Source organism: Rutidosis leptorrhynchoides, chromosome 4 (genome assembly GCF_046630445.1).
Source record: "Rutidosis leptorrhynchoides isolate AG116_Rl617_1_P2 chromosome 4, CSIRO_AGI_Rlap_v1, whole genome shotgun sequence".
Taxonomy (NCBI): domain Eukaryota; kingdom Viridiplantae; phylum Streptophyta; class Magnoliopsida; order Asterales; family Asteraceae; genus Rutidosis; species Rutidosis leptorrhynchoides.
In genome coordinates this window covers 336,609,527-336,681,615 of record NC_092336.1, presented here as the reverse complement: position 1 = coordinate 336,681,615, position 72,089 = coordinate 336,609,527, and the positions used below count along the sequence as shown (strand labels likewise).

The 72,089-nt window shown below is 32.8% G+C and overlaps 1 protein-coding gene across 1 annotated transcript; it reads right to left on the bottom strand.

Annotated features, from left to right (window-relative positions):
- Positions 1 to 46,312: 46,312 nt before the first annotated feature.
- LOC139841729 (brefeldin A-inhibited guanine nucleotide-exchange protein 5-like) lies at positions 46,313 to 58,774 on the bottom strand. Its single transcript, XM_071831933.1, has 32 exons — positions 58,568 to 58,774; positions 58,324 to 58,445; positions 58,186 to 58,244; positions 57,368 to 57,425; positions 57,190 to 57,274; positions 56,937 to 57,104; positions 56,800 to 56,855; positions 56,617 to 56,686; positions 56,466 to 56,534; positions 56,254 to 56,376; positions 56,105 to 56,158; positions 55,923 to 56,011; positions 55,718 to 55,814; positions 55,527 to 55,625; positions 55,225 to 55,419; positions 54,376 to 54,486; positions 53,750 to 53,934; positions 53,057 to 53,677; positions 51,826 to 52,243; positions 51,005 to 51,244; positions 50,730 to 50,853; positions 50,301 to 50,449; positions 49,580 to 49,933; positions 49,090 to 49,256; positions 48,859 to 48,992; positions 48,530 to 48,601; positions 48,181 to 48,389; positions 47,968 to 48,081; positions 47,744 to 47,880; positions 47,132 to 47,420; positions 46,742 to 46,837; positions 46,313 to 46,604 (listed from the first exon to the last, which is right to left on the bottom strand). The coding sequence occupies exons 1-32, from the start codon at positions 58,772 to 58,774 to the stop codon at positions 46,542 to 46,544; spliced, it is 5,034 nt and encodes a 1,677-aa protein (XP_071688034.1). The 3' UTR covers positions 46,313 to 46,541.
- Between the last annotated feature and the right edge of the window lie 13,315 nt (positions 58,775 to 72,089).

Below are 72,089 nucleotides of genomic sequence, written 5' to 3'. Positions count from 1 at the left end.
ATATTAAATATTAATTTTTATTACAATGTATTTTATTGTACATATTTATTTATAACAATAAATGTATATAATAGTTTGTTAATGTTCATGTCATTATATATTATACGTATATTTTTATATATACATATTTATATATATATCCACACATTTACAAGCAATGGTTCATGAATCATCTGGGACAGTCAAAGGGTAACTGATTATCCAAATAAAGATTTCAGACTTTCTAGACTCAACATTAAGGTTTTTGCTTATCGTGTCGGAAACATATAGAGTTTAAGGTTTAAATTTGGCCGGAAATTTCCGGGTCGTTACAGTACCCGCCCGTTAAAGAAATTTCGTCCTCGAAATTTGGTAGAGGTTGTCATAAATAACAATAGGAATGTTTTCATGACGAATATGAGGTAATAATGAAGTTTTATCATTATTGAGAGATTTAGATAAAACGATTCGATTATGTAAGGCGCACGAGTGAAGCTATCACAAAAGAGTGAAATGAGTAAATAAATATATTCGTTTCAACCAATGACGTAGTTACTATTGACTTCCGGGATTTAAGGGATTTAAAGAAAATCTTACGTAATAAGATTTGGTTCTTCGGCGATCAGGATCTTCTTTGATTTAATGCGGAAATCAGTTTCGATTTCTCTGTCGGATATTTCACTATAAATCCACTCCTTCGTTTCCTTATTTTTCTCAACTCTCATCTTCTACTCTTTCTCCTTAATTCATACTTTATAGTATTTGTTAATATGCTCCATCCCATTCTGGTCCTTGATATACTCCTGATTTTCACATCTGTCATCCTTCTTTTTCATCTACCACCAGAAGAGTCTATTTACTTCTATTATACTCTTGCGTTGATAGTGCTTCTAGTTCTCCCATGTCTCTATATTGCTATCAGCATTGATATACATGGTTTGTAAATCCTGGGTGGTTGTTGAGTTTGTTATCTCCCCTTATACTTTGATGCTCTTGTTTTTGTTTTCTATAATCATTGTCATTCATAGTTAATACTCTCTCCTTTTTGCTGCGATTTATACCCCAATTTCTATTTTGGGGCTTTGTCCCTTCGTTTCTTCTTCCCGTCCTTGAGTCAAGCGAGCAATGGTCCGGAATTCGTGGGTATGAGATTTGGAATGAACATAGCTAATGCTCTAAGAAAGAAAGGGTATTGACACGGTTTTGATTTGTTAAATTACCAGAATACCCTGGAAAAGATAGAACTATCAAGATGATATGTTCCTAATACGTTTGGGAATTGGATAGAATGTATGAGCCGTGTAACATGGCACATGATGACGGTACTGTGAATCATCACATTCCATTAGAAACTTAACATGACTTACTGTAATATAATGAAGTTGATCAAGTTTCATTATATTATACTAATTCATGTATCAGTTCCCAACACTGTTTCAGAACATTCCTATTTTAAACTCGAAGGTTTTAGAATTTAGAAACTAACACAGTTTCTTTTATGTTATAACGCAGATAACGTAGAAAAATAATTAATATCGGACGAGAATACTTTGAAGATATTTTCAGAATTATTGAGGATATTTTCAATGAAAGATACGATAATATCTTGGAATTTTCTAATATCGAAGGATGATGATGAAGTTTTACCCGTAAGGGTTTAGATTTACAAGCAAGGTGTTTGCTACAGAATCATCATGATTCTTTATGTACAAGTTTAGTCCTTGTATTTTGTTCGGAGTCTCCTTCATGGTTTGCTCAATCCGGTTTTCAGTACCAAATTTTCTATCGAGCGTTTCTAGCACTTCCTTCTTTTATCATCAACTTTTGGTCATTATGACCATCTATAACATGCTGCTTCGTCAGCATTTTCAAAGTTAACGAATCTGGGTCATTGGTTTTCAAACCGAGGTGATTTCAAGAGAATTGTGTTTTTAGATGATTAAACGCTGATGGTAGTATGGTGGAATATAAAAGGTTCTCCGGTAACGAGGAGGAAAGCTAATCGTATGTATCAAAGTTATAATAAGGTTGATTCGAACGAAAAGTCGAAGTTGGCTTGCTGGAGCTGTGACAAAATTTGGCTACTTTGAAAATGAATCGTAAGGTTGTTTTTGCTAATAAATGATAAAGGATTCAACACGGTTACGGATTAAACTATGACTTTGGGTTCGAGAGTTTTTCAGGTGCATAAATATTTTCTTCTGTAGATGAAGTGCGGTTGGTTCAGCTTCTCGATCGAGGTGTTTTCAAAAAAACATGAAAGGTTTGAACGCGAATTGTAATTGTCGAGGTACAAATGAGGTTTAGAATGAAATCAAGTGGCAAACTTGAAGAATTGTTTAGTTTCATATGTTATAATCAATATTTTAATTCATTTTAATTGTCCAAAGTTAGCAGTCCAATAGTCCGATAGTTCAATAGTTCAATAGTTCAATAGTTCAATGATTCATATATAATTTATTATATAATATTCGAATTAAATAATACATATCGTGACCCGTGCACCGGTCTCAGTATTGATCACAACTCAAAGTATATATATATTTTGGAATCCACCTCAACCCTGTATAGCCAACTATAGAGTGTCTATGGTCGTTCCGAAATATATATATAGATGGGTCAATATGATAGGTCGAAACCTTGTATACGTGTCCCGTTATTTAAAGTGCGTAAATTAAATAAATATGTATCATGATCCATTGCACAACGTGTTGTCTCAGAATTAATCCGACGTATTGTCGTACATGTGTCCCGACGGTATGTAAAGTGCAGAAATTAAATAACAATAAATAAAATTGCGAGAATATAAATTGCGATAAATTAAATGTTAATCAGTTAGCTGGGAATAGTTAGCTAGGAACAGTTAACGTGGAATCTTAACAATATTTCAATTAGTTAATCCGTTTGTTTCTAATAAATTTTATTATATCCAATGTTTTCTTCATTATGCCACTTGTTGGATTCTGATAGGTCAAAATCCAAATATGAAATTTTGAATGAAAATGGTTATTCTGTGGTGAACGGATACGTATATCGATGGTTGTAAGTAGGATAGTAAATGACCGTTGAATAAGATTCGAAGAATGTACAGTGTAACTTATTAATGTGAAATCCAAATATTCCTCGGGTGTTACCTACCCGTTAAAATATTTTCATCATTAATAGTTTTTACGAAAGAATATTTAATTACAATCTTTATGAAAATATACTTGCATATATATTTTCTCCGAATGTAATTATGGATTTAATGAGTCAATAAAATATTAAACTCATTTGATTTATCATTATAACTAGATTACATGATCTCTAAAACATTAGAGATTACATAATCGTCATGTTGAATGAAGATAAATGAGGTAGAACGATATGTAAAGCGAAAATAATCGATGTAGAACGATATATAAAACGAAGTTCATACTCGGAGTACAGATGGTGATATTGAGGCGTGTGGTGTTGATATCCGAGGTACAGATTTTGATGTTTACGACGCGGTTGTAGTTTGGGGTGATAAGGTACTGTCGGCGTTGATGATGGTGGAACGGATTATGCTGCTGGTGCTGCTGCTGGTGTTTGTAACCTTTGCACCATGTTCTCCAAAGCCGTCACACGAGCGCGTAGTTCGTTAACTTCTTCTATTATGCCAGGATGATTGGCGGTTGGGACGAGCGGATGAATAAGATCCGAAATATGGGATATTATGTAATCGTGACGAGATACTCTAGAGATGAGAGAGAAAATGGTTTCTCGGACAGGTTCGCCGTAAGTGCTTCAGGTTCATCGCCAAAAGGACAATTTGGCGGATGGAAGGGATCTTCGATGTGAAATGATTTTCAGATATCGGATGATATTCTAACTATATAGAATATCTATATATATAATCCTAAAGATTTCGTAGACTACGAAGGAATTTATGACATGTGTCAGGCAATTCTATAGTAACAGATACGCTAAGATATGAATTTTTGTCTATACACTATCAATGCAGTAAATGCAGTAAGACGTGTCTAGACTTATGAATGATAAGCAGACAATTCCCTAAGGATGATAAGCAGATGGTTTCCGACTAGAAATGATAAGCAAAACTTTTTGACATGTAGACACGGTCAAAGTCTAGACTCACTAATGTATCCTAACAACTACTAGTCGGACACACTAATGCAAGGTCTGGTTCGCTAAGACCACCGCTCTGATACCAACTGAAATGACCGGTCCTAATCCTCCCGGACGAAGTCTTCAACAGTTGGTCCCATTGCGATGATCGACTCTAAGTAATATCCTTAATTTGAGCTAATGCACAGCGGAAGACTTAATTAGTACCTGAGAATAACATGCTTTAAAATGTCAACATAAAGTTGGTGAGATATATAGGTTTAATGCCGACAGCGATATGAATATAGACCACAAGATTTCATATGTAAACATTTTAATAAAAATATTCTAAGTTGTTGAGCACTTGGTAACCATACTTAACATTTAATCAACGTCGCATATTCCCTTTATTATGAAATCTCCCTACACTGTACCAAGTGTAGTAACGAAACGAAGTACTGTGCAACCGTTAAATACTGGTCGTCCAGTCCGGTTGGGGTTGTCAGGCCCGATAGATCTATCAACAGGATTCGCGTTTACAATACCGCTGTAAATAGTAGTTACCAAGCTACAGGGAAGTATGCCAGTGGTACAACTCAACGTAGAATATATTTTTCAGTTACTTGTGTCCATATCGTAAAACATAAAATACATGTATTCTCATCCCGAAATATTTAGAGTTTAAAAGTGGGACTATATACTCACCTAATGTATTTTGTAGTAAAAATACATATAACATCATTGAACACGTATAAGATTGGCCTTCGATTCACGAACCTATATCAGGTATATATGTTAACACATATTTGAAGTCAACTAATTTCACCTATTAATTATGTAATACTTATATAATAATTGTTAATGTCTATTTAATATTTCATGTAATATTACGTATCAATATTTTTAGATGTATTTAGAAATATTGTTAATAATAACAATAATAAAAATAATAATGAAAATTTTAATAATAATAATAATTTTTATAGTAATAATAATAATAATTCAAGTTCAAATTCTAATTTTAATTCTAATAATAATAATGATAATAATAATAATAATTAATAATAATAATAACACTTTTAAATTTTAATTTTAAAAAAATAAGTTTAATAATAATGATAATTTTAATATTAGTCTTAATGATAATACAAATAATTATAAAATTTTAATAAAACTACATTTATTGATTTTGATATAGATAACAATAATAAAAATAATACTAATAATATCAATTTATACCTTGTATCATTAAAAAGATTGAAACTGCCCTAGATGGGACTCGAACCCGCAACCACTCGCTCACCCTCAACACCCTTAAACCGTCACTCCATCAGTTTCTATCTGATTGTGTTTGTAATTAAATTTTTTTTTAAACCCTTTTAATCGTCTGTTTTAAAGTCTAATCCAACCTCGGCCCAAATAGTTCATATTTTAAGGGAAGCCCACACCTCAAATCGACCTAAACAAGTCTCTGGCCCAACAGCAATTAAACTATTTCGGCCCAACTTGACTAGTCCAACTTTCAGATTCATTTAAACACCAAATGTTTTACTGGATGTTTAATAAAAAGAAAAGAACTGTTGAAGTCAGGATTCGAACACAGGACCTCCCTTTCCCCACACACGTGCCTAACCACTGATCTGCTCACTAGTTTTCTGAATTAACTCGCGTTTTTAATTACATAAGCTTTATGATCTGTTAATCATAAACACCATCATCTCGTCATCTAGTATCATCACAATATATCACCTTCATGATCAACTCATCTCATCTGTATTTTATCGACACACTTCTGCGTCTTCTTCGTTGGTATAGTAGGAAACACACACAGAATAATAAACGCGACTACTCAATTGGAATCATGATCGTTTTCTTCATCATCATCATATAATTATCATCATCGTTCCATCATCAGTCACGAAGGGATAGAAGGTTTTCATGTGGGTTTCGGTTTGACTCACAACTAAACAGTAACAGAAGTAAGAGCTTAATGATGGTATTGGCGGTTTAAATGAGTTTGTCTATAACAAAGTAAAAACAACAAAACGGGAGATATAGCACTGTAGCGGCAGTGGTCTCGATGGTGGTGTCTATGGGGTGACGAAATAAATAGAGAGATAGATGGTTTTGTGGTGTCCTACGGTAGTGATTGGTGGTGGGTTTAGGTAGCGGGTTAGGGTGATCAAAGGTGGTGTCTATGCTGTAATAAATAAGTGATAGTTAAATGGGTTTAACCGAACCATAACTGAAATGAGTTACGGATAAGATATAACAAAAGAGAGGTTTCAAGATGATGGTTCTTGGTGTCATGGCGGCGGATGGTGGCAGCGGTGAAGGTGGTGTGAGGTGGTGACCGAGGGTCATGAAGGGTGGGTGTCGCCTGTAAGTGATCTAGTTCTTTGGTGTGTGATTTGAAAACATGTAAGACATATATATGCATAACATACATATATCTCCAAACTAATACAGCAAGTATTAATATTATATTAAATATAATATAAAAAAAATTATAAGAAACGTGCATAATAACTTTAATAATAATAAACTCCCTCCTTTTAACTCTTGTGCCGACGATTTATCAATGATGACTATATCGTGTCTATTGCTAAACAGTTACGAAATAAAAAGTGTTCCTAAAAATCCCGAATTTTTAGATTAAATATATTTAATTATTTCACTCATTATGTAATGACCCGCACTTTTTTGATCGTTCTATACTTATAAGAATAATATTTACATAAATTAAACCTTACCAACATGATAAGCAATCCAAATTGATGAGATTTATGCTTTTGAAAAGAGTTTACACAACGTTTGACCGTCTAGTTTGACCGATGATATCACGAACTATACAATATATGATAATTATACGTTTGTGTATATATATGTATACATACATATTTAACATGATCTAAGAATGTTATAATATCTTATTTTGTATTAATAACAATAAGTTATAAGTATATTTTGAAACTACTAACTTAAGTTTTCAAAACGATAACCATACGTAACGTTAATTGACATAAATACTTATGACCTATAATGTTTATACATATATCGTATAAGTAATGTATTTAATCACTTTTTAAGGACTTGAATACATAAAACAATATAAGTGTATTCACAAAAGATAGCTATATTTGAATCCTCATTCCATTTTTCACAAAATTTCTATACGTATATCTAGAGTATATGTACTCGTATCATACCTAGCTCCTATACGTATTTACTATTGGTTTATACGCATCAAATCACCACCAACCAGCCCTTGTTCAATGCCTTATGTATAAGGTAATTACTTTGTATGATTGCTTGACTAAATACATAAGATTACAAGCTTGAAATTTGTCCATGTCCCCCCCCCCCCCTTGATCACGTTTTTAAGGAGTAAGAAGTACTCCATTTTTGATTCACTTTTACTTCAAATCTTTAGCTAAAAACACACACACTCTCAAGAGCCTTAAACTCCATAACCATTCAGCAAGAAACCATGAAGATCTAGCCATAGAAACAAGCCTTAAACACCATAAGAAAACCTTTACAAAAACACTTCAAGAATCCTTTCCAAGAACACAAACTTACTTCCAATCTTTCATCCAATTCCATCACCCTTTTGGTTCTAGGTTCTTACTCCTCTTTTACAGCAATCTTGTCCAAGTAACTGGAGGTAGTAACTTTGTTCATAACCTTATTCGATTCATATATATATAGCTATCTTATTTTGTGGTATAAAATTTTAACAACAAGAACATAGTTTGAATGTTTTCAAACTTGTTTGCAAACTAAATAGATCCTTCTAACTTAACTTTTAAAATACTTCAAGACCTGTAATATAATATAAATATATGCTAATTTAACAAGGTATAACTTGGTTTTTCAAAGAACACCTTAAAAACTGAATTTACGACGTCGGAGTGTAACCGGGGGCTGTTTTGGGTTGGATAATTAAAAACCATCTTGAACTTTGAATTGGAGGTTTATATTCTGGAAAAATGATATTTCTTATGAATATGTTACCACATAAAAATTTCATGATTTAATTCAAAGTATAAGTATTTTTAGAAAAATGGTCATTAAATGATATTTTTGTAACAAAAATGATTAACTTCATAAGTTTCACTAAAGTTTGACCTATGACCTGTGATTTCGAATACAAACTAAGGTATTTACAGTTCATATTCTTAAAGAGGGACTCGATCCAAGGAAGTGGCAAGTTGAACCAACGAAAACGGAGTTGTAACGAAGAAACTATGACCAAAACGAGATCGGATATCTAAGACTAGTTTAGCTACGAAAATAATTGGAGAAAATTAAATAAATCACATATTTTTAAAATAACATGATATTTCATATATATGTACTCATAATTTAATTTTATATGGTTCAGGATCACCCGTAAGCAATACGAGAAGATTAATCATAAGATTCCCATGATTGTACGCAACACGTCATTTGACAACACCGGTACTTTATGTACGCAACAAGTCATTTGACAACACCGGTACCGTGGGTCAAGATTAATCTCGACCAATACATATATGATGGGGGTTTTATTTATTTCATTGGGGGTTTATTAAACACCTAAAAATGAACCATTAAAATTGAATTACTAACATCGGACTGCTAACTACGGACTAAGGAATTATTAAAAGTATTAAAAGTATTATAAGTATATATATGTGACGTTTGTTTAAAATGAAAATATATTGATAAATTATATATGGATAGGTTCGTGATATCAATCGGAGACCAAGTCGAAATTACATATCTTCAAGACAAAAGTGAGTATATAGTCCCACTTTTAAACTCTAAGTATTTCGGGATGAGAATACATGTATTTTATGTTTTACGTTATGGACACAAGTAACTGAAAAATATATTCTACGTTGAGTTGTACCACTGGCATACTTCCCTGTAGCTTGGTAACTATTATTTACAGCGGTATTGTAAACGCGAATCCTGTTGATAGATCTATCGGGCCTGACAACCCCAGCCGGACTGGACGACCAGTATTCAACGGTTGCACAGTACTTCGTTTCGTGACTACACTTGGTACGGTGTAGTAAGATTTCATAATAAAGGGAATATGCGACGTGATTAAATGTTAAGTATGGTTACCAAGTGCTCAACCACTTAGAATATTTTTATTAAAATGTTTACATATGAAATCTTGTGGTCTATATTTATACCGCTGCCGGCATTAAACCTATATCTCACCAACTTTATGTTGACGTTTTAAACATGTCTATTCTCAGGTGATAACTAAAAGCTTCCGCTGCAACATGTTGAATTTAAGCAAGATCTTGAGTATGCATATTTGTGTTAAAAATAAAACTACATATCCGAGGAATTGTAATGTAAAATATGCTAGAAATCGTATTGTTATCATCACATGTAAAGTTTGTAAGTCTAAGATTATCGCTAAACGATAATCATATTTATATTGTCTAAAGCTTGTATTAACATAAGAGTTATGGTTTGTAATGTAAAATAAATGCAGTTGTTCTTTTAAAAATGTCGCATATAGAGGTCAATACCTCGCAATGAAATCATACGTTATCTAACTCGTTCTTATGGTTAAGGACGGGTTATGACATGTGGTATCAGAGCGGTGGTCTTAGCAAACCAGGTTTTCATTAGTGTGTCTAACCGAGAAGTCGTTAGGATACATTAGTAAGTCTGGACTTTGACCGGGTCTGATTTTAAAAACCATTGCTTATCATTGTTGGTTAAAATTTATATGTAAATATTATGTAGTACTAATGGGTTAGTTGTTGTGTGATAGATGTCGGGCTCAAAACTTATTATCACATTCAGCGACTCCGAATCAGAATCTTCAGATGGTGTTTCAGTCATTAACCTATCCGATGACGAAAATAATATCTTTGGGGAAGACTCACAAATTTCGGATGAACCAACTATAAAGAACCCAAAAAGTGAACCCGAGGAGGAAAGTGAACCCGAGGAGGAAAGTGAACCCGAGGAAGAAATACAGGAAATTACGAAAGACAAGTTCGAACTAGGAAAGAAACGAAAGGCTAATGAATTAGAAAATTCAAATCTTGAGTTTAATAAGGATGATGTGGCACCAACTCCACTAGACACTACCACCCCTATTCCCGCTATTCCTATTCGTTCTATCCCGGCATCCAGTTCTTCAGTCCCACAGCCAAAATATAGGCAGACAGCCAGGATAAGCGTTAAGCGATTCTTTGAACCTAAACGTCCTAGAAAATAGACCAAACGATGCGCTGCCGTATTAAACCATGGGATCATATAATGTTTTGTATAATATTATTAGTGTGGTTTGCTTAATGTTCGATGTAAGATAAGCATATGTAAAATAGTGAAGTGTGAAATGCAATAATTTTCCATGGTTAAGTATTATTTAGATGGTAGTAATTGATTCTGTACTAAGCTATTAAGTATGGACATTAACGGGTAGGTACTACCCTAGATATAATTATAAAACGCTAATAAGAAGAAAAGGCTTTTATAATAATACCTGGTTCATATTATTAATAAGCTATAATGTACTGTAAATATACACTACATCTATAATATTCCATGTGAATAATTATTTTCTTTTCATTCTTATAGAAGAATATGGCGCGATTGAACCGAATGACGGAACAAGAAATCCAGGAACTCATCAATCAGCGAGTGAACGACAGAATGTTATGGGTCGAGGCTGCAAGAGGTGCTGCAGTTAACCCAAATCCTCGTGTGGGGTGCACTTACAAAACTTTTCAAGCTTGCAAGCCCTCATCATTTAGTGGAATAGAAGGACCGATCGGTTTAACCCGGTGGATAGAAAAGATGGAGACTGTGTTTAAAATAAGTGGTTGTGTTGAAAAGGACATGACCAAGTATGCATCGTGCACTTTACAAGATAGTGCACTCACGTGGTGGAAAAATTATGTGAAGGCTGTAGGAGGAGATGTAGCTTATGATACTCCTTGGGAAGAATTCAAAACAATGTTAATCAACGAGTATTGTCCAAGGAACGAGGTTAGGAAGTTGGAAGATGAATTACGAAGTCTGAAGGTTATTGGTACTGAAATCACCAACTACAATCAGCGATTCATGGAATTAGTTTTGCTATGTCCTGAATTGGTTCCAACCGAAGAACGGAAAATTGAAATGTACAAAGATGGTTTGCCCAAAAAGGTCAAGGCAAATGTTACAGCATCGAAACCTAAGACAATTCATGAAGCTATAACCATGGCAAACGAGCTAATGGATCAGGTCATCATGGATAAGAAAGTATCCAATACTGATGTGAAGGTATCAGGTAACAAAAGAAAGTGGAATGGAAATTATGATCGAGGTAACCAACAACAATCTTTTAAGAAACAAGAAATCACGCAAGGTGCGGGTAGTGGTTTAAGCTTTGGTTATAAAGGACAAAATCCTTTATGCAACCGATGCCACAAACATCACTCTGGTTACTGTAATGTGGTATGCAACAAATGTAATCGGAAGGGTCATCTTGCTGAAGATTGTAGGGCTCTCGTTACAAATACAAATGGTACCAAGACTCCTGCCACTAATGCAAATAGAACTGCTTTGGCTACTGTTACTTGTTATGGATGTGGGAAACAGGGTCATTATAAGATCCAGTGCCCGAATCCAGAGAAGAATATCGGACCTGCACGAGGGAGAGAATTTGTTATTAATGCTAGAGAGGCGTGTGAAGACCCGGAGCTTGTTACGGGTACGTTTACCATTAATAACTTATCCGCATCTATTATATTTGATACTGGTGCTGATAGAAGTTACGTGTGTAGAGACTTTCACGCTAAATTGAATTGTTCATCATTACCTCTAGATGCTAAGTACATGATTGAGTTAGCTAATGGTAAACTAATTAAAGCCGATAAAATTTGCCGTGATTGTAAAATAAATTTAGCCGGAGAAACATTTAAGATTGATTTGATACCCGTAGAATTAGGAAGTTTTGATGTAATAATCGGCATGGACTGGATGTCCAAAATAGGAGCTGAAGTTGTGTGCGCCAAGAAGGCAATTCGCATTCCTCGTAAGGATAAAACGCCAGTAATGATTTATGGAGAGAAGGGTAACTCAAAGCTAAAACTCATTAGTTATTTGAAAGCTCAAAAGTGCTTGAAGAAAGGGTGCTATGCTATCTTAGCACATGTTAATAAAGTCGAAAAGAAAGAAAAAGAGAAGTGCATCAATGACGTGCCTGTGGCAAGAGATTTTCCTGAAGTATTTCCGGAAGAGTTGCCGGGATTACCTCCATTTAGATCTGTAGAATTTCAAATAGATCTTGTACCAGGAGCTGCACCGGTTGCCCGTGCTCCATATAGACTTGCACCGTCCGAGTTAAAAGAACTTCAGAGTCAGTTAAAAGAATTACTGGATCGTGGATTCATACAACCAAGTACTTCACCGTGGGGAGCTCCAATTTTATTCGTCAAGAAGAAAGATGGATCTTTCCGAATGTGTATAGATTATCGTGAATTAAATAAGTTAACTATCAAGAATCGGTATCTACTACCGAGAATTGACGACTTATTTGATCAACTCCAAGGATCATGTGTGTACTCGAAAATTGACCTAAGATCGGGCTATCATCAATTACGTGTCAAAGAAGAAGATATACCGAAAACTGCTTTTCGGACACGCTACGGTCATTACGAATTTTTGGTCATGCCGTTTGGATTGACGAATGCGCCAGCTGTATTCATGGACCTCATGAATCGAGTTTGTAGTCCATATTTAGATAAGTTTGTTATCGTTTTCATTGATGATATTCTTATCTATTCCAAGAGTGAGCAAGAGCATGAGCAGCATTTAAGGTTGATATTAGAGTTGTTAAGAAAAGAACAACTATATGCTAAATTTTCTAAATGTGCTTTCTGATTGAAAGAAGTGCAATTTCTTGGCCACGTTGTTAGTAGCAAAGGAATTCAGGTTGATCCAGCAAAAATTGAAGCCATTGAAAAATGGGAGACTCCTAAGACACCAATGCAGATACGCCAATTTTTGGGTTTAGCCGGTTATTATAGAAGGTTTATTCAAGATTTTTCCCGAATAGCTAAGCCGTTGACAGCGTTAACGCAAAAAGGGAAGAAATATGAATGGACTTCTGAGCAAGAGAGTGCATTTCAATTACTGAAAAAGAAGTTGACTACGGCGCCTATTTTATCGTTACCAGAAGGGAACGATGATTTTGAAATATATTGTGACGCTTCGCGACAAGGTTTTGGTTGCGTTCTTATGCAACGGAAGAAAGTTATTGCATATGCATCCCGACAATTAAAGATTCACGAGCGGAATTATACGACGCATGATCTAGAACTGGGAGCAGTCGTGTTTGCATTGAAGATATGGAGACACTACTTGTATGGGGTTAAATGCACTGTGTTTACTGATCATAAAAGCCTTCAACATATTTTCGATCAAAAACAGCTGAACATGAGGCAACGTAGGTGGGTTGAGTTAATAAATGACTATGATTGTGAAATTTGTTATCATCCCGGGAAAGCGAACGTGGTGGCCGACGCTCTAAGCAGAAAGGAACGAGAACCAAATCGAGTACGAGCGATGAATATAAAAATTCGCATGAATCTCAACTCACAAATCAAAGAAGTTCAACGAGAAGCACTTACTAAAGAAAACATAAGAAATGAAATAATGAAGAAGTATGAGAAGCAACTCGTTATACGGGAAGACGGAATTCGATATTTTTCAAACCGTATTTGGGTACCGAAGTTGGGTGGATTAAGGAAGTTGATATTGAATGAGGCACATAAGACAAGATACTCGATACATCCTGGAGTTGGAAAGATGTACCAAGATCTTAAGACACATTATTGGTGGCCTAATTTAAAGACAGACGTTGCAACATATGTTGGGGAGTGCTTAACTTGTTCCAAGGTCAAAGCAGAACACCAGAAGCCGTCAGGGTTACTTCAACAACCAGAAATCCCAGAATGGAAATGGGATGGTATTACCATGGATTTCATCACGAAGTTACCAAAGACTGCCTGGGGATACGCCACCATTTGGGTGATTGTTGATCGTCTTACCAAATCTGCACATTTCTTGCCTATAAAGGAAACGGATAGAATGGAGAAATTATTACGATTATATATAAAGGAAATTGTTTCAAGGCATGGAATACCTATTTCCATTATATCCGATCGTGATAGTAGATTTACCTCAAAGTTCTGGAAATCACTACAGGAGGCACTAGGAACTCGTTTGGATATGAGTACCGCATATCATCCGCAAACTGACGGGCAGAGTGAAAGAACAATTCAGACTCTTGAAGACATGCTCAGGGCATGTGTGATCGATTTTGGAAACGGATGGGATAAGTATTTACCGTTAGCAGAATTCTCGTATAATAATAGTTATCATGCGAGCATTAAAGCTGCACCATTCGAAGCACTGTATGGAAGGAAGTGTAGATCTCCTATTTGTTGGAATGAAGTAGGAGATCGACAATTAACTGGTCCCGAGATCATACACGAAACGACTGAGAAGATAGTACAAATTAAGGAGAGATTGAAAACAGCCCGTAGTCGCCAAAAGAGCTACGCTGATGTTCGAAGGAAACCATTAGAGTTTCAGATCGGTGACATGGTTATGTTAAAGGTATCACCATGGAAAGGTGTAATACGTTTCGGAAAAAGGGGTAAACTGAACCCAAGGTACGTAGGCCCGTTCAAGATCATCGAACGCATTGGACCGGTAGCTTATCGACTCGAGTTACCGCAACAACTCGCCGGAGTACATAATACCTTTCACGTCTCAAACCTTAAGAAGTGTCTTGCAAAGGAAGACCTCACCATTCCTCTTGAAGAAATCCATGTCGACGAGAAACTACAATTCGTGGAAGAACCAGTCGAAATCATGGACCGTGAAGTTAAACAGCTCAAGCAGAGCAACATACCGATCGTTAAGGTTCGTTGGAATGCTCGAAGAGGTCCTGAGTTTACTTGGGAACAAGAGGACCAGATGAAACAAAAGTATCCACACTTGTTTCTCGATGACGCAAAATAGGTACAATTTTAAAATTTCGGGACGAAATTTATTTAACGGGTAGGTACTGTAATGACCCGCACTTTTTCGATCGTTCTATACTTATAAGAATAATATTTACATAAATTAAACCTTACCAACATGATAAGCAATCCAAATTGATGAGATTTATGTTTTTGAAAAGAGTTTACACAACGTTTGACCGTCTCGTTTGACCGATGAAATCACGAACTATACAATATATGATAATTATACGTTTGTGTATATATATGTATACATACATATTTAACATGATCTAAGAATGTTATAATATCGTATTTTGTATTAATAACAATAAGTTATAAGTATATTTTGAAACTACTAACTTAAGTTTTCAAAACGATAACCATACGTAACGTTAATTGACATAAATACTTATGACCTATAATGTTTATACATATATCGTATAAGTAATGTATTTAATCACTTTTTAAGGACTTGAATACATAAAATAATATAAGTGTATTCATAAAAGATAGCTATATTTGAATCCTCATTCCATTTTTCACAAAATTTCTATACGTATATCTAGAGTATATGTACTCGTATCATACCTAGCTCCTATACGTATTTACTATTGGTATATACACATCAAATCACCACCAACCAGCCCTTGTTCAATGCCTTATGTATAAGGTAATTACTTTGTATGATTGCTTGACTAAATACATAAGATTACAAGCTTGAAATTTGTCCATGTCCCCCCCCCCCTTGATCACGTTTTTAAGGAGTAAGAAGTACTCCATTTTTGATTCACTTTTACTTCAAATCTTTAGCTAAAAACACACACACTCTCAAGAGCCTTAAACTCCATAACCATTCAGCAAGAAACCATGAAGATCTAGCCATAGAAACAAGCCTTAAACACCATAAGAAAATCTTTACAAAAACACTTCAAGAATCCTTTCCAAGAACACAAACTTACTTCCAATCTTTCATCCAATTCCATCACCCTTTTGGTTCTAGGTTCTTACTCCTCTTTTACAGCAATCTTGTCCAAGTAACTGGAGGTAGTAACTTTGTTCATAACCTTATTCGATTCATATATATATAGCTATCTTATTTTGTGGTATAAAATTTTAACAACAAGAACATAGTTTGAATGTTTTCAAACTTGTTTGCAAACTAAATAGATCCTTCTAACTTAACTTTTAAAATACTTCAAGACCTGTAATATAACATAAATATATGCTAATTTAACAAGGTATAACTTGGTTTTTCAAAGAACACCTTAAAAACTGAATTTACGACGTCGGAGTGTAACCGGGGGCTGTTTTGGGTTGGATAATTAAAAACCATCTTGAACTTTGAATTGGAGGTTTATATTCTGGAAAAATGATATTTCTTATGAATATGTTAACACATAAAAATTTCATGATTTAATTCAAAGTATAAGTATTTTTAGAAAAATGGTCATTAAATGATATTTTTGTAACAAAAATGATTAACTTCATAAGTTTCACTAAAGTTTGACCTATGACCTGTGATTTCGAATACAAACTAAGGTATTTACAGTTCATATTCTTAAAGAGGGACTCGATCCAAGGAAGTGGCAAGTTGAACCAACGAAAACGGAGTTGTAACGAAGAAACTATGACCAAAACGAGATCGGATATCTAAGACTAGTTTAGCTACGAAAATAATTGGAGAAAATTAAATAAATCACATATTTTTAAAATAACATGATATTTCATATATATGTACTCATAATTTAATTTTATATGGTTCAGGATCACCCGTAAGCAATACGAGAAGATTAATCATAAGATTCCCATGATTGTACGCAACACGTCATTTGACAACACCGGTACTTTATGTACGCAACACGTCATTTGACAACACCGGTACCGTGGGTCAAGATTAATCTCGACCAATACATATACGATAGGGGTTTTATTTATTTCATTGGGGGTTTATTAAACACCTAAAAATGAACCATTAAAATTGAATTACTAACATCGGACTGCTAACTACGGACTAAGGAATTATTAAAAGTATTAAAAGTATTATAAGTATATATATGTGACGTTTGTTTAAAATGAAAATATATTGATAAATTATATATGGATATGTTCGTGATATCAATCGGAGACCAAGTCGAAATTACATATCTTCAAGACAAAAGTGAGTATATAGTCCCACTTTTAAACTCTAAGTATTTCGGGATGAGAATACATGTATTTTATGTTTTACGTTATGGACACAAGTAACTGAAAAATATATTCTACGTTGAGTTGTACCACTGGCATACTTCCCTGTAGCTTGGTAACTATTATTTACAGCGGTATTGTAAACGCGAATCCTGTTGATAGATCTATCGGGCCTGACAACCCCAACCGGACTGGACGACCAGTATTCAACGGTTGCACAGTACTTCGTTTCGTGACTACACTTGGTACGGTGTAGTAAGATTTCATAATAAAGGGAATATGCGACGTGATTAAATGTTAAGTATGGTTACCAAGTGCTCAACCACTTAGAATATTTTTATTAAAATGTTTACATATGAAATCTTGTGGTCTATATTTATACCGCTGCCGGCATTAAACCTATATCTCACCAACTTTATGTTGACGTTTTAAACATGTCTATTCTCAGGTGATAACTAAAAGCTTCCGCTGCAACATGTTGAATTTAAGCAAGATCTTGAGTATGCATATTTGTGTCAAAAATAAAACTGCATATCCGAGGAATTGTAATGTAAAATATGCTAGAAATCGTATTGTTATCATCACATGTAAAGTTTGTAAGTCTAAGATTATCGCTAAACGATAATCATATTTATATTGTCTAAAGCTTGTATTAACATAAGAGTTATGGTTTGTAATGTAAAATAAATGCAGTTGTTCTTTTAAAAATGTCGCATATAGAGGTCAATACCTCACAATGAAATCATACGTTATCTAACTCGTTCTTATGGTTAAGGACGGGTTATGACACATTAATTGCTTGAAACCTGATCAAAAAGGTTCAGTTTTTGTTTATTTTATGTTCCAATTTATATATACGGAGTACAAAAACTTAGTTCGAAAAGGTAAAAAAAATATTTATCAAAACTATTATCTTTTTATTCAATTTTTGGAACAACTTTTATTTTAAAATTTCATATATATATATTAGACCTATTTTAGAAATAATTAAACGTCAACCAAAAGTTACATACATTTATCATTTAAACTCAAAATTAATTATATTCAATATCTACTATGTATATATAAACAGTTTTAAATAACAAAAATCACTACGCAAACTAATATATATTAAATAATTATAATATATATATACAAGAATTATACATATTAAATATTAATTTTTATTACAATGTATTTTATTGTACATATTTATTTATAACAATAAATGTATATAATAGTTTGTTAATGTTCATGTTATTATATATTATACGTATATTTTTATATACACATATTTATATATATATCCACACATTTACAAGCAATGGTTCGTGAATCATCTGGGACAGTCAAAGGGTAACTAATTATCCAAATAAAGATTTCAGACTTTCTAGACTCAACATTAAGGTTTTTGCTTATCGTGTCGGAAATATATAGAGTTTAAGGTTTAAATTTGGCCAGAAATTTCCGGGTCGTTACACATCTTAACATGACAGATGGTTTTATCTTATTAAAAGTCACGAGACAATTATTGAAAAGCATAAATTGAAAATTCGACGGGAATCTCCACTAACCCTTGTCTAGTTCCCATTAATTGACACTTTTGTTCTTTCTAATAAATCACTTTACCAATTTTTCCGAATACCGTTAAAAAGGAAAGGTTTGCTAAATCAAAAGTGGACCTCTCAACAGAGACTCTTAATCATACACCGTACCAGATAAATTAATCATTTGATATAATCTTCTAATTCCATCGATAAACATATTGAAACAAATACGTTCATGTAAAGTATTATACGTTTAATACTTGCTAACGTTTTCAAGTTATAATATATACATATATACATATATAATCATATCTGTTCCTATAATGGTTCGTGAATCTTTGGAATTTGGTCGAGGTTAAATGAATGTATGAACACAGTTTAAAATTCTTAAGATTCAACTTACAAACTTTGCTTATCGTGTCGGGAATATATAAAGATTAAAGTTTAAATTTGGTCAGAAATTTCCTGGTTGTCACAGTACCTACCCGTTAAAGAAATTTCATCTTATATATATATATATATATATATATATATATATTATCGTACCTTGGTAGTTTAAATGTGATTCCATGTAACTAAAAGTAAGCAACTTACATGTCGATATCTTTACTCATTTAATAGGATATTTATTGAATATTTGTTATATAGATTAGTAAAAATGTGACTTTCGGTCGCATAAACTATTAAAAAATATTACTTTTGATCGTATATAATGAACCACCGCTTATAATTGTTAAAAATAAGATAAATTTAAACAAAACAAAATATAAGAATAAAGTTATATTTTTAGAGAAAAATATAACGAAAGATGAATATGAATATAATTAATGAAATATCACTACATAAATGATACTAATTTGAGTGATAAATTTATATATAGTTATTTCGGGTTGAAGCGGGTTCATCCATGGATGAAATTTTTTTGTCCATATCCATATCCATATCCATTTAGATCGTCCATATCCATGAATAATCGGGTGGATCTGATGGATATCCACTGGATCGGGTATATCAAATTTCGGGACGAAATTTCTTTAACGGGTAGGTACTGTGACAACCAGGAAATTTTTGACCAAATTTAAACTTTAATCTTTATATATTCCCGACACGATAAGCAAAGTTTGTAAGTTGAATCTCAAGAATTTTATACTGTGTTCATACACTCATTTAACCTCGACCAAATTCCAATGATTCACGAACCATTATATGAACAAACATGATTATATATGTATATGTGTATATATTATAACTTGAAAACATTAACAAAGTATTAGACGTATAATACTTTATATAAACATATTTGTTTCAAAATATATTCTAATAGTTATCAATGGAATTAAAAGATGATATCAAATGATTGAATTATTAGATACATTGAATTATAATTACGAGTCTCTGTTAAGAGGTCCAATATGATTTGAGAAATCTATTCTTTTTAACGGTATTCGGAATAACTGATAAAGTGATTTATTAGAAGGAACAAAAGTGTCAATTAATGGGAACTAGACAAGGGTTAGTGGAGATTCCCGTTTGATTTTCAATTTATGCTTTACAATAATTGTCTCGTGACTTTTGATAAGATAAACTATTAAACTTGTATATTAATTAACGTGGAAGTAAAATTGTAGAATATAGATAACTTAGAAGATGGATATCGACAAGTTAAGTAAATTAACGTTTTACGTTAAAATGATTTGATATGTTTATCTAACCTTTAGACGTTATATCACGTTGCACCAACAAACGTTAAAAACTTGAAATCTATTAAAAGTATATTTAATCTTACTTTTCTAAAACATTTTTACGAGATAACATTCTATTTTAACCTTTTAATAAAATGATTATGTTATATATTTAGTTTTAGAAAAACAAAGTTATCATATTTGATTTAAATGTATAAAAACTTTTCAGTTTAAAAAGAACTTTATTAATTAGGACGTTTTATAAGATAATTTGTATATGACTTTTGAAGAATTTAAATAAAGTTTATATTATAAATTACAAGTAGATAAAGCGTTTCAAAAATGTAAACGTGATTGATATAATATTTTTCTACTATCTAAACGATTCCAAAATAAACTTTAAAAATATAATTAGTTTTGAAAAACTAAATATTGTATTATTAGATATTTCAATATGAACAAATATATATTTTAAATAAGGATATATATATATATATATATATATATATATATATATATATATATATATATATATATATATATATATATATATATATATATATATTATACAAGTGACAAAATATAATATTTTAACAGATGATTTAAAATGATACATTTTGATAAACTACGAGACTCTGATTTATAGAAGCAAATGACCACAACGCTCAATTTTATAGGTTATATTTATCATAAGGTAAATTTTTGATGAGTAAAGTCAAATTATTAATAAGTGTACATGTCGCGTAACGTAAAAGGCTAGTTTTCTAAACGTACAAAAGTGCGCTCGAAAAACCGAAAGTGGTGTATGAGTCGAGTGACAATGTACGAAACATTTGAACTAAAATTACATTTTTACCATGTACGTAAATATAATATAATATATAATTAATTATAATTAAATAAATATATATTAAATAAAATACGAGTGTCGGCAAGGATTTAATGGATACCATCTGCACATTATGGTCATGCGACCGCATGAAAGGAACCCACAAATCCCATGCGGTCGCATGGGGTGTGGGTGGACGAAAGTTGTATAAAGCTCATCTTTCGGATCGACACAAACACACATACATAATCACTTCCTCTGTTATATATATTTATATTATATATTATTTATATTATTAAGATTAATAATATTATTAATTTTATTAATATTAGTATTAGTAGTATTAGTTCTATTATTATGTATACATAAAATACTATGACGGAGTGCTGCTCAAGTAATCTTAAACGAGTTTTCAAAATGAGTTTTTCAAGTAGGATAGGGCTAAGGAAATTATGGGTTATAGCTATGGAGGTGATGGGTATGGTTCATGGGTATACTCGTAAAGTCAATTTAGTGTTTATTATCTCTGTTTCATCTACGTACCTTTCCTGCAATATTGAATCTCAATATTGATACGTGAGTACTCATAATTTAACTTTTACATACTAAATAGTGTATCCCTGACTAGTGCTCGAGTATATAGGATTATGCATGTTTGTACTTTTGATATTGCCTTTAGTTAGGTTATGTTGAATCCTGAATTAGTTATATATGCGGTTGAGATAAGGTGTATAAGATATGCATGTCGTTGGAAAGCTAGCAAAAAATTAAGAACTTTTCATTTAGAACTCGAATGGTTTCGATGAACAGATTAGAAATTATAGTCAACTGAATTTTAGTATTGTTGTTAAAATGATTATTATTACTATCATCGTCGTTACTATTTTTATCTATTAATTATTATTATTATGATTATTAATATTATCATTTTTATTGTTATTATTATTATTATTATTATTATTATTATTATTATCATTATTAATATTATCATTATTATTATTATTTTTATTATTATTATCATTAAAATAGTTATTAGTATTATCATTAATGTTATTATAATAATTATTATTATTAGTATTATTATCATTAAAAATTGATATTAGTATCATCTAACTATTATGACTAATATTATTATCATTATTATGAATGCGATATAAAAGACGACTAAAAGATATTAAACAAATCGATTAGGAAATAATGAGTATGAGTATCATGATGAAATTAAAATATTATAAGATATTGATTTAGATAAAATTATCGTTCTTGTTATTTTTATCATTACTATTATTATTAAAAGTATCGTAAGTATTAAAACTATCATTTTAACAAAAATTATCATTTTAATAGAAATGTCATTGTTATTATAAAATATCATTATTATTATCATTTTAAATAGAATTATTATTTTAAAGATAATATTAAAAAGTATCGTAAATATTAAAGTTATCATAATTAGAATTATCATTTTATCATAATGTCATTTTAGTAATTATAAATATTGATATTTTTATTAATAGAATAATTATTATTATTATTACAAAATAATACAACTTTTACTTACTATTATTATAGATATTATTTTATCAAATAAATATGTGATACAAACATATTTTACTACGTGTAATAAAATTACTTTAATAATACCTATCATATTATCTTTATGATATTAAAAGAACACTATAAATTTTATTACTTAATATATATAAAAGTATATTTTATTATATAAATTTTAAATATAAAAATTTTATTTATTAATAAATGAATTATATTATTTACTCTAATAAATCTTTTAAAAATATTTAAAAATATAAAACGACGATATTTAAACTATATATTAATCATGTATAGATTTTAGAAATCATTTTGAGTCAAATTGACTTTTGTTGACCTTTGCGTATTAGTCTCAAGCATTAGGATTGAGATACACTATGATTTGACCTAATTTGTTAGACAAATATTGACCAACACACACACACACACACACACACACACACACACACATATATATATATATATATATATATATATATATATATATATATATATATATATATATATATATATATATATATAATTAATTTAGGTTCGTGAATCCAAGTCCAACCTTGCACTTGTTCAATGACGTTATATGTATTTTTACTACAAAATACAGTATGGTGAGTTTCATTTGCCTTTTTACCCTTTATATTTTTGGGCTGATAATACATGCGCAATTTTTATAAATGTTTTACAAAATAGACACAAGTAATCGAAACTACATTATATGGTTGAATGATCGAAGCCGAATATGCCCCTTTTTGCTTGGTAACCTAAGAATTAGGGAACATCACTAATTTTGAGAATTAGTGCACGCCAAATTGACGCGAATCCTAAAGATTGATCTATTGGGCCTAACGAACCCCATCCAAAGTACCGGATGCTTTAGTACTTCGAATTCGTTTTTATCATGTCCGAAGGATTTCCCGGAATGATAGGGGATATTCTTATATGCATCTTGTTAATGTCGGTTACCAGGTGTTCAATCCATATGAATGATTTTTGTCTATATGCATGGGACATATATTTATGAGAACTGTGTGATGACCCGGTGATTTTCGACCAAATTTAAACTTAATCTTTGTATGTTCTGACACGATAAGCAAAGTCTGTAATGCTGAAATCTCAAAAACTTTGAACTGTATTTAATATAATTATGTTTGTAAATATAAAAATCTATAGATTTCATATATATAATCGATTATATGAATACAGAAATATAAACAGGCACATATGTATATATAAGATACGATTGTAAATATAAATATATATACAGATATAAATATGTATAAATACAGAGTTACACTATTAAATACTGATAAATACCCATGATTTTTGGAATCCAGAAATCAATTACAAATAGCTATTAAACTGTACCATAATCTATTTTACATCTAAAAATCGATTTCCTTGTCTCAGTATCAAACAAAATCGGTTAAAGGTAGACATCTACTTTCAATTTTTATATTCTTCATTCGTACATGATGAAACAGAAACTGTCGATGACCTTTGGCTTTAAACAAACGAATAATACATGTACACTCACATTCATGCTATTATTTATCGTCATTATCAATTACAGCAAATTCAATTTGATGAAGTTAAGAAGAAAAACCAAGAAACCTTCGGTTCATCTGTTCGTGTCACATTTTAGCCAAAGCACGAATTCAAAAACCATCGGTACCCTCACCATCCTTACAAACCGTCACCACCTTAGACTTTTATCACCACCACACCCTTTATCAACCATGAGTCACCAAACTATCACCATCATATTCCATCATTCGAAAACAACCACCAATCTAACACCATCAACGAATCAACCGGTAATAATTTCTGTTTCTGGTTCAGCTCGTATACACTGCTCGGTATTATTTCTTTTCTTCTATTTTTTTTTCTTTTTCTTCGTGAAATTTCAACCCAACAAGGCCCGTCAACTAGGGCCGCTATTATCTCTATTTTTCCTAAACACCGAACACCACCCTCGAAACGTAACTACTACATTTATTTTTTTTTATTCTTTTCTCACCGTCGTTGTATTGCTGCTATTACAGCTTTATTATACTGTTTCTGTTTTAGAAATAGGAGTACGAATGATGAGGGAGTTGGTGATGAAAGGATAGATAATGATTTAGTAAATACTTATATAATTAAACCGATACCCCACTCGTTCCTTTTGATTACTAAATTCTCAAACTTTACTAAAGGAGTTGGTATTCTTGTCTGTTAGATATTGATGAATATAAGTGACTGGGGACAACCATATTACTTTCTAGTGTGGGTTGAATTCACCCAACAACCATCGAGATTTTGGAGTTAATAAATGATAATAAGATTAGAGATAAAGGAGTTGGTTTAGGAATTCAAAACAGAAATTATGTAACAGCGGAATGGTGGGGATTGTTTGTGTTATACGAGAGGTCCCTTGTTCGAACCTCGGCCTAGGCGATTATAGATAGTAATTTTTTTCTAAAAAGCTGGGCTGTTGGCAAGTGAGGTATTGGGCCGAGACATGGCCACTTGCAGTTGGGCCGTAAATGATTCAATGTGTTGGGCCGAGTTCTTGAAATTTCTTTGGGCTTTGTCACAAGTTGGTTGGACTGAAATTCGGTTTAAATAAATTAAGTGTAAGAGATAATTCAAAGAAGAAATTAACAGTGGGTTGGTTAGGTGTGTGTGGGGTTAACAATAGGCCGCGGGTTTGAGCCTTGTCTATGGCATTCTTTTCTTTTTTAAAGCCTACTTACATGAGGTAGTTTTACTTTATAATAATAATAATTATTATTATTATTATAATAATTATTATTATTATTATTATTATTATTATTATTATTATTATTATTATTATTATTATTATTATTACAATTATTATTGTTGTTGTAAATATTATTATTGTTATTATTAGTGTTAAAAATCATTAATATTATCATTATATGTATAAGTAATATAATCATTATTATTATTATCATTATAAGTATTAATAATATTATTAGTAGTAAACTTATCATTATTAGTATTATTATTATTATTATTAACATAAATATCATTCTTAAAAATGTCATTATTATTATTATTAGTATTATCATTTAGATTATAACTATATATATATAAATGTATGGATTTAAAAACTATGGATAAAATTATAATTTAAGTAAATTACTAAATATTAGTATTATTATTAAAAAAAGTTATTATTACAATTATTAGTACATCATTATTATTATCAAAAACAACCTTTTTAAAACAGATACATATCTTGTACATAAAAGATACTTATTACACATACTATAATATTTCATATAACTATATAAATCAAACTTACTAAGATTATTCATTTAAATACGTATATATAACAGACTATTGATTTTAAATATAACACTAAACAATAATGTATATAAATAAATATGGATATATTAATATAACTATATAGATATTAAATCATTTTAAATATATACACAAATTAAATATACAATATATAAATTAAGATATGATATATAAACTTGTTCGATTACGATTATATGTTTTAATATATATATATATATATATATATATATATATATATATATATATATATGAATGATATAGGTTCGTGAATCCGAGGCCAACCCTACTTTTGTTCAATGTCGTTATATGTATTTTTACTACAAAATACATTATGGTGAGTTTCATTTGCCTTTTTACCCTTTATATTTTTGGGCTGAGAATACATGCAGGTGTTATAAATAATTTACAAAATAGACACAAGTACGTGAAACTACATTCTATGGTTGAATTATCGAAATCAAATATGCCCCTTTTTATTAAGTCTGGTAATCTAAGAATTAGGGAACAGACACCCTAATTGACGCGAATCCTAAAGATAGATCTATCGGGCCCAACAAGCCCCATCCAAAGTACCGGATGCTTTAGTACTTCGAAATTTATATCATATCCGAAGGAGGATCCCGGAATGATGGGGATATTCTTATATGCATATTGTGAATGTCGGTTACCAGGTGTTCAATCCATATGAATAATATTTTTGTCTCTATGCATGGGACGTATGTTTATGAGAAATGGAAATATGAAATCTTGTGGTCTATTAAAATTATGAAATGTTTATTGATGATAAACTAATGAACTCACCAATCTTTTGGTTGACACTTTAAAACATGTTTATTCTCAGGTATGAAAGAAATCTTCCGCTGTGCATTTGCTCATTTTAAAGATATTACTTGGAGTCATTCATGGCATATTTCAAAAGACGTTGCATTCGAGTCGTTGAGTTCATTAAGATTATTATTAAGTCAATTATAGTTAGATATATTATGAAATGGTATGCATGCTGTCAATTTTCGTTGTAATGAAAGATTGTCTTTTTAAAAACGAATGCAATGTTTGTAAAATGTATCATATAGAGGTCAGGTATCTCGCGATGTAATCAACTGTTGTGAATCATTTATAATCGATATAGACTTTGTTCGGATGGATTAGGACGGGTCTTTACACTTGGTATCAGAGCGGTGGTCTTAGCGAACCAGGTCTGCATTAGTGTGTCTAACTGATAAGTCGATAGGATGCATTAGTGAGTCTGGACTTCGACCGTGTCTGCATGTCAAAAGTTTTGCTTATCATTTCTAGTTGGAAATCATCTGCTTATCATCCTTAAAAAATTACCTGCTTATCATTATTAGTCTAGACACATCTTGCTACATTAATTGCATGAGTAGTGTATAGACAAAATTCATATCTTAGCGTATCTGCTAAATCATATCTTATTGTATCTGTTACTTTAAACTTTGCCTGACATATCCCTCAAATTCCTCCGTAATCTACGAAATCTTTTGATCTATATATATATATATATATATATATATATATATATATATATATATATATATATATATATATATATATATATATATATATATATATATATATATATATATATATATATATATCCTATGTAAATAGAATACCACCCAATAGCCGGTAAATCATTTTATATTGAAAAATCCTTTATCCAATCGTAAGAAATGGAATTTGTCATCAGTTCAAGTCCCTGGGATTCCAAAATGGAATCCCACTCAAGCTCCGAAAGCAGTGTGACCGAAATGGATCAACCAATCAATCATCATCTATTCTGGATGAATTGGGGATGGGTTCGTAGCCTCTTCAATCATTGGAGACAAGAAGAAGGTGATCCTTTCCATTCACCACATTGCCCTCTTGACGAAGAACCTAAAGCACTTACCGGATAACCTGTTCGAAACACCATTTTCTCTCTCATTTCCAGTGTATCTCGTCATGATTATATACTATACCAAATTCTAGATCATATTTATCCGCTCGTCCGAACCGACAATCACCCCGGTGTAATAGAAGAAGTCAACGAGCTTCGCACTAGGGTAGTGGCTTTGGAGAATATGGTGCAAAGGTTACAAACACCAGTAGCAGCATCAGCAGCATAACCAGTATCACCACCACCAACGTCAACAGTACCATTACCACCACCAACAACATCCGCATTACACATCTCGAAATCATAATCCATACACGAACATCAACGTCATACGCACCATAGATACCAAGGAGTACCAACAACAATGAACGATGAAGTATTAATTCATAACTTCATTGTAGAAATATTCTGCGAAGAATATGTGGTTGCTAAAAGTTTTAGAGATTACTTATTCTAGCTCAAACCGAAAAGCAAATGAGATTAATATCATGTTAACTCATTAAATCTATGATTATATCTGAAGAAAATATATATGCAAATATATTTTAATAACGATTGTAATTGAAAAATTTTTGTACAAACTGTTAATGATGAAAATATTTTAACGGGTAGGTAATACCCGAGAAATATTTAGATTTTACATTAATAAGTTACACTGTATATTCTTCGAAGCTAATTCAACAGTCTTTTACTATCCTACTTACATCCACCGAGATACAAATCTGTTCACCACAGAATATCCATTTTCATCCAATTTCATATTTGGATTTTGATTTATCAGAATCTAACAAGTGGCATAATGAAGAAAACATCTGACAAAATAAAATTTGTTAGAAACAAACAAATTAACTATGAGAAATTTTGTTAAGAATTCACGCTAACTGTTCCTAGCTAATTGCTCCTAACTAACTGATTACATTTTATTTATCACAATTTAATTATCGCAATTTACATTCTCACAATTTTATTTATCGTCATTTAATTTCAGTTATTTACTTTACGCACTTTATTTATCGTCATTTAATTTCTGTTATTTATTTTACGCACTTTAAATATCGGGACACGTATACAAGGTTTTGACATATCATTATTTGGAATAACCATAGACACTCTATATGTAGTAATGATCGAGTTATCTATACAGGGTTGAGGTTGATTCTATAATAATATAAATAATTTGAGTTGTGATCGAGTCTGAGACATGTACACGGGTCACGATACGTATTAATTAATTCGAATATTATATATTAAGCTATATATGAATTATTGGACTGTTAAATGTGGACTATCAACTGTGGACTACCGACATTGGACAATTAAAATGAATTAAAATATTGATTATAACATATGAAACTAAACATTTCTTCAAGTTTGCCACTTGATTTCATCTTAAACCTCATTTGTACCTTGACGATTACTATCTGTGTTCAAATCTTTTATGATTCTTGAAAATACCTCAATCGAGAGGATGAACCAACCGCACTTCATCTACGGAAGAAAAGATTGATGCATATAGCTATTCACCTGAGAAACTCTCGGCAACTGAGAAAACGTTTAAAACGTAGCTATGCTAATTTCTTAGTGTTATTATTACCCAAAATAACTTTGTAATCTCTTTCCAAATTAGTAAATTTTGTCACAGCTCCAGCAAGTCAACTTTGAATTTTCGTTCGAAACAACCTTATTATAACCTTGATTTATATGTGTGCTCTTTTATTGTTACAGGGGAACCTTTTATTATATTCCACCATATTACCAGCAATGTATCAGCAACCTCGTTGCTCTTTGGCTTAAATCTCTCCGACAAATCACTATATTTATCTATTGAAGTCTCATCATGTACTCAACCGTATCTTGTAACAAGAATTGCCATACCAATTACCGGGAATCAGAAAATCTGTATTGTGAATCTCGCAACGTTTCTACATCAACAGTTATATGTATCCATATAACATTTATCTCTTAGAACTATGATCTTCCATTCTGAAATTCTGAAAAGCACCCTGCCTGCAAATTAATGCTCTGAATTTTGAAAAGTTGAATGAAGCAACAAAAACTATAAATGACCTCAACAGTCAAAAGTTGATGATAAAGAATGGAGTATTGGAAACACTCAATAGAAAATTTAGTACCGAAAAGCAGATTATGCGAAACTATGAAGGAAACTGTGGACAAATCACAAAGAATAAGTTTGACTTCAAAGAATTCAAATAATTCAATGCCTGCTGAAGTCTTTAGCGAATATCTTGCTCCTTACTCTAAACCCTTACGGACAATAGTCTCCATCACCCTCTGATCTTAGATATTCAAAGATATTATCGTATCTTTCATTATAAATATCCTCCATATTTCTGAAGATATTTTCATAACTATTCTTATCTGAAATCATTTATCTCTTCGTGCTATCAGTGTTACATCATATAGAAACTGTTAGTTTCTATATTCTGTAAACTTTTAAGCTTAAAATACGAATGTTATTGAAGTAATGTTGGGAACTGATGCATGAATTAGTATAATATAATGACACTTGATCAACGTGATTATATTACAGTAAGTCATGCTGAGTTTCTAAATGGAATGTGATGATTCACAGATCATAACGTCATCATGTGATATGTTAAACGACTCTTACGTTCTGTCTAATCTATAAACATATCAAGAACATATTTTTCTTGATAGTCCTATATTTCCTTGAATTCTGGTAATATGACAAGTCAAATTGTGCTATTACCGTTTCATTCTTAGGACATTAACAATGTTCATTCTAAAACTTATATCTGCGAATTCTGGACCATTACAAGAGATGCCCAATTGCAAGAAGAAGAAACGAAAGGACAAAGCTCCGAAATAGAAATTGGAGTATAAATCGCAGCAAATAGGGGGGAGTATTAACTAGGGATGACAATGATTATAGAAAACAGAAGCAAGGACTTCGAAGTATAAGGGAAGATATAAAGCCCGATAACAACACATAAATTACAAACCGTGCATATCAATGTTTATAGCAACATAAAGACACGGGAGGATTAAAAGCACTATAACCCCAAGGGCAAAATAGAAGTAAGCAGATTCCTCTGGTGGGATTTGGAAAAGGAGAATGATGGTTGTGGTAGTAAGGATAAGGACAAGGATCAGAACTGGATTTAGCATTTTCATAAACTTTTGAATTTGGTAATTGGGTATAGAAATGGTAAAAGTAATGGAATGGAAGGAGTTAATTTATAGTGAAATATCTGATAGAGAAATCAAGGCAGATCTCCGTATTTAATTAGAGAATCTTAATTTTTTATTCACCGATGAATCAAATCTTTTAGATTTAGAAGATCTTCTTTAAATCTCTTGAATTCCAGAATTCAACTAAGACGACGTCAAAAGCTAAGACACACCTTATTTTCTAAATTCAACTGTGACTACGTCAAAGGTTAAGACGAATTTCTACTACCTCATTTCATTCTTTTGTGATAGCTTCACTCGTACTCTTCATATAAATGATTTGTTTTATCCATATTACTCAATGATAATAAAACTCTATTTACCAACACATATTCGTCATGAAAACATTCTTATTATTAGCCATGATCACCTCATTCAAATTTCAGGATGAAATTTCTTTAACGGGTAGGTACTGTGATGACCCGGAGATTTCTGACCAAATTTAAACTTAATATTTGTATGTTCCGACATGATAAGCAAAGTCCGTATTGCTGAAATCTCAAAAACTTTGAACTGTGTTTAATATATTCATTTGACATTTGACTGTTCCCGACGATTCACGGACAATCGCATGTAAATATATATTTATATAAATAAAAGATAAATATATGTGTACAGTTAATATTTAAAATTAATAAAGTACGCTTAATCAATTGAAATTAAAAATGTAAAATAATACTTAGTATAATAAAGATACTATAAAAATGAATATATATATATATATATATATATATATATATATATATATATATATATATATATATATATATATATATATATATATATATATATATATATATATATATATACACGAACTCTATCAGTATTGGTAATATTATTACGTAATGCATAAATATGAGATTTGATACAATTGATTTATTATATTATTATTATTAACATTAATGTTATTAATATCATTATTATTAAAACCGGTAGTAAAATTCTAATTAGTTATTATTATGATATTAGTATTATTATTCTTATTCTTATTTCTAATATTAATAAATCAGTACTTTTATTATCATTTATTATTAATAGACTATTTATTAATAACAATATTATTGTTAATAATATTATTATCTGTATTATTAATAGATGTAATATAATTATGTTTGTAAATATAAAAATCTATAGATTTCATATATATAATCGATTATATGAATACAGAAATATAAACAGGCACATGTGTATATATAAGATACAGTTGTAAATATAAATATATATACAGATATAAATATGTATAAATACTGAGTTACACTATTAAATACTGATAAATACCCATGATTTTTGGAATCCAGAAATCAATTACAAATAGCTATTAAACTGTACCATAATCTGTTTTACATCTGAAAATCGATTTCCTTGTCTCAGTATCAAAAAAAATCGGTTAAAGGTAGACATCTACTTTTAATTTTTATATTCTTCATTCGTACATGATGAAACAGAAACTGTCGATGACATTTGGCTTTAAACAAACGAATAATACATGTACACTTACATTCATGCTATTATTTATCATCACTATCAATTACAGCAAATTCAATTTGATGAAGTTAAGAAGAAAAACCAAGAAACCTTCGGTTCATCTGTTCGTGTCACATTTTAGCCAAAGCACGAATTCAAAAACCATCGTTACCCTCACCATCCTTACAAACCGTCACCACGTTAGACTTTTATCACCACCACACCCTTTATCAACCATGAGTCACCAAACTATCACCATCATATTCCATCATTCGAAAACAACCACCAATCTAACACCATCAATGAATCAACCGGTAATAATTTCTGTTTCTGGTTCAGCTCGTATACACTGCTCGGTATTACTTCTTTTCTTCTGTTTTTTTTCTTTTTCTTCGTGAACTTTCAACCCAACAAGACCCATCAACTAGGGCCACTATTATCTCTATTTTTCCTAAACACCGAACACCACCCTCGAAACACAACTGCTACATTTATTTTTTTTATTCTTTTCTCACCGTCGCTGCATTGCTGCTATTACAGCTTTATTATACTGTTTCTGTTTTAGAAATAGGAGTACGAATGATGAGGGAGTTGGTGATGAAAGGATAGATAATGATTTAGTAAATACTTATATAATTAAACCGATACCCCACTCGTTCCTTTTGATTACTAAATTCTCAAACTTTACTAAAGGAGTTGGTATTCTTGTCTGTTAGATATTGATGAATATAAGTGACTGGGGACAACCATATTACTTTCTAGTGTGGGCCGAATTCACCCAACAACCATCGATATTTTGGAGTTAATAAATGATAATAAGATTAGAGATAAAGGAGTTGGTTTAGGAATTCAAAACAGAAATTATGTAACAGCGGAATGGTGGGGATTGTTTGTGTTATACGAGAGGTCCCTTGTTCGAACCTCGGCCTAGGCGATTATATATAGTTATTTTTTTTCTAAAAAGCTGGGCTGTTGGCAAGTGAGGTATTGGGCCGAGACATGGCCACTTGCAGTTGGGCCGTAAATGATTCAATGTGTTGGGCCGAGTTCTTGAAATTTCTTTGGGCTTTGTCACAAGTTGGTTGGACTGAAATTCGGTTTAAATAAATTAAGTGTAAGAGATAATTCAAAGAAGAAATTAACAGTGGGTTGGTTAGGTGTGTGTGGGGTTAACAATAGGTCGCGGGTTTGAGCCTTGTCTATGGCATTCTTTTCTTTTTTAAAGCCTACTTACATGAGGTAGTTTTACTTTATAATAATAATAATTATTATTATTATTATAATTATTATTATAATTATTATTATTATTATTATTATTATTATTATTATTATTATTATTATTATTATTATTATTATTACAATTATTATTGTTGTTGTAAATATTATTATTGTTATTATTAGTGTTAAAAATCATTAATATTATCATTATATGTATAAGTAATATAATCATTATTATTATTATCATTATAAGTATTAATAATATTATTAGTAGTAAACTTATCATTATTAGTATTATTATTATTATTATTAACATAAATATCATTCTTAACAATGTCATTATTATTATTATTAGTATTATCATTTAGATTATAACTATATATATATAAATGTATGGATTTAAAAACTATGGATAAAATTATAATTTAAGTAAATTACACAATATTAGTATTATTATTAAAAAAAAGTTATTATTACAATTATTAGTACATCATTATTATTATCAAAAACAACCTTTTTAAAACATATACATATCTTGTACATAAAAGATACTTATTACACATACTATAATATTTCATATAACTATATAAATCAAACTTACTAAGATTATTCATTTAAATATGTATATATAACAGACTATTGACTTTAAATATAACACTAAACAATAATGTATATAAACAAATATGGATATATAAATATAACTATATAGATATTAAATCATTTTGAATATATACAAAAATTAAATATATAATATATAAATTAAGATATGATATATAAACTTGTTCGATTATGATTATATGTTTTAATATATATATATATATATATATATATATATATATATATATATATATATATATATATATATATATATATATATATATATATATATATATATATATATATATATATATATATATATATATATATATATGAATGATATAGGTTCGTGAATCCGAGGCCAACCCTACTTTTGTTCAATGTTGTTATATGTATTTTTACTACAAAATACATTATGGTGAGTTTCATTTGTCTTTTTACCCTTTATATTTTTGGGCTGAGAATACATGCAGGTGTTATAAATTATTTACAAAATAGACACAAGTACGTGAAACTACATTCTATGGTTGAATTATCGAAATCGAATATGCCCCTTTTTATTAAGTCTGGTAATCTAAGAATTAGGGAACAGACACCCTAATTGACGCGAATCTTAAAGATAGATCTATCGGGCCCAACAAGCCCCATCCAAAGTACCGGATGCTTTAGTACTTCGAAATTTATATCATATTCGAAGGAGGATCCCGGAATGATGGGGATATTCTTATATGCATATTGTGAATGTCGGTTACCAGGTGTTCAATCCATATGAATAATATTTTTGTCTCTACGCATGGGACGTATGTTTATGAGAAATGGAAATATGAAATCTTGTGGTCTATTAAAATTACGAAATGTTTATTTATGATAAACAAATGAACTCACCAACCTTTTGGTTGACACTTTAAAGCATGTTTATTCTCAGGTATGAAAGAAATCTTTCGCTGTGCATTTGCTCATTTTAAAGATATTACTTGGAGTCATTCATGGCATATTTCAAAAGACGTTGCATTCGAGTCGTTGAGTTCATCAAGATTATTATTAAGTCAATTATAGTTAGATATATTATGAAATGGTATGCATGCCGTCAATTTTCGTTGTAATGAAAGATTGTCTTTTCAAAAATGAATGCAATGTTTGTAAAATGTATCATATAGAGGTCAGGTACCTCACGATGTAATCAACTGTTGTGAATCATTTATAATCGGTATGGACTTCGTCCGGATGGATTAGGACGGGTCTTTACAAACTGGAAATGAAATTCTTGTGGTCTATTTAAATGATGGAAATGAATGATTATGATAAACTAATGAACTCGCCAACCTTTTGGTTGACACTTTAAAGCATGTTTATTCTCAGGTATTAAAGAAATCTCCCGCTGTGCATTAGCTGATTTTAAAGATATTACTTGGAATCATTCATGGCATATTTCAAAAGACGTTGCATTCAAGTCGTTGAGTTCAGTAAAGATTATGATTAAATAAATGACATATTAGATCATTTATAGATAGATATTATGAAATGGTATGCATGCCTGTCAACTTTCGATGTAATGAAAGTTTGTCTTTTAAAATGAATGCAATGTTTGTAAAATGTATCATATAGAGGTCAAATACCTCGCGATGTAATCAACTATTGTGAATCGTTTATAATGTATATGAACGGGCCCTTTCAAATAAGACAACTTATACTATGAAACCACACTTGTTTAAGATACATATATTGACCAACCTAAATACGTATACTTAGGTTGCATTACTCAGCTGTAAACCATACAAGTTTTGTCTGTCATCCAAGCTTATTCCAAGGTAAGTCTACAGTCCTGCTTTTTACATGTTATCAGGGATGAGAATACACGCTGTTATACTTACATTTTCAAATGCTTTTATATTGACACGAGTACTATATATGCATATTGAGTTTGTTCAAAAAGCCTCTAGCTTGAATACTTTTAATACCATCGGTGTAAGCACAATTTAGATGGACGGATCCGTTAGGTTAACAACCTCACCCTGCAATGTTAACTGTGGTGCATTTACTTTAAACATTAGATACACTCGAACAAGTGTATAACATTTTAGGAGGTAAAGGCGGGTAGAGTGGTTTCTATGCTCGGGTCATTGCTAGTATTCAGGTGCTCATATTGATGGAATTCAACATAACAACAAGTTCATATGTTTATATAATCACAAAACCAATTTTATGAATATTAAGACAAGCGGAAGCATTATGTTATTTATAAACAAGTGTATATGTTAAACCATTTTAGATTGAACTCCATTATGAATTATCAAGCCTTGAATATACGCTTACAAAATAACAAGAGAGGAAGAGTGTTTATACCTCCTCAATTAGCAATTGAGGGCTGTTTTGGTTCAAGAAGGATGATGATGAAGATGATGAAATAACGCACCAACACACCCTTGACTTGGTTAGATCTTATAACCTTAATGAGCTAGTTAACCAAGCTTGAAACCCGCTCTTTTTGTACCCAAGAAATCAGCCAGCAGCTTGAAGAAGATGATGATGAATGCAAGCCTCAAAAGGATGAGACCTCAAGTGATTATACCCCAAACTTGACACCAACACCCTAGCTTTTGGTTAGGATTTGTTTGACACTTAAAATGAGCTTCCAATAAACTCAAGAACACCCCTTTTGCTCTCCCAAAATTCGGACAGAATGTGTAGCAGCAGAATGGAGTGTGTTTTTCACTTAAAAAATCATGTTTTGCATGAGCCTTAAGTCTCCCATAAGTCTTGGTTCCTATGCCCCATGCTCATGTGAAGTTGTGTTATCAAAAGTAACAAGATTCTTACATGTGTGTCCCTCCTTGGTCCCTTCAAATGCAGTCCACCATGGGTGGGGTTTTAATTTTTATAAAACTTGCATTTTATAAAACTTGTTAATATATAAAACCATGCTTTTGTTACTTATATATATTTTATAAACCAACTTATAAAATATAACACAACATAATTATTTAAACCTATAAATAATTAAATATAAATTATCCAAATAATTTATTTCAAGTGATAATATTTTAGAAAACCGATTTTCTAAAGTTCAAGTGTCGCGTATTTATTTAACGAGCCAATCGTCAAGATTAAATACGTTTAAGGTGTCAGTAAGTTTGTTATTGGGTATGACCCGACTTGGATCATAACATATTAGCCACATTAATTTAATATGTCACTCGGGCATACGAAATACCTTCAATCTCCCATTTGCACGAGAAACATAAGAAATTAATACAAGTGATGGATACCACCTAACGACCGTCCATCACCCCCAATATGTTATGACTTTGTGCCATTCAATAACATCATCCCTTTCGAGTTCCCATCTCGAATATGAATAGGTGAATCATTCATTTATCCTTTCATCCTAGATGTCATGTCAAATCCAAGAGACACAGAGTGATCACTCTCTTCTAGATTCAACTTTATCAGACCTTAGACATCTGACTCTCAACGAATAAGAGGGACAAATTCCATCTTGACTACATACGTCCTAGATATATACTTTGCATTATACCTGAGCTCTTCCTTATGAACTACCATATTTCAGAATAACGAAGGAAAGAATCAAGGAATAATACTCGGTGAATATCCGAACCCAATATGTATCTCAGGTCAGAGGATACAATGATATTCGCCTTTACTTAAGATTACATGTGATCAACCACAAGGCTCCATATAGTAAATCTTGAGAGCGGGTCTTCCAATATTTGTATCCTACAAATATCTATGAACCTTGGCAGCAACCTTGCCCCACATTCAACCTATGAATGTATACCAATCCAAGTTCATAATAGTCTAGACCTCACACTTGTTCCCACAAATGTGATCGACTACGGAATTTAGAATAATACCTTATTCATGGATAAAATATGCAAAATAGGAACATGACTCACCATAATTATATTAATGAGTTTGAACCACTTCGTTCCGTTACATTACATAAAACAGATCATAACCAATCACTAGAATATCGAAGCCCTAATGCACAAACATGTCCCTGATGTTTTGCTCCATGTAAGAGCTTCGTGAGTGGATCCGCTATATTAAGATATATGTGAACTTTGTGAATGCATATCTTTCCCTTTTCAACTTCATCCCTTATGTATTTGAATCTCCGCTCAATGTGACGGGTCTTTTGGTGAGCATGAGGTTCCTTGATTTGAGCAATCGCACCCTCGTTGTCACAAAAGATCTCAAGAGGGTCCTGAATGGAAGGGACCACTCCTAAGTCGTCGATGAATTTCTTCATCTATGCAGCTTCCTGAGCTGTCAATGAGGCGGCAATGTACTCTGACTCTGTAGTGGATAGTGCAACAACATCCTGCTTTGAACTCTTCCAAGAGACCGCACCTCCATTTAACATGAAGACATAACCGGATTGTGATCGAGAATCGTCTCGATCAGTTTGGAAACTCGCGTCCACGTAACCCTTTACAGCGAGTTCCTCCTCACCAGTCTCGTATATTAGAAACATATCCTTAGTCCTCTTAAGGTATTTCAATATACTTTTAACCGCAGTCCAATGACTGTTTCCTGGGTTATTCTGGTATCTACTTGTCAAGCTTAGAGCGCATGATACATCCGATCTAGTGCATATCATTGCATACATGATTGACCCAATAGCAGATGCGTATGGGACATTCTTCATTCTCTCCTGTTCATCTTTCGTGGTGGGGCACTGAGATGAACTGAGAAGTGTTCCTCTTTGAATAGGTACTAAACCTTTCTTAGAGTTCTCCATCTTGAACCTTTTCAAGATCTTTTCAATGTATGCACTTTGATTCAAACCTATCAATTTCTTGGATCTATCCCTGTAGATCCTAATCCCCAAAATGTATTGTGCTTCTTCAAGATCCTTAATGGAGAAACAGCTTTTTAGCCAGGTTTTAACACCTTGCATTGTCGGAATATCATTTCCAAATAGTAATATATCATTCACATATAATACAAGGAACATGATAGTGCTCCCACTAGCCTTCTTGTATACACAAGCTTCATCACCATTTTTAATGAAGCCAAATTTCTCGGCTTCCTCATTAAAACGATGATTCCACATTCTAGATGCTTGTTTCAATCCGTAGATTGACTTCTTTAACTTGCATACTTTGTTAGGATATTTCGGATCGACAAAACCTTCCGGCTGAACCATATAGACATCTTCCTCAAGATATCCATTTAGGAAAGCGGTCTTGACGTCCATTTGCCATATTTCGTAATCATAATGAGCAGCAATAGCAAAAAGTATCCTGATAGACTTTAGCATTGCCACGGGTGAAAAGGTTTCATCATAGTCAATCCCTTGAGTTTGAGTGAAACCTTTCGCCACAAGTCTAGCTTTATATGTATTCAAGTTTCCATGCATGTCGGTTTTCGCCTTGAAAATCCATTTACAATCAACTAACTTGGAGTTAGTAGGTTGTAAAACAAGTTCCCAAACTTGGTTATCATACATGGATTGCATCTCAGCGTTCATGGCTTTCTGCCATTTATCTTTATCATCCCTTGATAAAGCATCTTGATAGTTAGTTGGTTCATCCAAATCATCCACATAGTAATAATCCATGAGAAACCCATATCTCTCAGGAGGATTACTAATCCTATCAGATCTTCGAACGTTTTGTATACTTTGATCATCCATTTGATCATTCTCAACATTTTCATGCTGAGTGCTAGTGTCAACCAATTGTGCATCATCTACCTGATCTTGAACCTCTTCAAGATCTATCTTCCTTTCACTATTTTCTTCCAATAGGAACTTAGTTTCAAGGAATTCCGCCTTCCGAGCAACAAATACATTTTGCTCGGATGGATCATAGAAGTAATATCCCATATCATCCTTGGGATATCCTATGAAGATACACTTCGTGGATCGAGCATTCAACTTATTAGGGACGTAACGCTTAGGATAAGCTTCACATCCCCATACCTTTAAGTATGATAGAGATGGAGGTTTTCCAAACCACATCTCATGAGTTGTTTGTTCCATTTTCTTGGTTGGGGCCATATTTAAAATACGAGCAGCGGAGCTTAAGAAATAACCCCAAAATGATAGAGGTAACGAGCTTCTAGCCATCATAGATCGAACCATATCCATTAGGGTTCGGTTCCTCCTCTCGGATACTCCATTAAGCTGGGGTGTTCCGGGTGGAGTAAGTTGTGAGATAATCTCACAACTCCTAAGATGATCTTGAAAAGCATCGCTTAGGTATTCACCTCCTCTATCGGTACGAAGTACCTTTATTGTTTTGTTGAGTTGATTTTGTACCTCGTTTTGATATTCCTTGAATGCTTCAAAAGTTTCGTCCTTGTGTCTTAATAAGTAGACATATCCGAAACGACTGAAGTCATCAATGAAAGTAACGAAGTACCTTTCACCATTCCTGGTTATGGGCTTAAATGGTCCACATACATCCGAATGTATTAGTCCCAATAAGTCTTTAGCCCTTTCATAGGTCCCTTTGAAAGGTGCTTTAGTCATTTTGCCTTGTAAACAAGATTCACATACATCAAACGAGCCCAGCTCACTTGATTTCAAAAGTCCATTCTTTTGAAGTGTATGTATTCGGTTCTTGTTTATGTGACCAAGGTGACAATGCCATAAGTAGGAATCACTCAAATTCATTTTGAGTTTCTTGGTGTTTGTATGGTATATTGAGCTATCGTATGATGTGTTATCATGAACTAATTCATAAATACCATTCAAAGGCGAAGCCTTAAAATAGAACACATTATTTAAAGAAACACGGATATCATCATTAATAAAATTAAGATTGAAACCACATTGTCTTAAGCGGGATACAGAAATAATGTTTCGTGTTAAATCAGGTGCATACAAAACATTATTCAAAATAAGCTGCAATCCAGTTTGTAGCTTTAAAACAAAATCTCCATGAGCTTCCAGGTGCACCTTTGCACCATTTCCCATAAAGAGACTTGTTATTCCCGCTTGTTGCTTACTTCTTTTGAACCCCTGCAAAGAATTTCAAATGTGAGTTCCATATCCTGTGTCTAATACCCATGTATTAGAAGAAGTAATACTAAGCTCAATGTATACCATATATACATTACCTGAGGTTTGCCCTGCATCCCTCTTTTCCTTCAACTCCTTAAGGTAGACCGGGCAGTTGCGTTTCCAGTAACCCATCTCACCGCAACCGAAGCACGGATCTTCCTTGGGGTTTGCCCGAGCAGTAACCTTTTGCTTCTTGTTGTTGGTTGGGGTAACCATCTTCCCCTTTCCCTTGCCTTGGTAGGCGGGTCCTTTCCTCTTAGCCCCTTTTGGCTTAGAGGTGGAATTGTTCTTGGACCCACCTTCATTCATCATGAGCATGGGTGAAGCCCTTTTACCCATGCTCAATTCCACCGTCTTAAGCATTGCATGTAATTCAGCAATGCTTTTATCCCAACCATTCATGTTGTAATTCAACACGAATGTGTCAAACCTCTTTGACAATGAATTGAGGATAAGGTCCGTGGCTAATTCCTTAGACACGTTACAGTTAAGATGGTTCGCTCAATCAATAAGGCTATTCATCTTAAGGACATAAGATGAAACCGATTGGGAGTCGTCCATCCGACATGCATGAAGCGCTCGAACCGTTTCGAAGCGCTCGACACGAGCTTGTTGAAGAAACATCTCCTTCAACTAAGTGATCATGTCGTAGGCACTATGATGCTCGAAGTCCTTTTGGAGCTCCGGGATCATAGTTCCAAGCATGAGGCATAAAACTTGCACCGAATCGGTGCAATACTTATCCCAATAAGCCATGCCCTCGGTATCGTCGTCCTCGGGTTGGTCGGGAATGGGGTCTTCCAACACATACGCTTTATCCTCAAGTTTGAGGACAATCCTAAGATTGCGGTACCAATCCATAAAGTTAGTATGGTTGAGTTTCTCCTTTTCGAGGATTGACCTCAACGATAGGTTGTTAAAGTTTATCGGTACGTTTAGAACGTTGTTGTTGTTATTGGCGGCCATCTACAAAATTTAACAAAGTTTGTTTAAGTAATGATTTCTAATTCAATAATCAATACCCTTTTATGATCCAATTGATTTATTAAATTATAGAATCCAACGGTAAACTAAATTTCGGTTAGGTGACCTTTATTCCGTCATTTGATGTAGCTAGGTAGTCATAAAATGACAATTGCAATCCCTTTGCAACTTCTAGAGTATGGGATCATACAATCCGTTTGTATGGCATATTTATCCCATCAACGCCTATTTGTTCCTCATGCTTTGGTAACCCTAAGTTCATGATTTCCAAATCAAGTCGTCCTACTTGTGTAAACGTGCAAACTTAACATACAAGTGGTTAGGTGACTTTTATCCCACAAGCATGCGAAGTTTACCTTAATCATATTAGTCTGCTCATAACGGTTAGGTGACCTTTATCCCATCATGAGTTCCCTAATACGCCTAAGTGTCACACAATAGGATGGCGTTAAACTTGTTTACCTTGTTGTTAAAGGGATTTTAAGTTTTCGTTATTTCTAGTTTGAGAAAACTTTTATGTCATACACCAACATGCATTTAGTGTATGGTACTTATGAAAATCCATTTTCATGTCATGTAATAATGCCAATTTTATTACTTTGATATAAACTATTTTATATGTGCAATCCGTTTCTAGTTCTTAATAACCATTTATTAACGTCTTTTGACATTTCAATTTAACCAATTAAATTGTAGTTTTGTTCATTGCATATAGTTAATAATTTAACCAATTAAATTGTAGTTTTGCTTGTTGTTAACTTGTGTGATAACTTGTTGTAGTAACATACACAATCCATAATCATACAAGAAATTAAAACAACCATGCATGCAAAACAAATGTTCACAATCAAGCCTTTTGGTAGACATTTTGTTTAGCCGAAAATAAAATGCCACCGATCAATGGGTAAAATACAAAGTAAGAGGTTTTAACCTCCCACTTAACCTTTCATCCACATGCTTCTTGTGTTCTTCCTTGTGATCTTCATTCATCTTCATCTTGTTACAAAATATATCCTAATACATTTTGTCTAGAAAATGAAAATACAACCTAATCTATTTTACATGCTAAATATAAAATAAATTACATAACCAAATGAATATTATTACAAACCAATTGAATGAATAATTACAACCATATTGAAATTAACAAATCAACCAAACAAACATTCATTCAATCACAAGGTCTTGGCTATGATTGTGAACAACAACATATGAACAAAATATGAACCAAATGGCAAACCAAAACATATTTTGGAGCCCCCAACAATTCGGCCTAAACCTTAACCCACCCAAAACCAATAATTTTTTCATTCTATTTTCATGCATGTACATAAAATGCAAAGTTATGGTGAGTTCAAAAACCATCTCGAAGCATATTTCAAGACTTCGGCTCTAGATACCATTGATGGAATTCAACATAACAACAAGTTCATATGTTTATATAATCACAAAACCAATTTTATGAATATTAAGACAAGCGGAAGCATTATGTTATTTATAAACAAGTGTATATGTTAAACCATTTTAGATTCAACTCCATTATGAATTATCAAGCCTTGAATATATGCTTACAAAATAACAAGAGAGGAAGAGTGTTTATACCTCCTCAATTAGCAATTGAGGGCTGTTTTGGTCAAGAAGGATGATGATGAAGATGATGAAATAATGCACCAACACACCCTTGACTTGGTTAGACCTTATAACCTTAATGAGCTAGTTAACCAAGCTTGAAACCCGCTCTTTTTGTACCCAAGAAATCAGCCAGCAGCTTGAAGAAGATGATGATGAATGCAAGCCTCAAAAGGATGAGACCTCAAGTGATTATACCCCAAACTTGACACCAACACCCTAGCTTTTGGTTAGGATTTGTTTGACACTTAAAATGAGCTTCCAATAAACTCAAGAACACCCCTTTTGCTCTCCCAAAATTCGGACAGAATGTGTAGCAGCAGAATGGAGTGTGTTTTTCACTTAAAAAATCATGTTTTGCATGAGCCTTAAGTCTCCCATAAGTCTTGGTTCCTATGCCCCATGCTCATGTGAAGTTGTGTTATCAAAAGTAACAAGATTCTTACATGTGTGTCCCTTCTTGGTCCCTTCAAATGCAGTCCACCATGGGTGGGGTTTTAATTTTTATAAAACTTGCATTTTATAAAACTTGTTAATATATAAAACCATGCTTTTGTTACTTATATATATTTTATAAACCAACTTATAAAATATAACACAACATAATTATTTAAACCTATAAATAATTAAATATAAATTATCCAAATAATTTATTTCAAGTGATAATATTTTAGAAAATCGATTTTCTAAAGTTCAAGTGTCGCGTATTTATTTAACGAGCCAATCGTCAAGATTAAATACGTTTAAGGTGTCGGTAAGTTTGTTATTGAGTATGACCCGACTTGGATCATAACATATTAGCCACATTAATTTAATATGTCGCTCGGGCATACGAAATACCTTCACATATATTATGCAAACGTTTTGCAACTTGGTGTTGTACTTGTAAAATCTCGTGGACAAGGAAACTAAACTATTTTTCTGATAACTGTTTTTCAGATACTGTTACTTAACTTTAAATCTGTAGATTCACCAACATTATTTTTTGACCTGCTTTTGCGTGTTTTTATTCTCAGGTCCTTAAGAGGTAGACTTCCGCTGTGTTTGCTGCATGTCTAGCCGTGGAGTCAGCATTTGATTTAAAGAACATTATTTACTTTCGTATTTAAACTTTTATAACTGTTTAAATACTGTTGGCTTGTGGTTACGATCACAACAGTGTTTCTATTTTTGGATTATTGACTAATGTTTTTGAAAGACAACTTTTAATAAAATTAAATGCGATTGCTTTAAACGTCTCATATAGAGAGCGTAACTGTTAACTGTGGGACCTGGATTAACGCGCCGTCAGATGTAAATTTGGCGGGGTGTTAAACAACGTAAGGTTTTTTTATAACTTTTCCTCATGCCATTTTAAACAATGATTTACTCCTCAATGTTATATGCAAAACAGAGCTTATACGTCATGCATTGCACGTGACCGGACATGGCGTGACATACGTCATTAAGCCCCCCGGTTTGATTATGTGCAAAACTAAAATTGTACGTGACCAAACTTCATAATCATTACTTCAAAACTCAAAAGTACGTGCATCAAATGTCTCTGACAAGTGATAACTGTCAAATCAAGGGTCATGTCGTCTGTAATTCCCAATGATTACATCAAGATCCACTCAAAGTTACAACGGTAACTTTGCAATGATGTTCATCAAACGGCTAAGACATAATGTCTTTAATACACGTGTACGAATCCGATTATAGACCATAGGCGGGGGCACACCAACCTAGTTTCCTATAAATAAGGGTTTACCCCTTTCACTTTTTTACCACCTCTCTTCTTTCTTACCTCCTGCATCAATTATTCTCCGGTCATATATTTCGATCATTCTCCGACCATAACGGAACTCGGACGTCAATGAAAAATTGTCAAGTCCAATTATAACGTGGGTTGTAGATGTTAAGTAATTGTAAAGAGGTGGTGTATGAGGTATAAATAAATATACCATGTTAAAAGTGCACTTTTTTACTGACTGGATTCGCGATATGGAGAAAAAAAAATTCAAGTTTACTATTTCTGTTAATTTACTCATAAAAACAACTATTTCAAAAAAAAAAAAAAAAAAAAAAAAAAATCCATATCATATTAGGAGATATATAAAGTACTTGACCTATCCTCATTAACCAAAACTCAACTCTACTGAAGTTTTTTCATGAATACAAATTCTATGTGCTTGTCGAATACATAATAAGTAAAAAATAAAATTCAGCCGTTTTAAAAATGACTCACAATGCTCAAATAGATGGTATGTCTTCACTTCTGAGAGCTCATAAACTATGTGTTATATAATATGTGCTGAAAGACTAGATAATAAAAGTGTTCAAATAAGTATTCCTAATTAATGCAGCAATCCCTGTAACTGCATGCTGAAAAGATCAGCTAGAGCACAACGAACATCCATCTGTAAACAACGATTGTTATACACAAAACAAACCCATAGTCAACATACATTAATTGAAGTGTTTCATCAAGTAACTCAGAAGAACCACACAAAAATATCAACAACAAAAATATCATCAATCATAAACACAAGTTCACCTGATCGCAGCATACGAGCTTGGTTATCAAAGGGTAGAAACTTCTGAGATGTTTTCTGAATATGTGGTTGTCCATTGAGCACATACCCTTCAGCACCTAAAACCCATACTCACCAAAAAAACGTTACTCGTTATTAATAAAGTTTAAAGTAAATAAATCCCTCATTTGACCATCAGAAAGGAAGTGGTCTAAGGAGGTGTTTGAATCTGCACGTGATAATAAATATAGTAATTTTCGTCACAACAATTAGTGTTACTTTTTGTTCGCATAGATTCTGCTTCTGATTATCTGATTTAGAAAATTAGCTTTAAACGTTGCAACATAACTTAATCAACTCTTTCTTTACTTCCCAAAATTGCATAAAAAGTTTCAACATGTAGGAATCAATACCTTGACGACAATGGGGGAACGAAGTTCAAGAACTTGATGAATCTCCATATTACTACTTTCTCCGATATCCGTTTGAAAATCGGATGCCTCTTTTAGTACTTGGCCACAAAAAGATGCAAGCTTTTCTTCAGCATCCGTTTTAACTTTGTGATCATCTTCATCATCATAATCAAGTAAATCACTTGTTCCGTTTTGGTTCGGATTACTTACAGAAGTTGTTGTCTTGTGTAATGCTTCTAAGTAAATGCAAGCTCCAGTAAATTCCTGACGAAGAAGATTAATTGGTGGCCTGAATGAAGATAAACTAGTTTGTGTCAGAACGATAAGGTCGATTGTCTTCTGTATAGCATCTGAATCCTTCCCATGTATATAGCATTGTTTGACTCTAGTTTAAGAAAAGCGTTTTACCATTAGTCAAAGGCCAAATGTCTAATCACATAATATAGTAAAGGTGGGATATTGAGTAGTTTAGACAGGTCAAAAAAGGTAATTTTTATATATATGGGTCCAAACGGGTTGGGTTGACCCAAAAAACTTTTTTGTTCAAATTTAAATGGTGTGTGAAATTTTAAATGCAACAATAATATCAATTCAAATGTGCATGTAGTCAACCTTTCAGGAGGCACATGTTGCATCCGTATTCTGAGATTAGCATACGAGTTAAAGGATGCTGCAAACTCTAACATGGAGAACAAAATTTCAAGAATGGTGATCTTTTGATGCCCCTTCAACTTGCTCCAATATTTTTTCTGCATGTTTAGCAAGCCATCAATAAGTTTGGAGAGTTTCATGAGTGCCATTTTGACCCATTACCCAACCAGCCCATTTGGCGTTACCTGGATAATATCAAGGGCTCCTAATAGTAGCAATTGAGTAATACATTTGCTCCTTATTGTACCCATGTATGGACTTTCTACTGCATCTTCGGATTCAGGCTCCTCGTCAGTAGACTGTACATTAGAACAAAAAAGATGATTAAAGTCATGACACATATTTAATCATTAAACAATATTAACAGAAAAAATGAAATAATAGGAAGAAGGTACGACCTTAGATGTGGAAGATGGTGGTATAATGGGATCTAAAGTAAGGTTTTTAGGTTTAGCCGTAAAACTTCTAACGAGAACGTTATCCCTCATGTTTCCCATGAGTCTTTGACCTATTGTTTGACTCCGTTGCAAACTTGGTCCTTTGGAAGATTTCTCTGCATTTTCTGGAAAAAGAGTTTGACCAGCATTTTCTGATAATGGAGTTTGAACTGCAAATAATTGTAAGTCAGCAGCTTTATTTCTTACATGTTTCATATTCAAAATGATGAATTTTTAAGATGATTAACCTCAGGTGACAAGTATAATATCAGCGTAAAATAATCAAATGCTGTTAAAGATTAAATATAACCTTCCGATTCCTGTGGATCTGTTAATGAGTCATCTTCTTGTTTGTCTTTCGAGACCATCAATAGATTTTGATCTGTGAAAGCGCATTGATTATTTTAAAAAAATTAAAGTTCTGTTAATCACTTATTCTCCCACCATTTGGAATTTTAACTCGGTTTTATATTTTTCATAAAAAGCATATAAAGTTCAAGACAAATATAAGAGAGGAAATCAGTTCGGTTGAATTCAAAAGTAAAACAAACAATATCGTTTTTAACTATAAGGAAGTATACATATAACATATATGGTGTGTGCGTGTGTGTGTATATATATACATATAAAGTGGCTCACCAGCAGTAGACGTAGCTGAGGGACTATTATCTTCTTGAACTTGTAAGTCTCCACCCATAAATGACTGAATCTCTGAGTTATCGTAGCTCAAAGCATTGAGTAGCTCGAGGGGTTGAGTGGTGTAAGAAGCATCCCTATTACGTCATTACACATAAGCACACTTACGCAATCTGATTAAAAAGAGTGATGATTGACAATTCTTCAAATTCTGTTTCAAATGAACTAAAGTACCTTATGCTCTTTAACAAGGTGTCCCAGTCAGAAACTATGAATTGGTTTCCTCCAATTTCTATAAGATGAACGAGCGCACCAATTGATATTGAAACCACCGTTTGGTCTGTCTTTTTGGCACAATCTATTAGTAAGTTTAGCAATGGAGACAGCATGAAGTACACCTCCTGCAACGAGTCAAAAAAGTACAGTTGAAAAAGTTGACCCGAAGAACCTTATTCCGGTATCATTAATTTTTTATAATAGTTAGTGTGCCAAATATGATTAAAATATTTACAGTAACATTTTAAGAGTTGAATAAAATAATTGAAAGGACTTAGAAATACACATTGGGTGACTGTAAACCAATTGGACACCTACTGTTTTAAGCTCACTTTTCAGAATTTACTCGTTTGAGCCATTGAAGTCAAAACATAACATGAACGGCCACTTTTAGTGTGTGTGGGTGCGCGCGTGCGTGTGTTGGATAATCATATTAGAGACATGTTACCTTGTAAAACGAGTTAAAAAGGTCGCATAAAAGTTGTAGCGAATGAACGCTAGTTTCACGAAGCCAGCCATTGGTAGAAGGTGTAGTTTCTTTTCCTGCTTGCCTCACGTGATCAAAAATAGGAAACAAAACTTGGTGGAATATAATTTCCCAAAATCTTGGAGTGAAATGACTTCCTCTTTCGTTCAATAAATCAAACAAAACCTCAAGTGCACACTTGCTGACCTCAGCTCGTGGATCTGACGTAAGGTCAGACAAACCAGCCAGCATCGGGAACCAATAATGCTCAGTAACATCAAACGATGTATCTGCATTCGCGTTAATGGGTTTTAACCTACCACCGGGTATGAGTCCCTAAAATAGACACATTAAGTTTGTCTCCATACAGAAATAAACATAATTAACTCTATAATAATAGGACAGTCAAAATGGGCTTGGTGATCCGTAGACACATATGGTCCATCTTTTTGAATGTTTTTGTAAGTAAATGTAGCATGCATTATAGTTATTACAAAATAAATGTAAAAGTAAATTTTTGAATATAATAGAGGGTTGTAAGCACTTATTAATAGACTTCGTGTGACACACAACCTGTTTGATGGGTTCCCTTATAAGCGTAGTTTTAAATTTACATATTAGACCCGTTTGAGATAAAACGCAACCCAAATAGATCAAATCACTAGTAAATGGGTTGAAGTTGCCACCTCTAAAAAATACAAACCTCTGCAAGTCGATCCTCACATATGCGAAGGAGTGCAATGGCTTTTAAACTAATCCGGTGAGAACTTTTACTGTTGGCAAAACTTATTAGGCAACTGACACAGTCCATAAAACAGTCGCCAACGACTTGATCAAAGTGCTCTAGTACAACTGCCAATTTTTAAAAAGTTAGACACAACATAAAGAATCATTTAAAATAGGCAGACAAGCATTTTGCTAATTCTTATACAGAGTAATATGAATCGTCCTGTCCCATGAATATCACTTGTTATGTCTCATGAATATTGCAATATATCTACTTATTTTCCGATCGTTAAAAAACCATGATAAAGTTTATTAGAGTCTATAAAATTTTCAAGGGATGAAAGGAATAAAACATCAATCAATAATGTAAATGTAAATGAAAATGAAGCAGTAAGTTAATCAAAACCTTGTTCTACATTCTCAAAAGCATTTTCAACAATCGATTCCAAATGATCATTAGCAGCAGCTGTAAAAACCATAAAGACGCTTCGCCAACCAGATTTAATGCTTCCAACTTTTGATCTTGTCATCTATTACAGATCGAAGTATCGGTTAATGAAGTTACTTTTTCTTGTAAGAAGTTACTGAAATAATAGTCAGTTGGATCTCCAGAGTCAAAATAAACTTGTTTTTAGTGTAATTAAATGCATAGTGCATATACATACATAATGTAAAACATACCTGAATGATACAATCAACAATTAATTTCCGAATGGATTCACTTCGTCCATTTCGCATTAGAATAACAAATGGTTTCAAGATATCATTTTGAAAAGTCAAACTAGCAAGTTCGGCCCGCTCCAAGTATTTAATGCCGAGTTGTCTTAAAGAATCTATGGCATACATCGCAATCTTCTCGTTAGAATGGCTTCCAGCAGTTGTGAAATGATTAGCAAGGACGGACCATATTCTAGCCCATACCTGCATATATACATATTTTTGGTCACTATAAAGTTTAGACCCGATCCAACCCATTTCGACATGACCCGACCCATTTAGACCTGGCCCGTTTGACCCATGACCTGTTTTAACCCAAACACGTTCCGTCTTGACCCATCCCGGCCCGTTTGCCAGGCATACTACCATTGAAAATACATACAACATCATAGCCCTAGTAAGAGCCAACATTGTCCTTATACCCAAAACCAAAAGCTGCAAACTAGCGATCATATCTCAAGAATCGAGGTGGTGTTTGGGATTGCTTATTTGAAAGGACTTATCTAATATTAAAAAAATATGCAGACGCTAATGTTACTTTTAAGTGTTAATATTTATTAAATAAGCAGATAAGCATGCTTAGAAAGGTGTTCGGATATGTCTATCTGCTTAAAAAAATAAGCAATAGGCCGATATAAAATAAAACAATCAATTCCAAACATTATATAGGTTTTGTGTTTTAAATTGGAAAAAAAGTGTATGCACGTCAACTCAACCTAACCCGTTTTGAAACAATACCCAACCCGCCCATTTTGGTACCTTAAATGGGTTAAAGGGAGCATTACCATGCGTATACGTGCCATATTAAGGTAACTAATCTCCACAAGTTTTTGCAAGCTATAAACACGAGCTGGTATTTGCTTTAATTCTTCAGCCGATATGTTACATAAAGCAGTAAAAAATTCCACCACTGATTCACTCGGAAGTTTAACACTGTTTGAAAAAACCTGGTTACACGGTTTCCCGACCAACTCTTTAAGAGATTGAATAACCGATTCCCTAGCATTTTGGTTAGCTCCATGCATTATAGCAGCGGCCATAGGAGGAGTAGATGTAATATATTCTAGTCGAGATACGCACTCTAAAACAGCATTCCATGTATCTTGAAGCGTGTTTGGTTCAGAGTCACATAGATTCAGCAGAGTCCGTAAGGCCTCAACGTTTTTACTAAGCATATCTTTTGGTGCATGTAACATTGTGAATCTTCAAAAATAGACAACAATTTCAAATGCTCATTACATTCTTTTTATAATTGCGTTGGGTCAGCAAATTTATAATAAATATACTACGTTAAAAAAAGATAATGTATAAGATTATGGAGATTAACCGTTCTATACCTCATGCATGGAGTGTTGAAGGACTCGGAATTACTCGGTGAGTACTCGGTCTTTGCAACTCGGGGAGTACTCGGTCAAAATCCAGTCAAACTAGGCCAAAAACTCAGGATTACTCGAAAAATCGGTCAAAACTAGACCAAAACTAAGGATTACTCGGAAAATTAGTCAAAATTTGCCAAAACTCGGTCAAAATTGGTCAAAAATGGTCATAGTTAAACTTGGTCAACATCCGAGTACTTCCCGAGTTGCCGAGTACTACTTAAAAAGTCCCAACCGAGTATTTCCCGAGTAGCGTTTTTTGCAACCTTACATGCTTGTAATCTCTTCTTATCTTCACCTTTAATTTATTAATATGTATAAATAAATTTTCTTTAAGGTATATGTTTTAGGCATACTCCACTCTAGTGGAATTGGGTATTGTTGTTGTTGTTGTATGTTTTAGGCATACCAATACCAACAAATTTTCTTTTGGAAATTAATACTAGCACAACCAATGACTATGTTTTTTTGCAACTAGTAATATACTGGTTTTTTAAAACTTATCAGACGGTACTTGAATAATCATATAACTATAATCAGGACCTATTTATTCAAAAACCTTTTATATATCATAAAAAAGATAATGCACTAGTACTGAATCGAAAACCAACTAAAAGTATGAGACAAAACAGGAACATACCTGACCAACGATGTCAAAAAAGCATATCGCATGGTATCCATTCTTAGGACATGTGTAATATAAATCCCTGCTTTAAAACCTTCCATACAGAGAACCACTCGTTCCTTATTTTCCTTTTCCTCCATCATAACAGAAAACGTAGCAAGCAAAGGCCAACCTACAGCTTCAATCATCGGTCTTACAATATCAATACGTTGTGACGTATAAAACGTGCTAGTTTTCGCCCCTTGTTTCTGAAATATTTCCTGTGTTTGTTTAATAATAGCCTCACTTTCAGCCTTTGTATCCGACTGAATTCTAAGTTTCGGTAAAGCTAGATTTAAAATACCAACAATGCCACCTCGTTCTTCAGTTTCTCGTTTTTTCCTACTCGTTTTTACATTATCATCACCCTTCATTTTGATCTCTTCTTTAACAATGGAGTCATATATTTCTTCCAAAAGTAGTTTTGGTATGCATTCTTCTGGATCACTTGTCGCATTCATTCGTACAAAATCAGATTTTGACATTTTAGGCCACACCATTGGATTATGAGCATCAGTGTTTAACATTATAACTGCATATGCAAGAACATAAGCAGTGTCTGCACTTTTAAACAGACCTGGATTATCTGCACAGTAACTGCAAAAAACAACACATTTAACAATAATAATTTCTCGCTCGAAAAACGGACACGTAACAGTACGCACGTACCGCTCTGCAAATTTTTCCATTATTCGGTCTATTTTCTGTGCTTCCCCTGGAAGCCTAAAACCTTTGAGAAATTCACGAATGGCAGTATGAAATTTCATGTCATAAAATTTCATCGAATCAACATAAGCATGCATTACGGCAAGGGGAAACTCCTCATGTTGACCCAGGTAATCACCAATCATAGCCTGAAAATCCAGCGGCCAAAAGTCTTCAAAATCTACCAACGTATGAAGCTTATCTTATACATGTAGGATGGATTGGATAATGGGTCAAAATGGACCGCGTTCAAATGTGTTGTTATTATTGTATTGCATATGTTGGCACTCATTGCTAACCACAAAATTCTTTAATACGGAGTGAATACATAATGCGTTATATACAATCACAAACAAAGTTATTTCAAATTTAAGCAACCTAATGATTTAGGAGAATGTAAGCATAAAGAATACACTTTTGGCGACTATTTACCCGTTTGACTCATTTAACCCATTTGACATGTTTCCTTTTCAGCTATTTTTATTTCTAATTAACACATTTGACCATATGGACAAATCATAATCACTCATTATAAGTAAATAGGTAAAAATTGAAAATCGCCACGTCTATTATTTTGTAATAAGAAGTACCTTGTCCAAAGTGGATGTATTTCTGAGAAATTGTGCTACTGATGCAGGCGTATTGTCTACCAACCTATTTGCCGTGAGAAATCCAATACCACGTTCAGGATGGCGGTTGAACTGAAATTTATTGAAGATATAATGTTAATTTTCACAAAGTTAAGAAACTCAAGTTCTCGTTTCTTGCACACTTGCAATTGTTTAATTTTATATTATTTTTTTCGGAAAGCATACTTGCAATTGTTCATGGGGGTATAGATATGTACATCTATGTATTACTCTAATAAAAGAAAATATAGTGGAAACATGGCCTAGTGGGGTAGGTTGTGTAGAGGATCAAAGTGTGTAAATTCTAATATGGGTCTAAAGGGGTCAATTTGGGTTGACCTGAAACATTTTTTGTCCAAATAGTTCTTGTGAATTAGATGATCACAAATTTTCTATATCAATAATGGTCTTATTATATAGAAGATTTATACAATAAAAACATACTTTGGCTGGCATTCGACCCTTTGACCCATTTGTTTTAGCTGTTTTCGTTTTCTCTTCATTTGCCTTCTTGACCTATTAAAGATAGAGCATTTGCCAAATCGACCAGCTTCTAAGTAAATGGGTCGAAATTGCCACCTCTACCTTAAAGATTCCTTCTTCGACGTCTGAGGTCAAACTTAATCATACAGGTTCTTCTACAACGTTAAGTCAACCATTTTTCTCTGATGTGCTACTATTTTCTATAAAATCGTAATGGGCACAAATTTCCCTTTCTTTTTTCAGAATCACGAGGAATTTGGATAAATTTTTACTAGACCAAAAGTCAAAGTGCTGTACATAGATTGGTAAAAATGACTCATAATATACCTCAGAGATGGCTGCTTCCATGGTTGACTTTTGAGCCTTTAATTTTTCAAAGCTATTCGCTGAGCCATTATTGTTGTTTGCTTCTGAGTCCGAATCTAAACCATCCTCGTGAATAAACTGGTTGTCTTTATTATGCTTTTCCTCTCTACATAACTTTTCCCAGTCGACAAGTGACTTTAGCACATTCACAAGACACTACAAAAATGAAGGGAAAAAAAGGTCAACACACCTGCACGTAATAATATTTTGGTACATTTAATCACTTTTTTTCAAAGAAGATTGGACTATAACGATATAGAAACCTGAAGTGATGATCCTTTAAGCGTTCCATTTTGGGTCGAGTTAACAGATGTAGGATCCAAACTGTGTGTTCCTTGAGCTATTTTGGAAAGTGTTGTAACCTACACATGTATGAAACAAAAATCATAATCAGATAGAAAAAGAAAATAATAAGTATATATATGCTAAATAGAATGAAAATAGCTTTGTATACCATTCGTTCAAACGAATTGTGAGCCTCGAGATCACAATCATAGTTCACATATAAATCAATAAGCATCTGAGGGTCTTTGCAAATTTTCTCCAACATCCTGTTATAAGTTTTTAAATTACAATGTGGTTAGCATAAACCACATAAAAATGTAAACTCATTTACTTAATTGATGAGATTAATCATCTTTATTAATCAGAAGTTGTACCGAATCACCATTAATTTGAGGTTCACAGAAATTTCTGAGCTGTCTAAAGATCGTAAAACAATCAGAGGAAAGAATATACCAATTTCAATCTGAAAATGATAAACGTTAGTTCCCGAGTAAAAAGACAGTTACAATACACATACAAAAACATGTGTAAAGTAGAACAGTCATAAGCAACTTGCCTTTAGGCCTTCCCTATATCTTAACAAAAGCACCGCAAATATTCCAGTTGCATACTGTAAGAAAAGATGTATACTTATATTTCCTTTCCAAAATTCAATTAAAAAAATAAACTTTTTGTGAAGTAAAATAATATAATATTAAAACTTGCCTGAAAGATCGTTGAGGATTTTGAAACGCATGCCCTCAACAGTGCATATGATAGGTATGCTTTTACCGCGTCAATAAAAGTGAAATTCTTAGTAAACGAGTGACTAACCCCTTCTAATAAGGCCTGAAAGATTCATATCTCAGTCAACAAATAAAAAGGAAAAAAATGAAAAATAAGTTACTCGTGTCAAATAATGTATATAAATAAATAACCTGTAGAAGTTCAAGAGATAGTATTCGTGTCTTTGAGGTAACTGCATCATTATCTTCTTTCATTGCCATCTACAATAACATTGATCAAAATAAGATCAAATTTCGCACCATGAATCCGCATATACAAAAAAATTCAAGCAAACATGCAAACCTTGCAAAGGGTGCGGAAAACAAGCACAGCATCACGGTCTGCAATGCTCATGCTCTTGGAATTAACTCCGCTTAGTTATAAAGGTAGCAATTAGTATGTTGTTATAATATTAAAAAAAAAAATAGTAATAATAATAATAAAAGAGGTTTATGGGTACGGGTAGCACCATATAAATATATTTACCTAGTCTTTTGATCATCCTCAAGCTGCAAAGCCTTGTCAAGAACTGCCTCCAAACCCTGTGAAACAAAATAGTCAACCACTTTAGTGTTGACTAATCCTAAAATACATAGATTTATCAAGAACGAGAAATTAAGCACCTTTATATCATTCCCACCAGCAAGATTTTGAAGTTCTTCAAGAGGTGCAATAGAGGTGTTGTTGGCGGTGGAAGTCAACATTTGATCATCTTTGTCGGATGGTAAAGTTTCTTCGATTATCATGGATGATTCACTAGTTTCGTTTACAGGTTGACCATCTGAGGACACCTGAAATGCAAGAAACACATTATTAGAAGTTGAAATATAGTAAGTGTTCATGTTTAATAATATAAAAAAAGGTTTAACTACAGACCGAGTTGGTGTCCATTCGCCTGAATACTATGCTGATCATTTGTGTTAACATAGCCTTGGATGTAGCTTGGTTGACAGGACTTTTACTATTCATTATAAAGAAGGATCAATTTGTTCAGTTCTCTGAAGGTAGAATAAACAAGTTGATACAAATAAAAAAATTTAATAAAAAAAATTACCTGTTGAGAGCAATATTATAGCACACTCTAATTACACCAAGCAACGGTTCCCCATGAACTGCATATGTGGCAATTACAGAGAATAGATTGAGAACCATTTATTAATCAAGAAAAAAGTAATTGGATGGATGATAAACTTAACAATAGCTACATCACTATTGAACATCAACATATGTAAACATCCATTTTTTAACATAAGATTAAGGTGACATGAAAATTTGAAAAATGTAAACAAAATGACAGAAGCTCGTTTTCCATTTTCTTAAAAAAACAAATTGTATCGTAAGCGTACCACTTATAAGAAAATTATAATTAGGACTGACATAAAAAGTTTCTTTCCGAAACATAAAAAAGAAACACAACAGAACATAAAGAAAATGTAGCTCGGAACTAAGTGTAGAAGACATTATCTACATCTTTTTCCTTTAGAAAACCACCCAGAGGAGATTCTAGTATATAACCCGTGGGGTCACAGGACGCCACTAGTTCAAATTTTTTTATTACAAAGTACTCTTCAAATTGTACACGACACCACTAAATTTAATTATATAACCCCATATATTTTTAAAATGTATAGGTAAACAACCACTGTACTCTTCAAATTGTATAGGAAACTACTATTTCTAACTATAGGACCTCATATATTATTAGAATTTGTAGTATATTCCAGGTAAACAACCACTAAGTAGCATTTAAAAACTGGATAAAAAATCGAGACCCCATTGAGTTTTGATTCTGGAATCGCCACTGAAACCACCGAAACAGTATTAGATGAAAATTCAAAGAAAAACAGCAATTAGTGTAAGCATATCAATTACCTCTGAACTTTGTGGATGATACAGCAGTAAGTAGCACTTTTAAGACTTGAAGAATTGTACTGCATGAAAGTACCATATATATATAATTATAAGAAAAATTAAAAGAATAAAGGAAAAAAGATATCTCAAAAAATGTACCTGTCAGGTGAGTTATTATCAACACAACCGCAAATCGTGTTCAGCATGTTTGTAAATAGTGGAACGTTTTGACCGTTTTCAATACCCGGATCGCCCTCTAGGTGATCATATGCAATAAGTTTCTGCACTTGGAAAATGGTTATAAAACTTGTGCAATAAAAACACAAAATTTCCAGAATACTTGAAACTTTTTAACAGCATGAAGAGCGCGTTTATAAAAAAAATTTGACGTCAAAGGACATACATGAATACAATCCAATGCGAGTTCAATGAATTTTGGATTCTTGGTTTCAAATGCAAGTCGAAGTGGATTAAGAACGAGTTCCAACTCAACTCCTTCCAAAGTCTGGCCAGCACTTGCTAATGTCTTTGTAATACTTTCACTGGATTCGTTTGCATCTGAGTAAACTTCGATTTTTTCAGTCCAGACATCACTGTGACAAAGCTCCATTTTTAATAAATTAACCAATGTTAATTAAGTTCGTATTATTAGGAGATCTCACTTTTCAAATAGGTCAAATAGCTAAAAAGGTAACGTAACGGCAAAATTACCCATTGTCCTTAAGGGATTAATTTCATTTTTGGTACGTAGAAAGGGTTCGAATATGGAAAAAGTTGCAATAGAGATAATAATACTTGTCCAAGTGTAGTGCCACCGTGCCACAATGGCCACATAGATTCCAACTCATCAGAATGGCCCACCGGAGAAATATTCTGGCCAAATATATAATCTTTAAAACACAACATCTGGTTCAGTCATTTGCTCGAACAGCTTGCGTGCATAAAATATATATCCATATTAACTTAATTACCAGTAAAGTTTTAGATGAGATAGATATGCATAACCGCATTACGGACAAATCAAAGCAAGTAAATGACAAGAATGAAAACGGAAGTACAGCTTGACTTGAGGATGACATTTACGGATGAGTATATATATATATATATATTGCGAATGATTAGTTAGTCGCATTGTTAGTTACTTATTCTGTTTCAATGTTTTTGTCTACTGTTTTTTCAAGCTATTTAAGCTTCGGCTTCAATGTATTGTAATCTTCAGTTGAGACTTTTACATTTTTGTGATGAAAAGGTATTAGTCTTCACATTTATTTAATTTCTCCTTTTTCGACCAAAAAAAATTAGTAAAAAATGCTGAATTTAATCTTTATGATTTCAACGGTGGGAATTGGATTTATTTGAATCTTTATTATAATTTTTTAAGGCATGTGTTTTGAATCACTGACCGGGGAATAACCTACTCACCCGATCATTTTCCACGCGCATAAGCGTTTCAGCCCGAAACTCGAACCGCATTACAAGGACTCGATCCTTAAAATATCCAGAGGGGCCGGCGGAGCGGACCTAAATCCTGAAATACGGGGGGAAGCGGGGGGAAGCAAAAACTTTTTTTTTTCTTCGTTTTTTGAAAAAACTTTGTTCACGAACATTATAGATGAGATGAAAATATGAACATTTAGTATAGACACTTTTTGATAAATGTTTTTTTTTTTTTTTGCGGGAAAAACGCTCGAAGAAGTAATATATAACAATTATCGTGTTTTTCGAGCGTATTTTGAGGTTTTAGCTATTGGGGTTTAGATATTAGGGTTTAGATATTAGGGTTTATAGAGTTTAGATATTAGGGTTTAGGGTTTAGATTTAGGGTTTAGATTTAGGATTTAGATTGAGTTTTTAACATGAACGGTTTAGAGTTTAGGGTTTAGGGTTTAGGGTTTGGTGTTTTGGGTTTATGGAATAAACCCAAACCTCTAAACCCTAAACCCTAAACCCTAAACTCTAAATCGGGCTAAATTTTACTTCACAAAACATGGAAAAAAAAAACGTTCCTATTCTTCACGAACAATATTATATTGAATGTTATTTTTGTCGGTCATTTTCCCGCCTAAATAATAACATTCATCACGAGGTGTCTCTTCTAAATGTTCATATTTTCGTGTGATCTTAATGCCGGAAAAAAAAATTTCAAAAAAAACGAATTTTTTTTTTTTTTGCTTCCCCCCGCTTCCCCCCGATTGGTTACTTCCCCATTGATCCTGCCCCTATATATATATATATATATGGGGATGATTCTCACACACACTTTTTTGATCCTCACACACCAATTGAGTATTATTAGAAGAGTAAAAGGTTAAAATAAGTGTGTGAGGATCAAAAAAGTGTGTGTGAGAATCATCCCCCATACATATATATATATATATATATATATATATATATATATATATATATATTGAAAGGCAAATTCACACACAATCATTAACACGAATATTTACAACCACGAATATGTCCCAAGTGGGACTTGAACCCTCAACCTCTTGAATGTTATATTGGCATGATTAATGGGAAAGTAACAAATCGGGGGGAAGCGGGGGGAAGCAAAATTTAATTTTTTTTCGTTTTTTTTGAAAAAAAATTTCCGGCACCAAGATCACGCGAAAATATGAACATTTAGAAGAGAAACTTCGTGATGAATGTGATTATTTAGGCGGGAAAACGATCGACAAAAATAACATTCAAGATAATATTGTTCGTGAAGAATATGAACCTTTTTTTTCATGTTTTGTGAAGTAAAATTTAGCCCGATTTAGAGTTTAGGGTTTAGAGTTTGGTGTTTTGGTTTTATTCCATAAACCCAAAACACAAACCTCTAAACCCTAAACCCTAAACCCTAAACTCTAAACCGTTCGTGTTAAAAAACTCAATCTAAATCCTAAATCTAAACCCTAAATCTAAACCCTAAACCCTAAATTTCTAAACCCTAATATCTAAACCCTATAAACCCTAATATTTAAACCCTAATATCTAAATCCCAACAGCTAAAACCTCAACATACGCTCGAAAAACACGATAATTGTTATATATTACTTCTTCGAGCATTTTCCCCCCAAAATAAAAACATTTATCACAAAGTGTCTCTACTAAATGTTTATATTTTCATCCCATCTATAATGTTCGTGAACAAAGTTTTTTCGAAAAACGAAAAAAAAAAAAATTTGATTCCCCCCGCTTGGTTACTTCCCTCTTGATCCTACCACTATATATATATATATATATATATATATATATATATATATATATATATATATATATATATATATATATAGGGGCAGGATCAATGGGGAAGTAACCAATCGGGGGAAAGCGGGGGGAAGCAATTTTTTTTTTTCCTTTTTTTGAAATTTTTTTTTCCGGCATCAAGATCACACGAAAATATGAACATTTAGAAGAGATACTTCGTGATGAATGTTATTATTTAGGCAGGAAAACGATCGACAAAAATAACATTCAAGATAATATTGTTCGTGAAGAATATGAACGTTTTTTTTCTTCATGTTTTGTGAAGTAAAATTTAGCCCGATTTAGAGTTTAGGTTTAGGGTTTGGTGTTTTGGGCTTATTCCATAAGCCCAAAACACCAATGTAACATCCCGTTTTTCCCGTACGTATCGAAAGGTACCTACTTAATCATTTGTACGTTTATAACTCGTTAGCTTATGCGTAAATGTATGAATATATATATATATATATATATATATATATATATATATATATATATATATATATATATATATATATATATATATATATATATATATATATATATATATATATATATATATATATATATATATATATATGTGCACTTGATAATGTGTGCATGTATAAGTTTAATCATGGGTTTGGTTAGCGTTAAGTCTTGAGAGACTCTTGTGGAAGGCTAGGTGAACATAGGAAGCGGGTTTGAATTGTGCAATGTAAATAAAATCGAAAAGTGTATAAGTTGGCCGAGCTGTCCAGTTCTAGCCTTAGGCCGCGCCGCGACAATTGGGTCCGCGCCGCTGCATAACAAGCAAATTGGGATCAGAAGTTGGCTTAAGAAAGGTATATTTTCTCTTTATGTGTCGCGCCACGACGATTAAGGTCGCGCCGCGACAGTCCTGCAGTTCTGATTCCGGTTTTAGCTTAAATTAAATGACTTTGAGGGACAAAATGGTAATTTGACATGTAAATCTGATGGGAGCATTAACTCTCCACCACACATCCATTTATTTCATTTTCATTTCCATTTTCTTTCCTATTTCTCTCTCAAAACACAAAACCCACCTAGCTTGATCTTGAGATTTGAAGTTGGAGATTTGTGAATCAAACCTAGGAGCGAGATTTAGAGTTGTTCTCCTTGTTACTAGCTACAAGAAGATAGTCTCGGTAAGTTCTAGCTTTATGTTTTAAGTTTTGATTGGTTAATGACTAGGGTTTTGGGTACTAGAGATTTGTATGACCCATTTGAGGGTAAAATGGGTGAGTTTGGGTTATGTTGTTGTAATTAAACCCTAATAGCCATAATCTAGGGTTTTGGCCTTGTGATTTGAGGTTGTAAGTGTCAATTGGTGTTGTTAGTCACTAATGCACTTTAAGATTTATGAAAGAAGGGTTAATGGGTAAGTTTGACTTGATTGTGAGTTTAAGTGAGTTAAAATGGGTCAAAATGTGCTAGTTGACCTAATGGGATGAAATGGATATGGATTACCCTAAGTTTTGTGTTAATTGAAGATTAATAGACTTTAATTCACTAGTCTTAGTGATTAAAGTCGAGTCTTAGCCATTTATGGGCGGTTGTGAGTAGTGGAGTCATTTAATGCAAATTGGGACATTAAATGCTCAAGTGGGAGTATTGTGGTTAATCCCACTAGTTGTGAAATTGAATGCGCACTTAATGATTTAAGTACATTGCGTTGAAGCTCGGAAGTGCTAAATCATCATCCTTGTGACAAGGTGAGTGGAATAATTATGCGTTCATGTATATGGCGTGTTTATTTGTGAATGTTATGGTATGAACCACGTGCCGGTAGTGCCATAACATGTGTGGGATAAGATGTGAACCACGAGCCGGTAGCATCGAGTGTGAACCACGAGCCAGTAGCACTATAAACTAAGATGTGAACCACGAGCCGGTAGCATCGAGTGTGAACCACGAGCCGGTAGCACTACAAACTAAGATGTGAACCACGAGCCGGTAGCATCGAGTGTGAACCACGATCCGGTAGCACTATAAACGAGTATGACTCAAATGCGTATGGTGTGAACCACGAGCCGGTAGCACATAGCGTTATTGGTTAACCATATTGAGATTGTTGTTTGTTTAGCATATAAAATATATTAAGTTGAGTATATGCTAATGAAGTGGTGTGATAATGTACGACTTGTTAGTGTTACGGGTATGTTGACATGCTATTTGAGTTACAAGTTCGTATGAGGTATTTGGTATTGTGATTGCAAATGGATAAGTTATATATATGTATGTATAATTGTTGCACTCACTAAGCATTGCTTACCCTCTCGTTGTTTACCATTTTATAGGTTCCGGCTTGGACAAGGGTAAGGGCATACGGTTGGATTAGTTGTCTCCCGTTTGTGTTGACAGGGGATGCTTTTGGGATAGCTTTTGAAGTGGCCGAACGTTTTGGGTAGTTTAGCCCCAAACCATGCTCGAGTGTCGTTTGGATTATAAACTATCATTTGTTGTTGGTCAAACTTGTATCACATTCGTTAATGGCCTTTGTGCCTTTTTGTAAACATTAAACTCGTAGTATGTTTTGACGAATCGTGTGGAATGGGTTACATATTTAATTGGCGCGTAAATGTGTATTATATTTTAAATAAATAAAAAATTATCGTACGGAGTACGGGTTGGGTTGTTTCAAGTGGTATCAGAGCATGGTCTAAGGGATTTAGGCGACTTGAGATAGGTGCCTAGACTTGGACTTTATTGTGTGAGCGCTTTATGCGGGACTTGTAGGACTTTGGGTCTAATAGGGAATTGTTAGTGCCTTGGTTTATATGAACTAACCTTGTGCTAATTGTTTTGTATTGTGTTTAGCAATCATCAAGCAAGACGGACATTGTACTAGCGAGTTAATGCGACTTGCTAGCGTAACAACGATTAGCTACAGTTGTTACGAGTGCAAATCGTGTCAAACGAGTAATGTACGACGATTGTTGAGCAAGATGGGGTAGTGTGGTGTACATGTATACACTTACGTGTTATGTCTTTCGTTACATGGTTTAACCTACTTCGTTTTATAGAATGAAGATGAGAAACGGACCCGATCATGATAACGGAAGTACAAGCGAGGACGTCGAGTTTTCGGCTAAGGTTGAGGCCGTCTTTAAAAAGTTAAAAGCGGATTTTCTTACGGACGTCCGAACGGTCTTCCAAGATTCGGTCGATGGGCAAGTGACCGATTTGATAAATGAACGAATGAAGGCCACTATCGAAGAGGCCCTTGATGCTAGAAACATTTATCCTCGCGGTGAAGGAGGTGAAGGAAGGCGGGACTTCCACTACAAGAATTTCAAGGATACTCAACCTCCGATGTTTAATGGGGTGAGGGATCCATTGAAAAGCACTAGTTGGATTTCCGATATTGATAAGGCTAAAAAGGAACATATATTTCATAGCAATATCCCTCCTAAATAATAGGTTTTCATATGTAATTGTATTATATTTTCATTGTAATTGTTTAAATAAATAAGTGCGAAGACAAAAGGCGAAAACGAAGATTTGAAGACACAAACGTCCAAAAAGCTCAAATGTTCAAGATACAATTCAAAAGGTTCAATTTATTGATGAAAAACGTCTAAAAATGACAAGAGTACAAGTTACAAAATTCAAAGTACAAGATATTAAATTGTACGCAAGGACATTCGAAAATCCGGAACCGGGACATGAGTCAACTATCAACGCCCGACGCAATGGACCAAAAATTATGAGTCAACTATGCATAAGAATAAAATATAATATATAAATAATTATATAAATTATTTATATATTATAAATATATATATAATCATGTCGACAAGCTATGAGACAAAGGATCCTGAGCTGGATTTTCAAACTCCACGACTCGCGGAGTTTGAAGGCCAAAAACTCCACGACTCGCGGAGCTGTCAGAAATCAAAATGCCTATAAAAGGCCATGCATTCTGCCGAGTTTATATATAATAAATAATAATAATAATACTCTGTAATAAATAAATAAATAAATATATATATATAATATATATAGTATAGGGTAGTTTTATATTAGATTAGTTCGGGTTATGTAAAAGTTATTTTTACGGGTTTTTGAAGTCGAAATTCTGTCCGTGTAACACTACGCGATAAATACTCAATGTAAGTTATGTTCTCCTTTTTAAATTAATGTCTCGTACTTAAGTTATTATTATGCTTATTTGAGCCAAAGTAATCATGATGTTGGACTAAATATTAAAGACGGGGTAATTGGGCTTTGTACTATAATTGGGGTTTGGACAAAAGAACGACACCTGTGGAAATTAGACTACGGGCTATTAATGGGCTTTATATTTGTTTAACTAAATGATAGTTTGTTAATTTTAATATAAAGATTTACAATTGGACGTACCTATAAATAACCACATACACTCGATCGGACACGATGGGCGGGATATTTATATGTACGAATAATCGTTCATTTAACCGGATACGGGAATGGATTAATAGTCTATGGAATTATTAAAACAGGGGTGAAATTATGTACAAGGACACTTGGCATAATTGATAACAAAGTATTAAAACCTTGGGTTACACGCAGTCGATAACCTGGTGTAATTATTAAACAAAGTATTAAAACCTTGTTACAGTTTAAGTCCCCAATTAGTTGGAATATTTGACTTCGGGTATAAGGATAATTTGACGAGGACACTCGCACTTTAAATTTATGACCGATGGACTGTTATGGACAAAAACCAGACGGACATATTAAATAATCCAGGACAAAGGACAATTAACCCATGGGCATAAAACTAAAATCAACACGTCAAACATCATGATTACGGAAGTTTAAATAAGCATAATATATTTTATTTTATTTTTCCTCGTACTTTTATTTATTGTCATTTTAATTATTGTTATTTATTTTATATTGTTAGTTAAATATCGTCATTTACTTTACGCTTCGCTTAAAATATAAAATTGACAAACCGGTCATTAAACGGTAAAACCCCCTTTTATATATTATTAATATAATATATTTTGTACGAATATAATTGTTTAAAATATAGTGTGAAATAAGCCAGCTCCCTGTGGAACGAACCGGACTTACTAAAAACTATACTACTCTACGATTAGGTACACTGCCTATAGTGTTGTAGCAAGGTTTAGGTATATCCCATTTGTAAATAAATAATTAAAACTTGTGTAATTTGTAACGTATTTCGTAGTAAAATATAGTACTATCACGTACCCCCACGCTACCACATCAAGTTTTTGGCGCCGCTGCCGGGGAACTTGACGAAACGCTAGATTTTTAATTTATTTTTGTATAAATATATTTATATATCATTTTAGAAAAACAATATAAAATTAAAAAAAAAAACCGAAAATGCAAACTCCACGACTCGCAGAGTTTGCAGGCTTAAAACTCCACGACTCGCGGAGCCACCCAGACAGAAGCACCCAGAACCCTAATTTGACATTTATTACGAGTATAATTTAATTATTATTATTAAACTTAATTAGGTTTATATTTAATATTAATATTTAGTTTTAGTTTTTAAATTAATTTGTATTTTAAATATTAATTAGTATTATTAAATATATATATATATATATATATATAAATTAATACTTTTATAAAATAAATAATATAAAAATAAATAATTTTTATAACTTTAAGTTTATTTTTATATTTTGTATCTTTTCATTTGTTTTAGCGTAATATTTGTATATTTTTCGTTCGTAGCTAGTTTTAAGACATAGTTTTTGCCGTAGCTTATTTTTATTTTCTAGATTTTTAGGCTTTGCCGTAAAATACCTTAAGTGCTTTTTCTTTAGACTAAGATTTAGGTGCTTTAGAATTTTGCGACGCCGTTTTTCGCTTTAGTTTTAAATAGATTTTAGTGCCTTTAAGTAATTGCCGTTTTCTGAATAAAATTGCATTTACCTTTAGACCTTTAGGCGCAACTTTTTAGATATAATTTTTAGACTTTTAAGTTACGACGCGCTATTTTCTTATTTTTATTTTTCGACGTTTTTCGACGCGCATTCTTTTTCTTTCTTATTTCTCGACGCTTTAGTTTTTAGGACTTAGAAATTTTCTCTATTTCTTATCTAATATCTCAACTGGAAATAAAAATTATTTAAGTGGTTAAATTAATGGACGTTGACAATTTTCTGCTTCGTAGTAATAGTTGGATTTGTTAGTGGCTGAGTTGTGAGCTTCCGATTTAAAGGGTTCTGGCTCCCTGCTGCATCTTTTGGCTATTCGAAACGTGGGCAAAAGCAGAAAAGTCTATTAATTGGACAACTTATATAAGTTTTTCTATTTTTATAACTAATAGGATAATTAGTAAATGCACCACATTGTAGCTAAAATTTGGCCATCGCAATAAAATGGAAAATTTTGAAAACAAGGCTATGGAAACCCTTTTTGATATCCAAAATCAATTAAATCAATACTCTCAAACGAGTGTTGATGACAATTCGTTCGGTCAATCTTGGATCACGAATGACAAAACAATAACTGGTTGTGAAATCTGTGGAGATTATCACTCAACATGGAAATGTTATTATTACGTTCCTATGGAAAATTACGCACCCACGGAACCTGAATGGAATGATTATGAAGAATACAATTCAAATTGGGATTATTCCCAAGAATATATCCAAACTCAACAACCAGTAGACGAGGAAAATTACGTGTCTGAAAATTTACTAGACAATATGAAAATCAAACTCGAAGAACTCAATGCTCAAAATGAACAAATGAGAGAGTTTGTAAACCGGCAAGCTGAAACTCTATCAGACTACACACCTGTTGATCTGAGGAGTATTGTGCAAGAAAATCTCATATCATCGAATTTTGATGAATTCGAGAGCTCCGAAATTACCAACTATCTCGATGATACTTTTTATTCAGTCTTACCAATTTCACAACATATCGACACATTAGCCTCTACCGACGAAATCATCGATCCATCAATGGATAAAGAAGAAGTAAGGGTGACAAATTGGTACTCTTGGGAAAACGATAACGTTGAAAATTTTACCCCCGAGACCAAAATGGTGAGACCAATAAGTACCATTAATGAAGAAGAATCTACTCCAATCCCGAAATTCACCATTCCACAACCTTCCAACCCAATATTCTCAATAGACGAGTCATCTACCGAAGATGAACTACGAGCTTTAATAGATAATAACACCTCGAATTTCACCCAATTGGGTAATAGAGGTGAAACCTTTGATCCCGAGAATGAACGGAAGGAAATGTTAGGAATTATCCACCCTATAGAAATATGTATGTCGATGTATATCAATCCATTTGACCAAGAACTAGAAAATAGACATATCCATTTACTAAAAGCTACACTTAAAAAAGAATTAAGTAGTGACGATCGGGAGAGTCTAAACTTTAAACCCATTGATATATTATACACCACCCGAGATGTAAATAACTGGCTCACTATTCTAATTCGTGGAACTTATTCTACCGACTTCACATGTCGTCAGCTAAGTATGGGGAAGTCTAACCCCACTTAACGTTAAATTAGGGGTTCGGGTTAGTGCATAACTCGTTAATAAACATGCATAATAAGTTAGGGTAAAAGACGCATTTTCAAAGATTAGCAAACAGTCCAGAAAAGCAACCGTTTTTGAAGAAAAACATGTGTGATAAAACAATAAAAGGAATGAACGATGAGGCGCGCCATCTATCATTCGACGAGCTCTGTAATTACAAACTGGGTATTTTTAATTACTTTTCTACACTAATCACCCTCATGAATTTATAATTATAGTCTGATTTCATGCAAATGAGGGCATTGCATGATCTCAAGTGTGGGGAAGGGTTATAAATTCTCTCGGGTTTACACTTAGTTTATTTGCCAAATTTTGTGAAAATTTGAAAAATTTTCAACTAAATGAAGTTAAAATCATGTTTATACATATTTATGAACGATGAAAACTAGGTGTTAATACCGAAATTATCGTTACCTCGAAAAGGACATAAATTGAGAAACAACCAAAAACGCTTGAATTCATTTAAAATGGAATAAAGGAGAATAAAAAGGTAAAGAAAGAAACTAAGTGTGGGGAGAATGTACCAAGTTAATTAAAAACTATCTATCACATGTTTGTTTAAAGTTATTGCAGGTGTTTTTGTTTTGGACTAAATTAACTGTTTTACCTGATGAAAGAAAAGAAAAGATGGATCTACACGATGAATCAATTCCATCATTAAGAGGAAGTAAAGTCTTCCGAAAAAGACACGCGCTTCTTGGTTTAGGTCAAGAAGTTGTCGTCCAGACCAGCTGTAGGTTGACGAAAAATCTAGAAAAGTCATCTCTAAAATCAGCAGGAAATCCACAGACCTCTGCATCAAACAGGGTCGCCAAGTGGTCAGATTTATCCTAACCATGAGAAGGATTTATCTCGTACAATGGGGGGCACCGTGCAAATTAGCTTGATAAGACTAATGAATCAGATCCCCAGAAAGGATAATCTCCTTAAAAGATCAAAAATCAGCTTTTAAGATTGATATTACTCAATCCTTGAGATTGACCTTAAAGATTGAGAATTCAAACTCATGAAATTCAATGATATCTAAACTCGAGCTTGAACGAGAAAATATTTTGATCAAAAGTTACAAACCGATTTGTTTTCTGAAAACCTATTTTCAATGCGTTCATTACCATTGAACGTAAAATCCTAGGAATTCACCTGGAATTCATTAGGTCACCTGAACCAAATCGGGTGTCAACCGTAAGAACGGTGGTTGCATAGCATGGTCAAAGACAGGACCTTGTGCCAGACCAAAAAAATTATAGGATGATCTTTACTATTGCTCCTACAAAGGATAGTAATTGCGTCCGACACGTTATAGACCATAATTAAATGCATGTCATTAGACATTGCCTTAACAGTTTCTTGTTCATCGCTTTCCTTTACAACCGGACGGTAGTTTGCCGAAAGGTAATTTACGGGACAAGTGAACTGGACGTGTTGCTTTCCTAATACAAGGTTAGCAAGTGGGTAACACAAAACCACAAGTGTTGAGCTAAAATTTTCAAATCTGAAACCCACACAACCCATAAAAATATCTTGCAAACACCGGTGAAGGGTTATTCCGGAAAACTTGTCTAGGGTAAAAGCTAGATTGAATTTTCAAAAGATCAAATGTTTTCATAAAGATCCAATTTCCTAACGGATCTAAATTTTCATAGTCATGTGGGACTGTAAACCGCCTTTCAAATGTGCACTTTGCTTTGGAAACCGAAAGTAAATCGGCTATTTGATTGCAAGTGTCGTTGACCTAAACCCGAGGCAATTGTGGATGACACACCCACCTTTAACCATGGTTCTATCGTTACTATCATTATTTATACCACCATATCAAAATCACTGATGTACAAAGTGTGATGAATAAAAAAGTGATTTATGTATGTTTTTATTTCAAGTTCTGTATTGCTTGAGGACAAGCAACGCTCAAGTGTGGGGATGTTTGATAAGGCTAAAAAGGAACATATATTTCATAGCAATATCCCTCCTAAATAATAGGTTTTCATATGTAATTGTATTATATTTTCATTGTAATTGTTTAAATAAATAAGTGTGAAGACAAAAGGCGAAAACGAAGATTTGAAGACACAAACGTCCAAAAAGCTCAAATGTTCAAGATACAATTCAAAAGGTTCAATTTATTGATGAAAAACGTCTAAAAATGACAAGAGTACAAGTTACAAAATGCAAAGTACAAGATATTAAATTGTACGCAAGGACGTTCGAAAATCCGGAACCGGGACATGAGTCAACTATCAACGCCCGACGCAATGGACTAAAAATTAAGAGTCAACTATGCATAAGAATAAAATATAATATATAAATAATTATATAAATTATTTATATATTATAAATATATATATAATCATGTCGACAAGCTATGAGACAAAGGATCCTGAGCTGGATTTTCAAACTCCACGACTCGCGGAGCTGTCAGAAATCAAAACGCCTATAAAAGGCCATGCATTCTGCCGAGTTTATATATAATAAATAATAATAATAATACTCTGTAATAAATAAATAAATATATATATATATATATATATATATATATATATATATATATATATATATATATATATATATATATATATATATATAATATATATAGTATAAGGTAGTTTTATATTAGATTAGTTCGGGTTATGTAAAAGTTATTTTTACGGGTTTTTGAAGTCGAAATTCTGTCCGTGTAACACTACGCGATAAATACTCAATGTAAGTTATGTTCTCCTTTTTAAATTAATGTCTCGTACTTAAGTTATTATTATGCTTATTTGAGCTAAAGTAATCATGATGTTGGACTAAATATTAAAGACGGGGTAATTGGGCTTTGTACCATAATTGGGGTTTGGACAAAAGAACGACACTTGTGGAAATTAGACTATGGGCTATTAATGGGCTTTAAATTTGTTTAACTAAATGATAGTTTGTTAATTTTAATATAAAGATTTACAATTGGACGTACCTATAAATAACCACATACACTCGATCGGACACGATGGGAGGGATATTTATATGTACGAATAATCGTTCATTTAACCGAATAAGGGAATGGATTAATAGTCTATGGAATTATTAAAACAGGGGTGAAATTATGTACAAGAACACTTGGCATAATTGATAACAAAGTATTAAAACCTTGGGTTACACGCAGTCGATAACCTGGTG

Coding starts and splice junctions, on each gene's coding strand:
- LOC139841729 (XM_071831933.1), bottom strand. CDS start 58,774: ATGGAGCTTTGTCACAGTGATGTCTGGACTGAAAAAATCGAAGTTTAC. Junction 49,934..50,300: donor GTGAGGATCGACTTGCAGAG/GTTTGTATTTTT, acceptor TGTCTATTTTAG/GGACTCATACCCGGTGGTAG. Junction 47,881..47,967: donor GAGCCCTTGATATTATCCAG/GTAACGCCAAAT, acceptor CTAAACATGCAG/AAAAAATATTGGAGCAAGTT.